The sequence below is a fragment of the Pinus tabuliformis genome, chromosome 9 (assembly GCF_031772625.1).
Source record: "Pinus tabuliformis cultivar Carrire ecotype Pingquan chromosome 9, CPIR1, whole genome shotgun sequence".
Lineage (NCBI taxonomy): Eukaryota > Viridiplantae > Streptophyta > Pinopsida > Pinales > Pinaceae > Pinus > Pinus tabuliformis.
Window position 1 is genome coordinate 403,038,188 of NC_142307.1, and position 72,089 is coordinate 403,110,276.

Consider the following 72,089-nt stretch of genomic DNA (forward strand, 5'->3'; position numbering starts at 1 on the left):
AGAGAATATGCTGCAATTTCTTATGGAAAGGGAATAAAGAGGGGAAACTATATGCTTGGGTCAAATGGAGTAGCATTGCTATTCCCAAAAAATGGGGTGGGTGGGGCTTAAAAAACTTATTTGCTTTTGCCCAGGCTCTTGCGGAAAAACTGGGTTGGCTACTCTTGAAGCAAAGGAGCCTTTGGACAAAAGTGATCTTTTACAAATACATCTGGTCGACCCCTCCGCAGGATTGGCTTAGACTACCAGCTTGGAACATAAAGGGTATTTCTGTCATCTAGAGGGTAGTGTTGAATACCCTCCCCACTATTTGAAAGGGTCTCACATGGAGGATTGGCAATGGAGAGTCTGCTCGTATTGGAATAGATCCATGGATTGGATGCGGGAACTCCCACCAGACCTAATTGTCAATATGAATCAAAAGGATATCTACTATATAGCTCATATAGGGGACCCCCACAACACATCTATATATCAGCAAGCTTGGTTATCAGGGACAACTCTAGATATCCTTGATAGGTGGCACTTGGAGTGGGGGACCTATTTGAGAGCCTTATCAGAATCTCATGTTAGATTAAGGGATGAGCTGGATGAGCTGCTCTGGGGACTAGCATAGAATGAGACCTATTCCCCAAAGGAGGGATACATAACAATACATGCTAGACACAAACCTGAAGTACTAAAAAGCTGGTGGCAGAATATCTGGAAGTTACAGTGTCCTCCACGTTCCCGATTACTAATGTGGAACATCATTGAGGACAAAATTCCGACTGGAACAAACCTAAGGAAATGGGAATTCCCAGGACCTACATGTTGTGTTCTCTATAAAAATGAGGAGGAAACTACCAATCATCTCTTCCTTACTTGTCCAACATCTCAGAATGTCTGGGCACAAGTCCTTCAGATCCTTAAGATAGCGCATACATGGACTGGGGATGATACAAATATGGTTTGGAACAACTGGTGGAACATTGCATCACCCCTGAAAGCTTGGAACTTGCCTCTGTTAGTGTCCTAACACATTTGGATTTGCAGGAACAACATTATTTTTCAGGGGAAACAAATTATTTGGGCTCAGATTAATCCAAAGATATGTAAGAGTTACCTCGAAATCCCGGAGGAGACACATGCCACCCGGACAAGGAACATTATTCCCGAAGTCATTGATAGAGGGAAACCTTGGGCCTATTTCGATGGTGCAGCCCAAGAACAAGGTTGTGGCGAAGGCATCATCTTTCACATATTGGAATCACATTACTTCCATACCAGCCTGGGGTTGGGAAATGGCACTAACAATTTTGCAGAACTCATGACCCTCCGCCATCTGTTACATTTTGCTACTTCCAAAAATTGCAGAGAGCTACAAATATTTGGAGACTCTAAGATGGTCATAAACTGGTTCAATTGCACTACTACATGCCATGCATTTTTGCTCAGAACAATATTGGATGATGTTTTATTTATAAAATCAAAATTTGATCTTGTTTCTTGCACTCATATCTATAGGGAACGTAATGCAGCCGCTGACAGGTTATCGAAAGAGGCAATGAATCATCCTCGAGGAGAATGGTTGATCAGAGAGCACACCCATGCACAGGTCTATTAGTACTGCCACAGACCGTATATAGACCAAGATCTTCAGAGGGCAGACTGGCCCTAGTTACAATACCTTTTTGTTAATATTTATGAACAATTTTTTATGGATATGTAAATATTTATGTATATGAACTTCTATCAGTATACCCGATCAGGGGATTTTTGTAAGTTTTTTTATCAGTTTCTGCAAACATTACATAGATGACCACGGTCACTTTACTGCATATGCCAAGGGCATTTACAACATGTAATTTTTTTGATAATGAAAATTACGATTTTTCTTTCTGGGAAAAAATACAATATAATATATATTATAAAATCACAATATTCTAACTTATTACAAACTAAAATTACATGAGTAGGAATGGAGGGTTAATGGAGTTATAAGGGGATGCGAGTAATGGTGTAAGGTGAGGAGGAGGAATAAGGAGGTGAGTGGAGGTGATGTAGGCCCGGGGATGGAATGGGAGCCATAAGGAGGTCAACGAAAAACTATATATTAAATAAGAAATAACCCCATTGCATAAAACCAAAATCGCGAATCACAAGTTATAAATGAATGCATAAGGTTTTTTTTGGGATATCCAATATCACAATATCGTATCACATTTTTTTATTGGATTTTTATTTCATATTTTTTTAGAAGGAAGGAGGTGATGTGGAGTGGGGACCACGTGGAATTAAAAATTCTACAAAATGAACTACAACCACTTTGCAATTTTGATATTTTGGGTTTGGCAATTTGTTTTAAAATAAGAAATTGGAGTAAATTATTGAGATCCCGAAATATGTTTTTCAATCGTTCTATAAGTTGGCTGGGTCATTTTGTAGGACGTTAGGTGAAAAATGAAAAAAATAGTAAAAATTAACTAAGAGTTAATATTTACAATGAATGACTATTTTAATTGTAAAAATTGAAATATTATACATTTTGTACGTAAATTCAACCCAGACGACAAAATGATCAAATTTCAAAGGAGTTTCATCTGCAAAGCGGATAACCAAATGAGGCGAAACAAGTATCAATGGTAAACTAGTGAAAATTCGAATTCAATGAAACAATCAAAATAGAAATCTGACGAAAGTGAAAAAGGCAAAATTGTAAGACAATTATTTTAAATGAAAAACATAAAAAAGGTTTTGTCGAAAATTAATGGAAAGAGTCCCCATTATTTGAGTCAATAATGGAGGGTGTTGCGTTTTCCCTACAACAGCTTCATAAACATCAAGAAATCATAAAGAAACTTGGTCAAGATCTTAGCAAGAGCCAGAAATGAAAAAAAATCTTTTTCCAGATCTGTATGCAACTATTTAAATACAGTCCCACATGTAGACACGACTGTGTCTGAAGAAAAACACATATACACAGGTTTCTTTAGAAGAAAATGCGTATATACGCCACTGTTTATAAGAAAAAGTGTGTATAAATGGATAACTAAGGAAAAATAAAAAGAAATCCCATATCTAAAAGATCAGGCTGAATGACTAAATTACTTAAGACTCAAGAAGGCTGGAAAAAACCAAGAAATAATAAACTAAACCAAGATCAAAGCATAACAACCCTTCTAGGAAATACTTGATGGTATTCCTTAGTAGAGTCACCAATTCTGTTGGCGGGAAAAGTTCCCTAAGGCAAGGGTTGAAAACCTCAACAAACCAAGGTAAGATAATAAAAAAAGAATGCTTAAACAAGCATGCCAAACATACGAATTATCAAACTTACGAAAACACACATACCCGTGGGTCCTACGTTTGAAGATGTTCCCATAGGGTCCAAACCCTCTGCTTCCTCTAAGATGTGCATAATTGCAAAGCAATCACATAAACATATACATAATACATAAATCAGTGTGCATACAGAATAATATGTTAGATCATTTTTTTTTTCCAAGGAAAAAGGCACAATTTTCATTAATAACATAAGAAAATTATACATTGTTGTATCATCGGCATGTATGAGATGCATTCACTTGTGATCAGAACAATGTTTGTTTAGTTACATATTTACATATATCAGCATATAATGCAGTAAAATTTAAACAATATTTAAAACATAGTTTATTAGGAGTCCATAAAAACTGAGTGAAAAAAAGAAGTTGAATGATCATGAAGATCATTCCGAAGAGTCATCATCCATCTTGATGAATTGACAATGAAAAAACTGATAAAATGCATCATCTCTGAAATCCTGAATTATCCATTGTCCACTGTTCAGTTGCGTGACCTCTTTGGAAAGATGATCAACGATCACATTCCTTTCCTGTATATGTGAGAGCATACAATAAAATCAAAATGTGATTTTAGAGTGTTGACATCATCCAAAAGACCCCTGAGTGTGTGCAAGTGACAATGAAATGCATCGTTGACCCAATTAATAACAAGATGAGAATCCCCAAAGATCTTAATCCTGTGACAATTTTGTTCCAGTGCAAATTGGAGGAGGTGTCTCAAACTGTTTAGTTCAGAAAAATTATTCGCGCCTCTCCCCAACCCGACTTTGATTCTGTAGGATAGATGCTCATTTATGTGAAGAACTGCACCCCCCCACAGCCCGTAACCTATGCTGAGCCATTGAAATACACCCAAGGGGTGCTTTTATCAATAGGTTCAGGAGTGATGACTCGAGCAGGTTGACTATCCGAATCAATTGGTATGAGATTGTAGATGGTAGCATAATTGTTACAGGTGGTTTTCTAGTTGGTCTGTGCATTTTGAAATATAAGGTGATTCCTATTTAACCAAATGCCCCAGCTGACAATAAGGGGAAGGTTCCTGGCTTTTTGAGAGGGAGCCTCCGACCACCATCGAGACCAAGCTTCCTCGATATTTTGACCGTCCCATTTCCTCTTCAGATTTAGGGAGCTAATAATGGCGGACCAAAATTGAGCAGTAACCGGACAATGGAGGAAAAGATGATCCGTGTCTTCTGCATTGGATTTGCAGAGGCAACATCTGGAGGGCCCTTGGAAATCTTGTTTCATTAGATTAATTCAGTTGGAACTTTGTTTGAGAGAATGCACCACATAAACAACCGCAATTTGTGGGGGGATTTTAATTTCCAAATATGGCGCCACCATCAGCAGTTAAATCCACAGTCTTTTTCATTCATAAGAACCACATAACCAGCCTTTGGGGTGTACTGGCCATGTGGGGCAGGTGCCCAGATGATTTCATCCTCCCTTGCTGATATTCTAATATTGGCTTTCCTCCAGTGCGCCGATGAAATGGTGCTAAACTCTACTCCATCTTTCAGGGATGCCTAGGATCCTATAATCTATCCATCACTGAGCAGCCCATTGGCCGTGGTCAATCTCTGCAATTTGGGCGATTTGGGTCATACCAGACCTCGAAAGGAATTGTCTCAAGCCCTCGGGAGAATGTGCGCATTTTCACAACCTGTCCAAGCATTTGTGCCTATTCTAACCTGATTGCCATTTCCAATACTCCAAGCCAATCCATCCTTGATTAAGCTTATGGAGTGGGTGATGGCCTCCCAAATGATGGATGCACTAGGAAAAGACTAACAGGGTCTGCGAATCCAATCAGTAATTGTTAAGGGATGGATGTACTTAAAATAAACCACCTCTTTCTATAGGCTTTCTGATTTGATAATTTTCCAGCCCAGATTTTCCTTCAAGGCCTTTGCAAAGGTCTGGAGGTATTTTATACCCCATCCGCCCCATTTCTTTGGCTTTCCAATCCTTTCCCAATGAACCCAAGCAAATGTCCGCCCCACATTTTGACCCCACCATAGGTATCTACAACAGACCTGTTGGATCCAATTGAGAGTGCCTTTTGGGATCCAGGCGAGGGATATCCAATATAACGGAATGGCCTCAAGAACTAATTTTATCAAGGTGAGCCTTCCAACTCTAGATAGCCAGCATTGTTGCCAGATGTTTATGCGTCTTTCAATTTTAGTGATGAGCCATGCCCAGTCAACGATGCGATATCCATTTGGCTTTAGCTTCAAACCAAGGTATTTCAGTCCAGAATCCAGATCTTGTCTGATGAAAGTAAAGTGTTGTGATGCATATGTTTCCTCGTTTTATAGGCATGACACAAAAATGATAGTAGATTTGTCATAGTTTGGATCCATACCTGTAGCTTTACAAAGCAGAGATAGGATATTATTGAAACAAGAGGAGTCTCTGATAGAGCCATTTAAAAAAATAAGAACTTCATCAACAAACAAAATATGTGTAAGGGATGACATATAATCTATCAGAACTCCCCCTAGTGCTCCCTCCGAGCAAGCATTTTTTATCAGTTTGCTTAATCCTTCCATGATCAGTAGAAAAAGTAGGGGGGATAGAGGGCATCCTTGACACAGTCCCTGTTCAACATGAAAAAAGCCCGAGGTCGCCCCATTGATAAGGATTCTATAGGATGTGGAAGAGACACAACACATAATCCAATTAATGAAAGCATGAGGGAAACTGATATGAGTCAGAATGAGTTGCAGGTATGACCAACAAGCCCGATCAAAAGCCTTGGAGAGGTCAATATTGAGGATGATAGATTTTTTGTTCTTAAGCTTGATCGAGAGGAGTCCTTCCTGTGCGGTCCCGATGGCTTCATGGATCTGTCGGTGGCTGAGGAAAGAAAATTTCTCCTTGGAAACCATCCTAGATAAAATAGATTTAATTCAAAGGGCAATAGTTTTGGATATAATTTTATAGATAGAGTTGCAAAGGGAAATGGTACGATAATCGTCAAAGGTGAGGGGTTTTTCAACTTTCGGAATGAGAGCCAGGAAAGTCGAGTTAAAACATTCATACATTCTGCCAGAAGTCCTACATTCCTCAATAGCCATTAGAAGATCCTGCCCAATATGCTCAATAAAGGTGTTATAAAATTCCATAGGCCACCTGTCCAGTCCCGGGCTTTTGTCTCTGTTGAAACCTTTCATTACTGTTTCCAATTCTCCCAACGTAATTGGTTCATTTAACGCCTCCTCATCCTCCAGTTCAACAAACCTAGGGAAATCCTCAACTATGCAGAGAATTTCAAAGAGGGTGGCTCCCCTAGGTGCCTTGAAGATATGTGAAAAATGACGCGTTCCCATATCTGCCAATTGATTGAAAGTGCTTGCCTCCCTGCCCGAGTGATCTTGCAACTCCCAGATGGTATTGATAGACTTTCTCCCTCGAGCATATTGTTGAAAAAACTTGGAGTTTTCATCCCTCGATTTTAGCCAAATCTCTCTACTCTTAAAGCGCCATGTTTCTTCTTTCTGTCTCAATAATCTGATCTTTTTCGATTCTAGTTTAATTAGGTGATCTTTTGCTTCGGTAGATGAATAACTAGAAAGCCCAAAAAATTCCAACTGTTTGAGTTCTCCTTCAATCCTGAGAAGCTCAACCTCATCCTTCTTTTGTTTGGTCCTTGCTCAACTTATGGTTTTTGATTTTAATAGGGACAAATTTTCAGCTATAGTTCTGGCCAGAGAGGAACTGCCATCAAGACTGCAATGAGACCAATTTTCTCTTACCAAAGAGTGGAAGTCAGCATCAGAGAGCCTTGTTGAGCTGAATTTAAAAGGAGAGTTCGGTTTATGGTTGTCATCCCTAATCTCCATGAAGATCGGGGAGTGATCAGATTGGCCTCCAGAACCCACCCATTGATGAATACGGTCCAATTTGGTTAACATTGATGCCTTTATAAGAAAGTGATCCAGCCTTATGGCCAAGGCATCTTCCCCAGTCTGTTTGTTCTTCCAGGTCGGCATAAGTGTTGTCGTTTCTATGTTCAGGAGGTCATGGGAATCCAACATACCTTCGAAGAAGCCCGTTAAAGGGTCGGTCTGGGCCCTGTTATCCCAAGATTCCACAAGCCCTAGCGAGAAATTTAGGTCCCCACCAATGATCAGGTTTTCCGCTTGCATGAAGTCAGCTTCTAATAGTCTTTCCCAGAACATCTCCCTATTGTGGCAAGGGCCGTAGATGTTGATTAATCTGAGGGGAAGATTGATATCATAGGAGGTGATGTCCACTCCTAGGTAACCCTCACCACCCCAAGCATTATCCAGTCTAATTGATCTTTTGTTGTAAACCAGAGCACATCCTCCTGAACACCCTATAACATCCAAAAAATAAAATCCCCAATCTGGAGGAAATACTTTAGCACAATGTTTAAACAACTCCCTTCCCCCAGGGTTTCTTGCAGAGAAATGATGTCTAAACGCTTTGAATTGCATAACCGTTTAAAGGCTAGTTTTTTTGTCCAAGCTAGCCAATGCCTTGCAGTTGAAAGAGAGGCACTTCATAGGGTAACCTTTGTTGGGTTATCCTTTTCTCTAAGGACTCGATCAATAGGAGTCTGAATGGCTGAAGCAACCTCAATGCCATCCCTCCTGATGACTTTGGATAAATGAGATTGTCTGCCCCTAGGGGGATTCAAGGGTAAAGCAGGGAGGGGGTCCTCATCCTGGCCGAAAGAGGAGGTCTGAGAGGTAGGAAGGGATCACAAATTGTAGCAGTGAGAACCACTAGAGCTCGGGCTGCTGAAGGGCCTCTTGCATAATGGAGGGGGGAGAGCAGAGGGCCTGAGGGGGAGAAGATATCACAAGAAAATTTACAGAACATAGTTTTCTTATCCCAAAGCCCATTCCTGACATAACCATAGATGCAGATGCAAGACAAGATAACATAAAATCATGTGAATATAGGGGGGAGGGAGGAAGAGTACCTGAGAATTATGCGGATTCTTTGGGACGAGCTCTAGTGACTAGAGGCACGATGGTCCTGAATTCTAGCTGAGTTGACATCACCCCCGAACCATCTTGACGCGGCCCGGGTACCCCAGGTGGGTCCGTTGGAGAATGGAAATCCACCTCCGACGTTTGGGTGCTCACCGAAACTAGCAACTTCAGAGGGTCTGGTTGATTACTAGGGAGCAGATGGAAATATTTGTATAAATTCGCTACCTCGTGGCACCTCCTACAGCGAATTGGGATACCCTCATAGTCCAATATCTGCCTTTTGATAATCTCTCCCATATGTAAGTGGTAACTCTCCACCAGACCATCCCTGGTGTCTAAGTATACCAGAAATATGACTATATCCATGCAACCAGTGCCTTGATAAGCCCTGTCATGATCCAGATACACACCCAAGTCGTCGTCAATGCACCAGAAGATGTCCTCCACCAAGAATTGGAGAGGGAGGCCTAGTAGGCAGACCCAGATTAGTCCCGCACCCAACTTTTCCTTCTTCGGATCAAACAGTAGTGACCATCATTTTAACAGAACAAGAGTCATTTCAATATGCTAGTACCAGGTTAATACTCAATCCACCGGCTCTGGAAGCAGGAATATGAGTGCAAACTAGCCCCGAGATAGAGTGATGACTGCCAGCAGCTGAGCCATCAGGTTCCCCAAACTTCCATAGTCCATTTTTCTAAGGTGAGCTGGTGCATAATTCCTGCCATGGACCTTGCCCACTAGCACTATACTCTCCATTAAGGCAGCGTATGCCATGCTAATCCCAACCCCGAACACCAGGAGCCTATCACGATATTGAATCTTAGAGAGCTTTGATCTTTATTTCCCCCTATTTTGGGTTGTGAACTTAAAGGAGTGCCATCGGTCTGAGGGTTTTCGTCGGTGTTAGAGGTCCGATTTTCTTCAGGTCCTATGTCCAGCCTAAAAATTCTGTCGAAGAAACCTGAGGAGTGAGCAATAGAGGCAATGTTTGGATGCGTCAAACCCTTGGAAGCAGACCCAAACAAACTGAAGGATGGAAGTTGTGGCCCCTGTACTACCTGATTCGTCCCACAAACCCCAATCAATGGATCCCCCACTCTGCTTAGAAGCTCTTCTGAACGCTGATGTGCATGAGACCAGTTCTGGAACTCCGAAGGAGATAGAATGGTAAGAAAAGGAGACTATGTACCCTTTCCCAAACCTAAATAACCCTCCGAGACTGCTGAAGTCGGTTGGGAGAAAACCAAACCCTGGAGGGTTACCTCCATGTTATCCATTAAAGAGGAGAGATCAGGTACCTGCCCTTCCAGTAGTCGAGTTATTTCTGGTTCCTTCCCCACCCTTGACATGTGTTTGTCTTCGACCCAGATATCAGTTAGGGCCAAGCTGTCGGAGGAGTAGTCGAGCAACTCCTCCTCCATGCATATACCCAAAACCGTATGAGTGGTCGTTACTTTTCTAAGAAACCCATGCTAACCTACGACAGGTGCTGACCCTTGTGAAGTCTTCGAAAAACCCCTGGAGAAAACGAAAGGTGCTTCAATAACCTGACCACCACAACAGACAAACCTCCCTTAACCGCCTCGAAAAAGATTGGACGTAAAACACAGGGAAAACCACAGTCGTTCCCAAACTCTGTCAGTGAAAAAAATGAGTAAAATACCCTGGGGAAGTGGTTGTTAAAACAAAGACTCCGCTTAGCAAAAATGGGAAATTAACCGGCCTCTTCCCGAAACTGTGAGAATAGGAGGGGTCAAAATAAAAACTAGGGAAGCAACAAAGGAAGGTCGCATTAAAACCCTGTAAGCACTTAAACACCAAGCTCAGGTATAAACCCACAGGAAGACATCCATCGTAGAACCAGGGTCTGCGAGAATGGGTTTTACCCTAGCCCACCCATCGAGTCCTACCCGCGTCGAAAACACTTCATCAATTTGCCTCACTGCGTCCAGATTGGAAACCACTATTGGTGGATAAGCTTCATAATATGTTAGATCATCATATATAAACATATAAACTATCATTCATAATATGACAACATATATTAGGAACAATACATGAGTTTCTTTATTGATTAAAAGCAATAACTATAGTAAAAATACAACATAATCCAGGCCAAAGGCACCGAAAAAGCCTTCCTCCTAATCTGTCTAGCCCGAGCCATGAAGAAAACCTCCCTAATAAGTTCAAGTAGGTTCTAGATAAGGATGTTGAGCATCTATGCAAAGGAAACCAGTGTTTCACAGATATTGGGAGTGCAAGAGGCACGAGAAAAGCAAACTTGATCTAGGAAAAATCCAGTATAATGTCAATATCCTTCTTCTTGTATCAATTAGTCCTACCCAAGGGGTGTATATATACCACCTCAAATTGGTTATTTTAGTTAGGTTATAGGCTCTTGTAGGTGGGCTCTCAGTGAAACCCATAAACCGTGCCTGAAAAATAACATTTTAATTTATTTTTTCATATTTTAAAAGGTATACGTGGGTATAGTGTTATGGGAACAACGTATGTATGTGATTTAGTATGGGCAGAGTCAAGTATGAATTTTGAGATACTGCTTTTTAGTATAAAGTCAAGTCTGCATAGAAAAGGGACTGCCCAGGGCCATAAAAGAGCATCAGGTCTACAAGAGTGTTGAATGATGCTATAACACAAGTGCAAGAGAAAATTAAAATGCAAAACTTATATAATTTAGATGGATCTATGATGATATAATTTCAATTATTGTATTCATATTGTCCATGTAAATTTACACACAAATTACACAAACATATTATCCATGTGTGCATTATATTAAGACTCCATATTCTACAAAATATATATATAAAATGAGAAGAAATTCCACAGTTCCAAATTCTCAACTATATTAATAATATGGGGAAAAATGTTTTAATGTTAACCACATTATTAAAAAATAAGTATTATTATTCATTGTAAGAAAATTTATTTACAGGTTAAAATTTTCATGCTAAAATGATGGTGAATATCCATAGTTAAGAATATTATTATATGTTTTTAATATGTATATATGTTTAACTCATATATTAATTCCTTCTATAATTAATAAAAATAATAATTTATTAAAATAAAGTTATAAGTTAGTTAATTTTTATGATTTTTTTAAAATCTAGGCAATGTGAGATGTATCATTGGTAAGTGTTTTGATGTTTACCATGGATTGATGCCTATCATTATTTATCAACCATTTAATTTATATGATTATACTAGTCAATATTATATTTGTAAGACATCTACTTCATTTAAATTATACAAAATATTTTAAAATTTAATTAATCAATGCCTTCCTCGATGAGGGTGGATAACATGGTAGATTGAAGGCTTGTGGGGAAAGCCCACTGTTAGACTTCGTCTTGTCAGCCCGCTGCAGTCAAATTCTCCAAAGTTCATTCCTTGTTATGCGCAGTCACTGATGTTACTGTGGTCCAGAAAAGAGTCATTTTAATTCTTGAGTCCAGGGTTTTGTCTGCAAACTAGAGGAAGGTTCAGTGAGTTTTCAGGGATGTCATCGTCAATAATGTGAGATTGATTCTTCTTCAAAACCCTGTTTTGAAGAAGAAATCATCAAATGTGTTTTTTTTTTAGAAGATGTGATTTGTCAAAATGTTTCAAATTCTCCAGCTCTTCAAATGGCAGCAGCCTCATCAGCTCCAATCCCTGCAAAAGTCAACAAAGTATTATCAGTCCAAGACTCAGAAAAAGCAAGAGAAAGTCAAAGAGTAGCATTGTATTAAAAGATCAAATGTCAAAGTGCTGAAACATTATAAAGTGGTTTAGCAAACAAATTTAAATCAAATCTGATTTGATGAGATATTTTCTTCACATATAAATCATGGTAAACAATTTCATTTGCTCGAAAATCTCAAGGCAGAAATTGTGTTTGTGTTCTTGAAGGCCGAAGCCGTGTTTTCATAGCTGTTGAAAGTGTTTGGAGGTGCGCTACCCATACAGGGTGCGCGCTACCCACTTAACCTTCCCAGCCCTTTGCAGAGAACACGGGCGCTACACATATGAGGCGCACTACCCGTTGGGTAGGCGCGCTACCCATACAGCGACAGAGCCAAACAATTTTGTTTTTGCGTCCGATTTCGTGCCCAAACGCCCAAATCGGCTTCCAACTTGCATCTAAGGATTTTGTGTATTTGATTGATGCAGTTGCGGGTGAAAACATACTAATGAAAGCCTGCAAACCTGCTCTAGAATCTCTTCATGTTACAAAAGTCATCCATGATTGCAAACGTGACAGTGGAGGGATTATCACAGACTATTAAGACATTTAAAAATGAAAAGAAACTTCGAAATCAAAAGTTGCAAGATCTTGGAACATCTTTGGTTGAACTTTGGAACCTAATGGATACTTCAATGGAAGAAAGAGAACGATGTAGAAATGTTGTATGCTATCTTGGAGCATTAGATACTGAAGTTACAAACGTAGGTTCTCTTGCACGAGGCGGAGGTAGAAGTTGAGATATTGGATCTGTTGAAGGCAAGCAAAATGAAAAAATTGGTGTTGAAGAAGTGGATAACGTTGGAGGAAAAGGTCCTCCACATGCTTTAATTTACAGAACACGCATTTCTATAATCTGCCTTGATTTGCATTTCTAAAAATCTACCTTTGACATTTTGAGTGGAAATTGTTTTTAAATAAGGTACATCTTTGGAATGTCAGTCTTAGATTCGCCTCTGCAATTCTCTTCCAAGGATTCTCTTCCAAGAAAGAATTGTATTTCATTCTCTGTCATTCCAATTTGATCGACAATAGAACTAAGAATTTCTAGATTGAGCGGGCAAAAGGATGACACCAATTTCAAGGAGATAGCGGAGCTTCTTGCAGTATGAACCTGCTCGATATTTGAGTAACATAGATGCCGCAGTTGAAAAGGAAGGATACCAGTTGACTCCCTTTAGACGTGTAGAGGAGCGCTATGGTTCTAATTTGATGGAAGAGTTTAAGAATAACAAAACCCGATGTTTTGCATTGTCATATATCGCTGGACATGTTTTGAATTGTTATATATTGTTCGTGGTTTCGTTGAACATCTGAAAGGCAAGCGACGATATTCATATATTATTGTTCGGAAAAATTTGTTGCATAGGTAACCTGTAAAAAGCGTTTGACCTCCAGCTAGGCTTGAAAATGTCCTATGTGGCAGTCAATTGCAAATACTCCGGCATTCGATCCGTCTTCAGAATATATGCGGTGGATTTAATCCATATTTTAGCGTTAAATATATCAAGATCTTTTTCTAATTTCGGTAAAATGGCCAACGCATTTCCAGAAATTTGGGGGCAGTTGTAATTTCCAGAATGTGCAAAGTGGCATTCAAATATTCGATTACATATGTTGGTCTTCAGTTATGAGATCTACACTATAGGTGTGCCTCTTTGTTGGTCATCGACAGATTTAGGGGAAGCGTTGTTTTGTTTTCAGAACAGATGATTGGCTCTGCAGTTTTGTTTGTTAAAAGATAATTAAATCATTCCTTATTTGGGTTGATTTGTTATCCCACTTCCAGGCTTATTTAATGTATTGAAAATCATTTGTAAGAGTGGGGGAGAGTTCTGGCAGAGGTGTGAGGAGAAATACAGAGTTTTATTGTACAGTTGACAGAGATTTAATTGAAAGTTTGTAGCTCTGTTTCATAAGATCCCTGTGGTAATAACTTAGCATTATGTTTTTCTCTGTTTTCATATGTTTCTTGTGATGTTTATTGTTTCATTCATAATCATTGCCTGTTGAATACTTTTAAGTGTGAAGGGCAGAATTCAGCTTGCTGCTCTGCCTTGGGAAAGTATTCAAGTTCTATGTTTTCCTTCGTCTGAAAAGGATTCATGAATCCATGCCCTTTTCAACATTCTCAAACATTCTTCACATTCCATATAAATTCAAATTGAATGTTTAAGCTTTTGCCTATCTTGCCTTATGTAATAATCTACATCTTTCATTTAATTTCCCTGCTCACGCTGTTCTTGATCCCATACAGTCCAGAAAACCCCGTCATTTATTAAAAACCTCATTCATATCTATTTACTAGCCTAAGATCAACATTCACTATAGGTCATCTCAGCCCCTTTGAAGACCTTTTGCTGAGATAGACCCGGAGAGAGCCCTCTCCTATCCTCGTAGGGCTAGCTACGAGGCTGAGCTTGGTTTGATGTTGCCTTGAGTTTTGCCTTCCTCAGCCTGAGGCAGATTCGAGTGCTAACATAGTGGCGACCATACTAGGGAAGGAAAATTGTTTGCTGGTTGATGTGTTTGTTTCATGAGTCTTAGACGGAGTCTGAAGTCACGCCAGGTAGCCTTTGAACTGCTCTTGCTCTGCGAGTGCATAGTAGATAAAAGCTGCTTCAGTCGATCTCCGGTTTAGCTTGTGAATGTGCCCCTTGATTTGCGAATTTCCCCAGTACGTGTATCAATTTCAGATCTGATTGTTGATGGTGGACAACGATCAGACACTGGCAAGGCTGAAACATTCACTTGGCGACTCCAACTCGATCCAGAGATTCTAGTGCTCGCTGATCCACTCATGCAATGGTAGGGTATGTGGCAAACCCTGCACTGTGTGAAGCTGTAAAAGAAGTAAGAAATCAGTTAGCAGATTTTGAAATTAATGAAGATTTTTTTAGTGCCTTGCTTCAATATTTGAAATCTCCGAAGTTTACTCTTGAAGCTAAAACTGGTGTCTGTGAGTTAGTTGTTGAAAGAATTGAGAAGGAGATTCAGTATTTAAATGATCAGATCCAATCATATGATTTCCGAGATCCCAAAAAGTTCTTGGAAACACTCCCTCCTTCAAAACAAGAAACAATAGAGTTGCCTACAGATGTTTGCATTGACAGTGTGCAGCTGGAGGTATGTATTGCAGAGTTGGGGCAGCAAATGGAGTCTGGCTTTCACGATCCTATTGCGATGTACATGGAAATGTTTTTCAGTTTGACTGACAAATCAAACTGTCTTTTACATGATCAGACTCATTATGTGCATGTAGGGCTGCCAGCAATTGCATCTGTGATCTGGTTGAAGCACTCTCAAGCAGCATTCTTCTCAGATTTACTTGAATGGTTGATCTGGCATTTCAGTATTACCTGATCTATTATTTTTGCAGCAAAGTAGGGTAAATTTTGTAAATAAATAAGCAGCCAAAAGGCAGCATTTTGTTCCAGTTTCATTACAGTTTAGTTTGAAGTTTGCCGAGTCATTTTTTCAATCATTTCAGTCAGTTTCCAGTGAATAAATTAATCGTGTCGTTTCTTCGCAATAATGACTCCATTGCCCAATGGATAGAGGCACTGTCTGCTCTCCCAAAGCTCTGCGGTTCTTGGCACCTCCAAAAAGCGGCAGCTGCCATCCCCATTGGAGCCAATGTTAGACTCCGTCTTGTCAGCCCGCTGCAGTCAAATTCTCCAAAGTTCATTCCTTGTTATGCGCAGTCACTGATGTTATTGTGGTCCAGAAAAGAGTCATTTTAATTCTTGAGTCCAGGGTTTTGTCTGCAGACTAGAGGAAGGTTCAGTGAGTTTTCAGGGATGTCATCGTCAATAATGTGAGATTGATTCTTCTTCAAAACACTGGTTTGAAGAAGAAATCATCAAATGTGTTTTTTTTTAGAAGATGTGATTTGTCAAAATGTTTCAAATTCTCCAGCTCTTCAAATGGTAGCAGCCTCATCAGCTCCAATCCCTGCAAAAGTCAACAAAGTATTATCAGTCCAAGACTCAGAAAAAGCAAGAGAAAGTCAAAGAGCAACATTGTATTAAAAGATCAAATGTCAAAGTGTTGAAACATTATAAAGTGGGTTAGCAAACAAATTTAAATCAAATCTGATTTGATGAGATATTTTCTTCACATATAAATCATGGCAAACAATTTCATTTGCTCGAAAATCTCAAGGCAGAAATCGTGTTTGTGTTCTTGAAGGCCGAAGCCGTGTTTTCATAGCCGTGGACAGTGTTTGGAGGTGCGCGCTACCCATACAGGGTGCGCACTACCCATATGAGGCGCGCTACCTGTTAGCCTCCTATACCAATAGGTTCTCATCTCTCATGATTGACAGTGGAAGTGCCAAAAATGCTCACCTTCCATGCCACTAAGGTTCCATTTTTGTGAAGAGAGCAAACATGTTAAAAAATGTAAAGAGGGTATGCCTTAAAAGAAAAATCAAAGGGCAAGAAAATGAATTGGTCAGAGAAAAAATAAAATAAATGAACCCCAAACAAAGACCATGAAAGTGGCTAGTTCAAATTGCCACTACTACCTTGATGGGTGGCCCAACAGCTCAAGCTGGGCCTCACCATGTTTTAAATTGCATGTTGTAGATTAGAGAGGAAGTACCTGTTCAAACAGTTCAAGCTTGACAGATGACTAGGTGGATAGAGAAAGAAAGGAGCCCAACTGCTTAATCTGGGCCCTTGGAAGTCATAAGGGTAGACTTAGATAGGGGGGCAGCAGAAAGAAAAAGAGAATTATCAGAGTTTGCAAGGCTAAGCGCACCCATACAAAATGAAGAAAAAATGTTAGGCATAATAGGCAGGGTAGGCAGTTGAAGGTTGCAGAAAGCAAGATCCAAGCACATCACTTGGAGTAAATCAAATGTTGCCATCAGCAGGAGAAAGGCAGGAGCAATGGCCTATGTGGCATACTACTAAACCATCACTAACTCCCCTCATCCCCTTCAAAATCTTTTACTAATCTCCCCATGAGCACTGCAGGATCTGCCTGATCAGTCCTCCTTACACTCTTCATTTGTACAAATTTCATGTCATAAATGACCTCTTTCTTTGAAAAGAAGCCACATTTCTTGTGTAAAAATTCTTTTCATTTTGATCTACTTCCTAACTAAGTTTGATTCCTGAAAAGCTTAGTATCCATCACTTCCCATTCTCATTCCCCTCCCAGTACTAATTACTAACTGTATCTACATTAAATCCCCTATGTTCCCCTTTCCCTATTATTATAACACCATGGTGTATAAACCCCAAACAATGTATAAATATCCCCCCTTTAGCATTATAGCTAAATAGTATGTCTAAGGGAGACATGAGTCCACCAGGGACTATGGTCAACCCTGTTTTCGAATTACTCTAACCTTTGGTTAGAGTAATAACCTACACTAAACCCACATTTCCCCTCTTTTCCGAAAAATTTCATAAAAAACCCCTTCCCTCTGCTCAAACCTAACTCTAACCCTTTGTTTCCCCCTGACAGATTAATTCACACCCCAAAAAACCCACAAAAGCCCCCTAACCCAAAGTTCTAAACCCGCGCAATTTAAATAAATATTTTATTATCGGGCGGGACCCAACCCAAAGTTGCGCAATCGATCACAGCACCCGCCAACCGTCCATCATCCGCCGCCCCCGATCCAACGGTGGGCGGTCTTTTTTAAATCCCGACATGCCTCCCTTTAACGTCCGGGGAGATGGCGGTATTGGTGGCCGTACCCAGGACGCGTGGCAAGCGGCGGGGTTGTTCGGAGCCCCCCTCCCCGATACCGCCTTCGCCCAAAAGCGGTGCGGGGAGACCGCTTACCACTCTCCCCGATACCGCCCCTCCGCTGTCATGTCGGCCCCCACGTCATGCCACCTCTGCCCGCCCTCGCTCCTCGTGGCCCTCCACCTAACCATGCCACCCCACACTCTCCACCACCCTGTCCTGCCACGCTGGCCTCCATCTCAGCGCCCACGTCACCCTCCTTACCCCGGGCCCGCCATGACGTCATGTTGACGTCATCGGCGGAAAAGCGCCAATGTCCCATTATCTCCAAATTTGTCGTTAAAACGCGTGTTTTCGGCCGTTTTGTGTCATTTTAATTTGAAATAGTCGCCAGAGACGTTGTAAGCTGTCCAAGTGCGAAATTCACCTCCAACCGCCAAATTCAAAATTGGAGCCGCCACAACTTGTCAATTCAGCTACATTGAGCACCCACTGTTCGACCTGGAGGTTTTCCGCGCTGTTCATCCAGGTATTCACCACAATTCTCCTGTTTTTCCCCTATGCATGCCATTTCTCTGCAAATTCTCCATTAGGCACCTTTCAAATCCCAAATTGAAGACTGTTTACCACTTAATTTAGAACTAAATCACCCTGCATTTCCCTCTACTCCATAATTTGCTATTGAAACAATAATTCACGGTCTAAAACTAACAAATTCATCCTCGAGGTGCTCGGCATTGTTCCCTTTTTCCGAGTGCGTGCCCAAAGCTGCATTTCACCAGCTTGAATCCTCCACACCCTCTGCAAATCATCCTCATCAATTCACAATCCCTGTGAATCTACTAAAAAACAGCAAAGGCAAGCCTGCATAGCCTGCTTATCCTACTTTGAAGGCAATCTCTATCACTGTCTGCATTCAGTCTGTCACTTGTGTTTTGAAGAGCCTTGCAAACCATTGCACTTGCCTTGTTCAAATTCAGAAATCACATAATGGCTGCTCCTGCACCCACAGCTCTCAGTGTTGCCCCCATAAATGCACCAAATAAAGACCTAGAGTCCTTACCACTTGCTGATAGAGATTTCCTCATCCAAGACTTTGTGGGTGATAGGAACCATTTGCAGACCTTTAGGGAATTGAGGGATGATTACTTAAACAATAATGACAAATATGGGATATGGGAATCCAATCTCCCTTACTACTTCCTCCCCTCTGTCAATATCTTTCCAGAGATTATCCGACTATGTGCTGAGAATTATGATGCCAGTCAAAGAGCTGTGAAGTCTCCATCTGGGAGCATCCTCTTTCACATTAATGCTGAGTCCATCAACCAAATGCTCAATTTCAAACAAACTCAGCTGCTATTCCCTTTCTCTATGAACTATTTGCTGGATGCAGGTGCCAAAATGTCCACTGCTGACATCCAGAAAGTCACCCAGACTTTTATGAGGCCAGACCGCCAACCCTCAGGGCCACCTCCCTATTTGTATGTGCACTTCACTGAAGTAGGCAAGCTTCTGTTGGACATGATTGCCCATGTGTTGGGGTCCAAAACCAACGAATTTGTTGATGAGACAGTGCTGGTATTACTTGCTGCCTATAGCCCAGGCCAACCTCCTGCCTACAAATACAATTTTGCCAAGTTCATAGCCAACAGAATACATGAGCAGCTTGTCAAAGTAGACAGGGAGGGCATCTTCAAGTATTCATCTTACATCTACCACCTGTTCATGTACTATCAGTCCGAGGCTTTTTCATGCCACATCAAAAAGCTGGATTCTAAAGGAGAAAGAAGATCTGTTATCTTCTGGACATCGGTCTTCCACCGAGTGCAAGATTCACCTTATTCATATTGTGAATTCATAGATCAATTTGTCTACCCAGTCTCGTGTTTGTTGATGAGGTCCCCTCCCTCCAGAGTGTCATTTGATATGCAAAAAATCCTGCAGCTCTCCAAGAATTTTAAAATAGGTGATTGGTACCTATACCAGGATCACACAGTCATCAGAATATATGGTTGTGAGCTCTGTCCATACAGGCTCCCAAAATATGTGCCTATGAGACTGTTTGCTCTGGAGTATTATAGGCAGCTCATTCATTCTGACCTCACTCACTTTCACAGCTCCAAAAAGAAATCCCATCTCAAGTTCAAGCACCACCTGGGCCCCTTCATTATGAATAAGAAAGAGGGATGGCAAGATGCTGAACTAATCCTCGAAGAAAAGTACAAACTCTCAAAAAGCTTCCGGTGGGTCCCTTATGACCCTGAAGGCTTCATCACTGCTAGGAGAGTCAAGTACAGGCTGCTAGGCTATGAGCATTGCAAATATCCACACATTGAACAATATGCCAATCAGCAAGAATGGAAACCAGATACATTAGTTGAAAAATTGACTGAGGAAGAGTTGATGCAAAAGAATGTCAAGGATTTGGAAAAGACTCTTGACCTAGATTCTGTGCAGCAGGTACCCTTCAAGCGACCGCACCCAGTAGGAGAAGGGACCTCGGCCTCAACAGCTGCACCAACCAAACAGGCACCTTCTACAGCAGCACCAGATACAGGTAAAGGTAAAGGAATAATGGGTGCTGAAGAGGAAGCACCAAAAGAACAACCTGCCCCTTCTAGTGAGCAGCAACAAGAGCAGACCCCCCCTCCACAAACTGAGCCACCAGCAGCCCCAATCTTGCAAACTCCAGCACATGAGGAGAGGGGTAAGAAGAGAGAAAGAGAAGAGTCCACTCCTGCAAGTGGATCCTCCCAGCAGCCGGAGACCAAAAGGCAAAGGGCTGACTCCCCTGAGATAGAAGTAATCAGTGAAGAAATCCTTGACAGCTCAAGGAAAGATGGGGAAGGCAACCAGCAAACAGGCACGAGTTCCTTTCAGCAAGAGCAGGGAGTGCAGCTTGGCTTGGAGGTGTCATCCTCCACTCAGCAGAGCAAGAAGCCCAAAAGCACTAAGGCTTCTTTCAAGCAAATAAAGGCACAAAATGACTTGCTGAGGGTGGAAGTCTATAAACAGTTTCTAAATGCAACACCTGCCCAACAAGAAAGATTGATGTCTGTTTATGACCTGCAAGAGGAGAAAATGATCCTCAGTCATTTTAAGCCTAAAGTGCCGCAGCCTAAATCAGCTGCAGATTTTGTAAGGACAAGGGTGGAGGTCATGGCCAAGGACATTCATCCCATGGACCAAATAGAACTCCACAAGCAAACTGGAGAAATGGTCTATGCCACCTTGGTGGACAGGGCAACCATGGCCCATGAGTTAAAAGAATCACTGAAAAATACCAACATTCAGTTGGATTTTGAGAGAATGTCCTCCATGGCCAAGGACAACAGAATAAAATCGCCGGAGGACATCATCATTGACTTAGGTCCTAAGGATCCAAAGGGTGTAAGGGCCCTCCTCAAGAAAAAAGAAGATGACCTCAATGCACTGAAGAAAAGGTTGAAGCTGCTGCCCACAGAGCACCCTCAAACAACAGAGTTACAAAAGGAAAAGGAGGCCGATGAGCAACTGGACCTTATAATGCAGCTCAACCAGAAGGTCCTCGATTTGGAGAAGGAACTTGAAGGAGCATTACAAGATAAGTAGGGAGAATCTACATCCCAAGCTCCTCCAACCACTTCAACCACTGCAACAACAACAGAGGCAGCAGTAGCCCCTGTCACAACCGCAGCCACAACAGAAGCAGCAACAACAACAGCTCCAGACTCCAATACAAGCATGGAAGAATTGACTAGGGCTATTAAAGAAATGGAGCTCCAGGCCACTGAAATAAGGCAAGCCAAGGAAAAGTTGGCAGAGCTGGATACCAAATATGATAAATCAAAAATGACTGTGGCAGAGCAAGGAAGAGAAATAAAGGCTCTCAAAGAAAAGATAAAGGCCTTAGAGAAAGAGCTGAATCTAGAAAGCACCATGGCTGAAATAAAAAGAATTCTGTGGGCCAAAATTGACCAATCCATCACTAAACAATGGAAGTCAATTAAAACTGTATATGAACAAATGGATTTAATTGGCCAAGCACAGATAGAAGTTCAGAAGGCCAAAACAATGCTGGGAAACAGGCCTGAGCAGGCCAATAGAATGATTGATTTTTTGAATAACCAAACTAAAGAAGAGCTGGCAGCCTTCGGCATTGTCAACAGAACAGAGGCTGTCCTCACAGCTAAAAAGGTGCTAACTCTGAGGAATTTTGTACAAACCGTGGAGAGGAGATGCTATGAGATACAAGCTGAGGTGGATGAGTACCAACTCAAAATGGCAGCATTACAACAAAAGGGACTGCCCAGCCTACTAAACGGTGCAGGAAGACTGATCTCCCGAGAACAATATGCCACCAGAATGTCAAATTATATTGAAAATCAAATCACTGCATCTGGCAGTACTTCTGAGGAAACAGGGCCTCCAACAGGACAAAGCCTATACAATAAACTTGAAGGTCTGTTTTTTATTGAAAATGAAGTAAATCACCTTTTTGAAATTCCTCCAAATTTTTACAGATATACAGAGGCAGATGAAACTTTAGTGAAAATTCGAAGACATCAAATGCCCAAGGAGGATTGGTGGCAGGCAATGCTTCAAATTTTGCCACAATAGCCTCAGCTGCTCAGTCATTACCAGCTCCAACTCAGCAAAAGTCAAAACAGCAGAATAAAGGCAGCTGAAAGGTGACTCAGCATATGGACAACGACATCAAGCCCAAGAGATAAGAAATACGCAATTTTTGGACAGCGTATCCTCAGCCGACTCCAACAGCCACAAAGTCAACAGTTTCTGACTATTTTGGACAGCTAAGGCACTGAAGAGTTATTACAACATTTACTTCCTCAGCTACCATACTCCAAGAGTTGGCACGACATTAATGAAACATTTATTTCATCATCTAGATATTTTCCTATGTAAAATATGTATATATACCTCCCCTCGCAGCGTATAAGGGGTTGGTGATTTTCATTCTAAGGCAAATATATTGTATACTTTCAAACTATCTAATACAAAAGGCTGGAGAAGTTCAGTGATTTCCTAAGAAGTTTGATGTCTTGCTGATGCTATGCATGCTGTTGCAGAATTCCTGTGCTGTCTAATGGACCAATAAGTTTTCTCTATCTATGTTTTGTCTTCTTATGTTTATCTAAATCATATATATGTTTCACTAATCTAGCAGTAGGCAAAAGGAATATTACAGGAAATGTTTGATTACACCTTGTGCTCAATCTCTATTGCTGTAAATGTCTTCTTCAGAATTGACCATGAACATGAATTCTTAACTGCTCATGTTTTCATTAATTCTATAAATATGAATGTTATGTAGAAATTCTTCACTGCTTCTAAATAATATTCTCACAGTTCTCCATACCAGTTTGTTGAAAGATTCTTAATTGCCTTTCATGCCCTGGTTACATCACATTTAATCACAGATTCAAAGAATTGTTTCTCAGACACTTATCTGGCTCTGCAGCATCACTATGGTAACAACACAGACATATCAAGCAGCTCAAGCATCACAGACTCCATGCCCAATGGCCTAGAACACCCTGGTAAAGCACATATATATCTTGACTGAAATCACCATCCAGCAAATTCCTAAACAAAACCTTAAGCATTATAACTAGCCTAAAATCTTACACAAACAAAGTTAAATCATAAAGAGAGAGCCCTCTCTAGTCACAGGTAGGCTAGAACCTGTGACCAAAAGATTGGTTAGTGGTTACCTCGGCCGTATTCCCTTGGGAGTCAAAGGGAACAACCTGAGTGATAACACTACCCACTTAACCTTCCCAGCCCTTTGCAGAGAACACGGGCGCTACCCATATGAGGCGCGCTACCCATACAGCGACAGAGCCAAACAATTTTGTTTTTGCGTCCGATTTCGTGCCCAAATGCCCAAATCGGCTTCCAACTTGCATCTAAGGATTCTATGTATCTGATTGATGTAGTTGCGGGTGAAAACATACTAATGAAAGCCTGCAAACCTGCTCTAGAATCTCTTCATGTTACAAAATTCATCCATGATTGCAAACGTGACAGTGGAGGGATTATCACAGACTATTCAGACATTGAAAAATGAAAAGAAACTTCGAATTCAGAAGTTGCAAGATCTTGGAACATCTTTGGTTGAACTTTGGAACCTAATGGATACTTCAATGGAAGAAAGAGAACGATGTAGAAATGTTGTATGCTATCTTGGAGCATTAGATACTGAAGTTACAAGCGCAGGTTCTCTTGCACGAGGCGGAGGTAGAAGTTGAGAGATTGAATCTGTTGAAGGCAAGCAAAATGAAAAAATTGGTGTTGAAGAAGTGGATAAAGTTGGAGGAAAAGGTCCTCCACATGCTTTAATTTACAGAACACGCATTTCTATAATCTGCCTTGATTTGCATTTCTAAAAATCTGCCTTTGACATTTTGAGTGGAATCTGTTTTTGAATAAGGTACATCTTTGGAATGTCAGTCTTAGATTCACCTCTACAATTCTCTTCCAAGAAAGAATTGTATTTCATTCTCTGTCATTCCAATTTGATCGACGATAGAACTAAGAAGTTCTGGATTGAGCGGGTGACAGGATGACACCAGTTTCAAGGAGATAGCGGAGCTTCTTGCAGTATGAACCTGCTCGATATTTGAGTAACACAGATGCCGCAGTTGAAAAGGAAGGATACCAGTTGACTCCCTTTAGACGTGTAGAGGAGCGCTACAGTTCTACTTTGCTGGAAGAGTTTAATAATAACAAAACCCGATGTTTTGCATTGTCATATATTGTTGGACATGTTTTGAATTGTTATATATTGTTCATGGTTTTGTTGAACAACTGAAAGACAAGCAACGATATTCATATATTGTTGTTCGGAAAAATTTGTTGCATAAGTAACTTGTAAAAAGCGTTTGACCTCCAGCTAGGCTTGAAAATGTCCTATGTGGCAGTCAATTGCAAATACTCCGGCATTCGATCCGTCTTCAGAATATATGCGGTGGATTTAATCCATATTTTAGTGTTAAATATATCAAGATATTTTTCTAATTTCGGTAAAATGGCCAACGCATTTCCAGAAATTTGGGGGTAGTTGTAATTTCCAGAATGTGCAAGGTGGCATTCAAATATTCGATTACCTATGTTGGTCTTCAGTTATGAGATCTACGCTATAGGTGTGCTTCTTTGTTGTTCATCGACAGATTTAGGGGGAGCGTTGTTTTGTTTTCAGAACAGATGATTGGCTCTGCAGTTTTGTTTGTTAAAAGATAATTAAATCATTCCTTATTTGGGTTGATTTGTTATCCCACTTCCAGGCTTATTTAATGTATTGAAAATCATTTGTAAGAGTGGGGGAGAGTTCTGGCAGAGGTGTGAGGAGAAATACAGAGTTTTATTGTACAGTTGACAGAGATTTAATTGAAAGTTTGCAGCTCTGTTTCATAAGATCCCTGTGGTAACAACTTAGCATTATGTTTTTCTCTGTTTTCATATGTTTCTTGTGATGTTTATTGTTTCATTCATAATCATTGCCTGTTGAATACTTTTAAGTGTGAAGGGCAGAATTCAGCTTGCTGCTCTGCCTTGGGAAAGTATTCAAGTTCTATGTTTTCCTCCGTCTGAAAAGGATTCATGAATCCATGCCCTTTTCAGCATTCTCAAACATTCTTCACATTCCATATAAATTCAAATTGAATGTTTAAGCTTTTGCCTATCTTGCCTTATGTAATAATCTGCATCTTTCATTTAATTTCCCTGCTCACGTTGTTCTTGATCCCATACAGTCCAGAAAACCCCGTCATTTATTAAAAACCTCATTCATATCTATTTACTAGCCTAAGATCAACATTCACTATAGGTCATCTCAGCCCCTTTGAAGACCTTTTGCCGAGATAGACTCGGAGAGAGCCCTCTCCTGTCCTCGTAGGGCTAGCTACGAGGCTGAGCTTGGTTTGATGTTGCCTTGAGTTTTGCCTTCCTTAGCCTGAGGCAGATTCGAGTGCTAACACCCACCACCCCATCGATGAGAGCATCATTAATGAAGGGGCTAGTGTGGCCAACCCCCTCCATGCACAAGCATGTGAACCGTCTGCATGTAATTAACATGGCACACGACAATTCACTCCTATATTTAGGCATAGTGATAGGGTCTTAGAGTCAAAAAAGGCGAGAAAATCCTGTGTCCCTACTGCAGGAGGGATCAATAAGGGAAATTGATAGTTTTGTAGAGGCAAACATGGATTTCTTGAAGTACACATTGCTAAATTCTACTATGTTTCCTTCTGGTGTGAGCATGGATGAATGAGCCTTTAGCTGCAAGGTATTCTCAATTTGCTTGGGTGTAAGCCTGACTTTGAGGAAGGGGAAAATAGGGGTACAGAGCAGGAGTGGACAATTGATGGTATTGCAAAAGTTGGTTGTTGGAAGTGGAGTGGTTTTCAAGTTGTTGGGTCATTGACACCTCCTCCAACACTTCAACATCCAAGCTTTGAATCTACAACGATTTTCCTAAAAAGGGTAATTCTATTTTCCTTCACCTGTATTATCAATTTATATGGTAATCATTTAGTTGGTCTTTATTGTCTAGGTATTTTTTTTTTGTGGTTTTGGTCTCTTGGGGGATGGCATGAAGCCAATAGTTTGAAGTCACCCCTGGTTTGTGGCGATTTTTCTATTCCTCTATTTGACAATTATCTCGTCTCGTGTTGGTGTTCTAATGATTGTTTGTTGCATTCCTCCATTAGATTGATTTGGTTTGACTTTACTTCCATCCCCATGCCATAGTTAAGCTTTGCAAGCGGTCATAGAGTGCGACCCTTCTATGCAATATGTCATGACAACATATTCGTAGCCACAAGGGAGGGTGTGGTCATGGCCCCTAGGGCCGAAATCACACACAATAACAAGTGCACACAATTGCATACACTTTCTATTTTGTTGTCCCTCCTAAAACCCGCAACAAGATATGTAACCTTGAGTCCCTTGTTAATATGGACCACCAAGCTTTTTAAGATACAGAGACTTTAGAGGATCTTTCTCACTGGGTTTTTTACCTTGGTCTTATCAGGGGAAGAAAGAAACAATACCTCAATTCCATATTTCTTCACTAGCAAATGAAGACTTTGTTAAGCAAGGGTATTAAAGGAAAAAATAAGAGGAAAGGTGTGACATTACTACTTTAGAAGACATTGAATGTGCTCATTGAAATCAATTATTTTGCTTGCAAAGACTGGATGCAAGGCTAGCATATTTAGAGAGTCGCCTTCAATGTGAGTTCAACCCTCCTACTCCTCGAAGATCTAGCACCAAAGACCCAACACATGTTATTTCTTCAGACTCTTGAATGGTTGGAATGTTTAATGACAATTTTTTGTATTACAATATTGTAGTATTTAGGCGTGTTTTGGTGAACATGATAAGTTTTTGGACAATATACTTATTTCATAGGTGATTACAAATATATCATTTCCCTCGAGGCAGATTGAAAATGCCTATGAAAAACCGTGGTTGTGTGATTGACTAATATATTTTAAATTTATGATATTCTAAAACAATACAAATATTAATTTAAAAATAATAATAATGATAATTAATCAATACCTTTCTTATATCAAATTTTATCATTATATTAATTATTCTATATTTTTATGAATAATAATAAATATTAGTATCACTTAAAACTAATTAAATAACATATAAGTTATATTTTGATATACCACTTTCCATAAAATTTATATAAAAACTTATACACTCAATCTTATTTTCATATAGATTATTATGATCAAATAGAATAATTCAATTTTATATTTTACTATTATCTAAGACAATAATTCAACTTTATATTTTAATATGTGGAGAACCACATTCTATAAACTTTATATAAAGCTTTATGTGAATAACTCTTAATTTTGTTTTTCCCAATGTTTTAACCATTAATTAAAGGTGCAATAAATAACATGTGTGCAAGACATCTTTTAACTTGTTTCATCTTGCACCATTGTTGTCACTGAAATACAATGATTTTTCCACATATGGTGCCATTCTATTAGGACTCTTTGGGTGACAACTAATATTTTTCACAAAGAAAACTTGATGTTAATATAAAATGATAGTTTTACATTTATATGGTATGTTATGATAAAAATTTATGACATAAGTTATTTTTGGAGAATTAAATTATTTAAATCTAATTTTGCATAATTTTGGTAATATTATTTTAAGCGTGGCTAAATAGTTTTCTCATTTAAAAAATGAATTGATCTCACTAATACTACACTACTAGAAATATAAAAACTTTTTATTTCTCCAGTTATTAGATTTTATGACATAAAAAATGACTTTTGATTAAAAATATAATATCTTAAATTATATTTTTTTTTCAATTTAACTGTTCAAATATTTTAATCAATATTATTGAATTTCTTGTTATAATAAATTTGTTGTTTTTTCTTAAACTTAAAATATTTAATTTAAAAAAAAAATAAAAAAAAATCAATATTTTTACATGATCATTAGATATTATTCCTATTCCCTACAAAAAAAACTCATTTCAAGATAAAAAGCAATCCTCTCACCGCTTTGCAACCACCACCTCTTCACCTTTTAAAAATATGGTAATTTTATGATTTAATAAACTATGGAATTGAATCTTATAAAAAATGTTTTGAAAATTAAATTTAAAATCTTTATAAATATTTTAGTCTTATCAATTGAGTTTAACGAATTATTTTCCCCACTCAAAATTATTCAATATTCTATAATTAAATATAATAATAAATTTAAATAAACCATTTAATATCATTTAGTTTAAAATAATAAACAAATAAAATATCAGTTTAAATTAACCTTAATTTAAAATTTACCCCTTTGCAACCACCACCTCTTCACCTCTTAAAAATATGGTAATTTTATGAGTTAATAAACTATGAAATTGAATCTTATTAAAAAAAATTTGAAAATTAAATTTAATATTTTTATAAATATTTTAATCTTATCAATTGAGTTTAACAAATTATTTTTCCCACTCAAAATTATTCAATATTCTATAATTCGATATAATAATAAATTTAAATGAACCATTTATTATCATTTAATTTGAAATGATAAACAAATAAAATATCAATTTAAATTAACCTTAATTTAAAATTTATCAACTATGAAGAAAGATCCCACATATTTATAATGCAAATCTTTTTTCTTAAAATTTGTAAAAAGTAATTAAAAAATGATACTTTTAAAATTAAAATTAAATAAATTTCAAATTATATATATATAATTTAACTAAAAATAACATATAATTTAAAAAATGAACATTAATATTATTATTAAAAAATATGATAAAGTAATTAAATTTAAAAGTAAAAAAAATAATAGTATAAGGCATTTAATATTATTCTTTTCCATTACATCTTAAAAAATATTTAATTTAAACTCAAATCATGGATAAAATATTTTTCCACATCATAAAAGGGAATACACAAGGTTTCAATGCACTCTATGGCTAGTACTTTATTTACATCATTACACTCAGAATGAAAATTACACTTTACTTGTCTCCTTTTTAATAAATATTTTGTCTAGGCATCTTTTCATATCATTATCTTCCCAGATCATATTTTCCCACCATTCTTCCTCACCGTATAATGCTATTAAGTTGGGTAACTTCTCAATACCCCTCGGCAATTTCCTTAATGCCGAACAACCAACAATCTTGAGGACACGAAGCTTGAGAAGTGTTCCTTCTTTCAACGCACCTCCCTCACACGATGGCCCTGTCAAACTTTGCAGCTCCGGCATTCTTTTTAAAACCAACATCTCTAACATTGGAAATGCACCGGGATCTCTGGAATTCCCTATCCCTAAATTCTTCACCTTATTACATTCATCTAATTTTAAAAATTTTAAATTTGGCAACCTTTCCAGTGAAGGGAGCTCCTCCAGTTCAGAACATTCATACAAATTGGAGGTCTGAGAGGTAGGAAGGGATTGAAAATTGTAGCGGTGAGAACCACTAGAGCTCGGGCTGCCGCAGGGCCTCCTGCATAATGGAGGGGGGAGAGCAGATGGCCTGAGGGGGAGCAGATATCACAAGACAATTTACATAACACAGTTTGCTTATCCCAAAGCCCATTCTTGACATAACCATATATGCAGATGTAAGACCATTTAACATAAAATCATGCGAAGATAGGGGGAGGGAGGAAGAGTACCCTAGAATTATGTAGATTCTTTGGCACGAGTTCTAGTGACTAGAGGCATGAAGGTCCCGAATTCTGGCTAAGTTGACAACACCCACGAACCATCCTGATGCGGCCTAGGTACCCCAGGTGGGTCCGTTGGAGAAGGGAAATCCACCTTCGACATTTGGGTGCTCGCCGAAACTAGCGACTTCAGAGGGTCTGGTTGATTCCCAGGGAGCAGATGGAAATCTTTGTACAAATTCCCTACCTCGTGGCACCTCCTACAGTGAAATGGGATACCCTCATAGTCCAATATCTGCCTCTTGATAATCTCTCCCATCTGTAAGCGGTAACTCTCCACCAGACCATCCCTGGTGTCTAAGTATACTAGAATTCTAACTATAGCAATGCAACCAGTGTCCTGATAAGCCCTGTGTTGGGCCTAAGAATTATCCTTAAAATACATCCACTTTCACTCCATTCAACATCCATTTTCTCTCCATTCACACCTTTTTCTCACCTCTATTCCACCACCATGTCATCACATTAGCTTCACTTTCATCATTAAATGGGTTATCATTGTGTTTTCCAAAACATTATTAATTCTTAGTATTTTTAAGAGAATTTATGGTTAAACTTTAGAAAATAATATCCATATACTTATACCTAACAATTAGAATGAGTTTGTTGACATGTGTAGGTATAAAGGAAGCTTCTAAGGCACCCTTATGTGGCACTTTATGTTCAAATTCGAATTTGAGGAGATCATGGACCTCATGGATAAGATCATGGACCTCATGGAGAAGATCATGGAAGATAAGGTTATGTGTCACCATTGGTTGAGAGATATGTGGATTTGAAGAGGGAATAGTGGATCCACATTTATGAGTTTTTTATCATAACTTTTGTATAAATAGGAGTGTTATCTCCTTCATTTGTAACTTTGCAATTTAGAATTTAGAATTGAGAAGTTAGAATTTAGTACCTTAGGATCTTATAAGTTTGTCACGAGAAGTTAGAGTTTGGAATCATTGTAATGGAGATTTTATAACCTCTTGGAATGTAGAACTTGTAATTGCAAATTGCAATTGAAGATAAATAAAATGGAGCTTCTTTAATCTTCTACATTTGACTTCTCTTTTGATGTGCTTGTGAATCCTTGGAAGGGCCCCGATTGTCTAGCAAGTAGACTTTTGTTTTGGTAAGATTTCATCTTATGTTTGTTTGTAAATTTCATTAGGTTCATATGTTTGAAATATTAACGAATGACCTTTCGTAAGAAAGTATTAATGTTTCTTTCAATGAATCTGATTTGTTATTTAATGTTTAATTTCATTAGTTTAAATAGTTTGTTGATTAAGATGATTAGAAATATTAATGAGCAATCTCTTGTAAGGGAGCTTTAATATTTCTTACACTTGTCATAATTTCTTTAGATTTCATTTTGATTAAATGACTAAATAGGTGTTGGAGATCCCAATGAAAGACCTCCTGTAAGGGAGCTTTGACATTTCTTCACCTAGCTTAGTTTAGTTTGTCTCTAAGTCCATATATTGGATCATTCTCGAAGTTTACTTACCCGGATTGATAATAAATGAAACTCTAATATGCATCCGCATTTTAGACCCAACATTTTGGCACTGTTGCCAGGGAGGATGATTTGGAGATAGACTTCGGAAGTTATTTTTATTGCAATTTCTTTTTATGGACTAACTTGTGAAACCTAGTGACAGCAGGGTCTTCATAATGGAGTTAAATTTTGAACATTTTTTATTTTCATACTTAGTTAGTTTCAAATTCAGTCTTTTTAAACCCCCCATTTCTTACTAATTCATCTACGGATGAGAAACTTGAAAATGTTGAATAGGTACTTCTTGGAGAGCAAGAACAATATTGAAGACTGGTTTCAGAAGAACCCTGTGCCAACTCCAAGAATAAGATAGGTTACTCACATGCTTGCAAATCATAAGGTAAAAATTTTAAATCTTGATGTGAGAATTTTCGAATTTTTAGTCCGTAGATGGCTTCATTGGAAGCATTCCTTTACATAGGAAATAAAAAAAAAAAAAGACTTTCAAGTTAAGGTAGAATAGATTAGAAAAATAAAATGAGATCTCATATGGTTTTCTTTTAGCCTTGTTTTCAAAAAATAAAAAAAAATATTATCATTTTTCATGAATAAATTCAGTAGCACAATAAGAGCCACTTCATCCACGCTATTGATTTATTTTGAGAATTAAATAAAAATCTCTTGCTAGGAATTTGCACAAATCATTAAAACTACAACATTATAAGAAATCAAAATTATTTATTTTAAATTTGTTTATTTTTTATTTCAAAATTTAAAAATTAAATATGTAGCCTAGTGATTTGATCAATGTGTTAAAACTTCCCATGTTTATTTAGGTTGTCCTGTAGCCTTTTCATTCCACTCTGCTTTCTTCATCCTCGACAACCTTGCTTATGCTTCTGTTTCTGCTTATCCAAACTAAACTCATTCTTCATTATCCTTCCCATCAGAGTTGGGACATTCAAATCACCCAAAAATCATCCAATCGAATTAATTCCCCAAGGTTAGATCATAAGGGAATAGGGGAGACAACTCGTGATTCTCCCAAAAAAATATAATATCTTAAATTATATTTTTTTTTTCAATTTAACTGTTGAAATATATTAATCAATATTATTGAATTTCTTGTTATAATAAATTTGTTGTTTTTTTCTTTAACTTAAAATATTTAATTTAAAAAAAAAAAATCTATATATTTACATGATCATTAGATATTATTCCTATTCCCTACAAAAAGCTCATTTCATAGTTTCGTTCAAGATAAAAAGCATCCTCTCACCCCTTTGCAACAACCACCTCTTCCCCTCTTAAAAATATGGTAATTTTATGAGTTAATAAACTATGGAATTGAGTCTTATAAAAAATGTTTTGAAAATTAAATTTAATATCTTTATAAATATTTTAGTCTTATCAATTGAGTTTACAAAAGATTTTTCAGCCAAGATCACATGAAACATCATGTGATCTTCGCCGAAAAATCTTTTGTAAACTTGATATGGATCACAAGCCTGAACTCTGCTATCTTATCAATTGAGTTTAACGAATTATTTTCCCCACTCAAAATTATTCAATATTCTATAATTAAATATAATAATAAATTTAAATGAACCCTTTAGTATCATTTAATTTGAAATGATAAACAAATAAAATATCAGTTTAAATTAACCTTAATTTAAAATTTACCCATTTGCAACCACCACCTCTTCACCTCTTAAAAATATGGTAATTTTATGAGTTAATAAACTATGAAATTGAATCTTATAAAAAAAATTGAAAATTAAATTTAATATTTTTATAAATATTTTAATCTTATCAATTGAGTTTAACAAATTATTTTCCCCACTCAAAATTATTCAATATTCTATAATTCGATATAATAATAAATTTAAATGAACCATTTAATATCATTTAATTTGAAATGATAAACAAATAAAATATCAGTTTAAATTAACCTTAATTTAAAATTTATCAACTAGGAAGAAAGATCCCACATATTTATAATACAAATCTTTTTTCTTAAAATTTTTAAAAAGTGATTAAAAAATAATATTTTTAAAATTAAAATTAAATAAATTTCAAATTATATATATAATTTAACTAAAAATAATATATAATTTTAAAAATTAACATTAACATTGTTATTATTAAAAATATGATAAAGTAATTAAATTTAAAAGTAAAAAAATAATAGTTTAAGGCATTTACTATTATTCTTTTCCATTACATCTAAAAAAATATTTAATTTAAACTCAAATCATGGGTAAAATATTTTTGCATAGTATAAAAGGGAATACACAAGGTTTCAATGCATTCTATGGCTAGTACTTTATTTACATCATTACACTCAGAATGAAAATTACACTTTAATGGTGGTAATTCTCCTTTTTAATAAATATTTTGTCCAGGCATCTTTTCATGTCATTATCATCCCAGATCATATTTTCCCACCATCCTTCCTGACCGTATAATGCTTTTAAGTTGGGTAACTTCTCAATACCCCTCGGCAATTTCCTTAATGCCGAACAATCAAAAATCTTGAGGACACGAAGCTTGAGAAGTGTTCCTTCTTTCAACGCACCTCCCTCACATGATGGCCCTGTCAAACTTTGCAGCTCGTCCATGTCTTTTAAAACCAACATCTCTAACATTGGAAATGCACCGGGATCTCTGGAATTCCCTATCCCTAAATTCTTCACCTTATTACATCGATCTAATCCTAAAAATTTTAAATTTGGCAACCTTTCCAGTGAAGGGAGCTCCTCCAGTTCAGAACATTCATACAAATCTAACCTTTCAAGTTGATGAAGCTTATCTATTGAATTTGGCAAATTTAGCCCTCCATATCTCCATAACCAGAAGCTCTGCAACTCTTTCATATTCTGTATGTCCTGAGGAAAATCAGTTTTCGTTTCAAGTGATAAAAGTAAATGCTTCATTTCTGACCAGTTACCAATAATGAAAGAATTAATATTGAAACCAATATCCAAAGCTAGTCTTCTCAATGAAGTGACTTGAGACAGCTGGGGTGGTAATACTAATTGGGGGCAACTCCATAGATCCATGTATTGAAGTTGTTTGAGCTTTCCTATGCTAGACGGCAGTGATACCAATTGCTCGCAATTCCATAAATTAAGATATTGGAGTTGTGCAAGCTGACCTAGGGCTTCAGGCAATTCCTTGATGGCAGTGTCACTCAAATCGAGATACACGAGTAATTCAAGTTGTGTTAGAGATGTTGGCACTGACTCTATACGGGTGCGGGAGAGATCTAGAACCTTCAAAGAGGTGAGGTTCGAAAGAAAGCTTTGGGGAACATTACAAGATAATGTATTTTGGGATAAGAGCAAAGTCACAAGTTTTGGGCATAGCCTGAAATCGTTTGGCAGAGATTCAATTTCATTACGGCGGAGTGATATTCTTCTGCATTCGGCCTCTATCTCACTGTGTGGGAAATCTTGGAGCTGTTGGCCTGAACGGCATAAATAATGTTCTTCCTTCTCCGCAATGTAGATTGCCATATCCCTAATCACATCGTGCACTGTTACACGCCTACTTTTCCAGACATTCACAGGTTTGTTGACAATTATGTCGTTGCTCTGCTTTTCAAAACTATGATTCTGAAACAAACCACGATCTATGAGAAGCTTTACATACCTGTACCCGAGCTGCATGTCTTTGGTCTTAATAAACCCTTCGGCGATCCACAGGGACACCAATTGCTCCACATTAATTTCCTCATCTTCTGGATACATAGCACAGTAGAGGAAACAACTCTGCAAGTTTGGAGTGGTGGACAGGTCGTCGTAGCTCCATCTTAATCTTCGATAGAGTTGTCGGTCTACACGGGGATGTGTATCAGGAAAAGAATGATCTGCGCTCCTCATCATAGACAAACAAGAATTCCATTCCTCTACTACTGCTGCCTTGGCTCTCATTGCTGCGCCCACTACGGTTATGGCCAACGGCAAACCGTCGCACTCGTCCGAGACTTTTCTGGCACACTCCTTCAAATCCTCTGGAACAGGACCACTTCTGAAAGCTACTTTCTCAAACAATGTCCACCCATCCTCAGTGGACAAGGGTTTCACTTCTATGGATTTGTCTGCCTCTGCTAACGCTAAATCTCTGCTGCGTGTAGATAATACTACTCTGCTACCTTTGTCAGCCCCAAATGCAACACCTAATTCTTGTTGCAGATCCAATGGATGCCACATATCGTCTAACATCAAAAGAAATTTCTTCTTAATGAGACTTGCAGACAGCATCGCCTTCAGGGTATCAGTGTCTTGATCAGAAATGCTGGCAAGGTCTAATTTGAGTGCCGTTGCAATCTGACGCTGCAATACCCTAATTTCGTAGACTTGAGAGACCGTGACCCAAATCACAACATCAAAGACGTCACTCACCTTGTAGAAGTTGTGCACGGATTTGAGCAAAGTGGTCTTTCCCACCCCGGCCATGCCGTACACGCCAATTTTGCAAACTTGTGAAGCTTCCGTTAGCCATGTCTGCAACTGCGCCTCTGCAGATTGAATGTCCATCCCTACAATACCCCATTCTGGCTGGGGTTGCAGTAACTCCTTTGGCTGCAGTTGTGCTGAGGATGAGGCAACTTGCTGAGCGTTTGCAAATATTGAAAAGAGAGTTTGAAGCTCTCGACGGAGCTCATCAAATCTCGAAATCCACTCTCTAATCTGTCTCGAGATTCTGGGCTTGCAGAAGATGCAATCCACACACCGTTGCTGCAGGTAGGACCTATCGATGAGGCTTCTCGCCTCTCCAATCTCATCACGCACGCTCTCCAAACAGTGTCGGATGGACTCGGGCGGTGTCCTCTGCTGATATTGGAAGCTATTGTAAATATCTTGTAAAAGAAACTTCATACTTTCCAACTTAGCTCGCAGAACCCCACGGTTTCGATCTAGGTGAATAACATCATCTATTTGTTGAATGAGTGGAGCCACAACCAGCTTGTTAATGGCGTCCGCTGCAACGGAGGTTCCAATCTGGTCCATGGCGATGGTTGACGCAGAGAATGTGCTGAAATATGAAAAAGGGTAAGAGAAGAGGACTGGGAGATTGAAGCAGAGAATATATTTTGTATACAAAAAGGGTTGGCTAAGAGAACCTGTGAGGCAAAGGGAAATATCAGGGAGATGGATAGGAAGCAGATAGAGGTAGCGAAATTAATATAGGCAAACGGGATTCGATGGCTGGTCGTGTCTGTGTGTAATGGTATCTTGAATTTCAGAATGAAGAAAAAGGTAAAGTAAAAGGGAAGGCGTACGGGCGGCATCTTCTTTTCGTTGACGATGCCCATGTAACTGTCTGTGTGTAATGGTATCTTGAATTTCAGAATGAAGAAAAAGGTAAAGTAAAAGGCAAGGCGTACGGGCGGCATCTTCTTTTCGTTGACGATGCCCATGTAAAACATTGACTAAACAAAAATGGGTCCTCCCACACAATAATTACATTGGAAATAATAAAACAAAAATGGGTCCTCCCACACAATAATTACATTGGAAATAATAAAAATAGCATCTTAAAAGAATGAAAACCCATGTGAAGTTTTAACTTTAACGTTAAAAATATATTCTTTAACATTTTAATATTGGAATAATAAAAATAGCATTTTAAAAGAATGAAAACCCATGTGAAGTAGGTAACTTTAACCTTAAAAAAATATTCTTTAACATTTTAATATTACAAATGTTAAAAAAATATTCTTTAACATTTTAATATTACAAATTATACTATTTTGATATATTTGATACATCTTAATATTACTTTACTATGTATATTGATATATTTTATTTATAACTCACATTGATTTTCTTTTATTATTGTTAATATTTTTAAATGCAGTTTATTAATTTATATATTTTATTTATAACTCACATTGATTTTATTTTATTATTGTTAATATTCTTAAATGTAGTATATTAATTTAAATTAAAAATTGAATAACTTACACATCTCTCATCTTATTAGCAAGTAATAGAATTTTTTAATTTTCAGTTACTTTCCTATTTAAACATTTCAATATTTATTATTATTATTTACGCACATAAGTTTTTCAATTTTTTTTTTTGTTTTTATATATATGCATCTATATGACGTTGATGTTGAAATAATTTAGTTAACATGGATATTCAAATAGTTTATATAATTCCTACATTGAAATATTTTTAAGAAGTATAATAACCATACATCTTCCTCATACTAAAAAGTGAAAATATACAGATTTTTCTTTAACATTGGGAGAAAATTAAATTACTTTACATGAGCATTGATTTTTTTTATTTATACTAAAGAATGAGAATGAAATATTTTTATCACCTATCTCGCTCATTATATACTTTTTATATAAATATTTACTTACTAATAACATTAATCATTGTAATTTTTTAATATCATTAATTACAATATTCACTTTTCAAATAAACATAATATTATGATGTGTTAAATTTATATTCAAAATTTCTAAGTTTTTTTTAGTTGATGTGATTTCTTTTGATGTAAAGGTTAATGGTTATATCTAATTTAACATTTAATAGGATAAAACAATTTTTTTAAAGTTTGGTCGGACTACATCTTCATCATGTTGAATATATCGCCCCGATTGGGACGGGGAATTTAACGGGTGACTTCATATCAAGAAGTGCCTTAATAGAACACCCGGTCACCATGTATCCAAGACCCTCCAGAATTAATAACATAAAACATTAATACTACTCTTTATAATATTTACTTTTAAATTTTATTGTAATATATATATATATATATATATATATATATACCAATTCATATAATCAATATTATATATTTAACACATTTATTTTATTTAAGCTATATAAAATATTTTGAAATACAATTCATTATTTTTACTAAGGAGTTTAGATTTATATTAATTCCGATCAAGCATTGAGAGGGATGAAATCTCTTTTCACTCTAAAAGATGTTTGTGCCATAAGAAATTTGATCCCTCTTGGCCCTTGGTAAATACGAAGTTAAGATGAATCTAAGTTGGTTTGATAATTTATAATTATAATTATTTTATTTTTATTTTTATTTTTATGTAATTTAATTGAATCAAAATGATTTATTATTTATTATTATTTATTTTAATTTATTTTATTTTTTTATGTAATTTGACCAAGTTAAAATGTTTAACAAGGCAAGACAAGACATGACATTACACCATCTCTTCTATGCTAAGCTAAAGAGCATATCTCTATGTGATTATTTTAATTTTTAAGAAATACTAATAAATATTATTATCCACTAAAATATATTTTGATATACCACTTCCCATAAAATATATATAAAAAACTTATACAGTCAATCTTACTTTTTGTCTAAGTTATTATATTTAATACAATAATTCAATAATGTGTGGAGGACCACTTTCCACAAACATCTTATAAAGCGTTATGTGGATAAATTTGTTGGAAGCCAGAATAATATTGAGACAAGAGTGAATCAATATTGTGTAAATTTTAAACAATTATTTAGCCAATAAAAAACATTCAACAATGCATCAATCACATAAAGAATTGGACACAAGATGTTTATGAGGAAACCCATATAGGAGAAAGCCACAAATATTCTTTTAGTTTTACTGTAAATGCAAGCACTGACTTCAACTTACATCAAGTTATGTAGGTACCAACCTACAAAAGGCTTCAACCCTCTTTTCTTTGCAAGCACTCACTTGTTGGAAGCACCAACTCCCACAATTTCCAAGCACCAACCTATTGATATTTTTAGAAACCTAGCTAAAGTGACTTCAATCCCTTGATAGACAATTTTAGTATTAGTTCTACCCAACTTTTCTAATATTTTCTTTGCAACATCGTCTATGTCCTTAATTCTTTGCAATTTTCTTGTACGCAATAACTTCATATCTCACCCAATCTCCAATTTTAGCCTCTGCTCATCTCTTTACTACACAATCTATCTCTTACTTGCTTCATATTTATTACATTTAGTGGTTTCAACCTCTACTCAGTCCTCTCATGCCCATTGTCTCTCTTTCTGTCTTTATTTTTCATCAATCACTTATCCAATCAGAAACTCGGCTTATATAAATTTATGCAGCTTCGCTCCCTCTCATGAATAACCATAATTTCTATTGTCTCCAACAACCTTTTATTCTTCTAAATCATGATAACGCAAGAAGTTTTTCATTCCTGTCCTTTAAATTTTGCAACTATCTCATATTTTTGGCTTTTTCATATTTGGTGTCCCTTGGCCTTCAACTGAATTTGGCATGTGAAACACCAAACACCAAATTTGTTAAATATCCACCAACTTCTAAATTGCGCCCAGTGATCATATCATAACCGACAACAAAGAAGTCACATTAGTCCCCCTCCCCCCCACCCTCCCTCGACTATCTGAACTTTAACAAGAGGGGGAATTTGATTTTTGTATTATGTGTAGTTAAATATCCATTGTTTTTCAAAAGAATGCCCTCTGATCATGTGATCCAATCAAAACCGAAGTCACTTCGAGGCCCCCAAACTATCCAAACTTTAACAAAGGGGGGTTTAATTTTTTTTGTCTTATACAGTTTATTGTCATGCAATATGGCACCACATGAGGTTAATTGAGCCCACTAAATGATAGTGTCGTTATGCACCAATGGCTTATGGATTATGGGCCATGTCATGTCCACGTCATTACCATGTTACTATCTTCCACTTGTCATGCCATTCACTGCCCTGTCACTACCACCTGTCATTAATGTCACACTGTTGTTGAATCCATCACTCCCAATATTGTCCATAACTTCACGTATTTTCTATATCTGATGTTAGTATAGGATGTTGGATCAAGTCCTTCTCCACCATTGGGTCTATTTTATGTCGAACTATACATTAACCTATGCACATGTCTCCATCTGATGTTGATCTACGCCATCAGATCAGTTCATTCTTTGTTGTCAGATCTATCATATGTTAGACTGCAAATTAACCTCCATGCATGTCTACATCCAATGTTGATCTGGGTCATCGGATCAATTCTTTCTTCATCATTATATCTATCATGTGAATACCCACACAGTATCCTATGTGCAGGTTTTGCACCCAATTCAAATTAAGGCCATTGATCTTACATTGTTATCATCCTAGTTCAGTTTCCGTGTCATCTATGCTAACCAACCAAGACATGCCATGTATCCAGGATCATATTACACCTACCACGTGTCATTTACCATGTGTCCATTTGGCTAACCAAAACTATTGAAAATGGGTATCACGCGTCACTACCTCTGGTTGCGACATCATCGCTCTACCACATGTTTGCCATGTCATTGTCACTTATCATCCACATGGATCCACATCACATTGGATACCAAATAGAGTGAATTTTATATGTTAATTACCACACATGTGTGAGCTTGGTATCGATATGGATTGTAGGATATGAGCAATCCCAATCATTGAATCCATCACACAATACCTTCCATACACTTTGGACATGTTGTGCACATAATGTGAATTTGAACCATTGGATTGAAAATTTATTCGTTGTTGGATCCAATGTTTGCATACCCACACTATAACCTCTACCACATCATCTCTGTTAAGTCACCTTGCCATGTCATTTGTGGTTGACATCTGATTTGGCGCTGGGAAATCTGGTATCTAACTTCATTCGCTATGTGTTATCTGGTGTGCCTTCCACACCCCAGATGCTCAGATAAGCATTGAGATCTTGGATTAGTTCAGTTATCTACCCATCCAACCTATCAAACAATATTTGCCCAGCTCAACCCCCTGAATGGCTAGATATCAAGTGGCCATTTGGAACCATGACCCGTTGAAACCATGCCTAGACTGCATCACTTCAAACTCATATTTTCCTTCACTCTTGGAGAGTTAAACTAAATTCCATATACCACTGGAAATTTATCTGGAGGGATATCTAAACAAGCACTTTTCATGTGCTTTTGAGAAAGTTACTAGTAGACAAAATGCCTTCAAATAAAGGTTACTCAACAAACAACCAAGTCATTATAAGATTAGCACATTGTTAATAGAAACAATCAAGACATCAATAACATCATAAACATCATGCATGAAAACTCAACAAGCTCCCCGTGCACTTGACATCACTTGACATCAATGACTAGACTCGACATCAATGACAACAACTGCCAATATACTAAACAAACCCTTAATTTTATTTTACCTAACATTTTAATCCTTAAATGAAAGGTACCTTAAATCATGAAACATGTGTATACTATAGCTTTTAACTTCTCACATCTATTTCACTTCATATTGCACCATTATTGTCACTGAAATACAATGTTTCTTGTATGGATGGTTCCACTTTATTACAAATTTTTTTATTTGTGTGACACTAAAAAAATTTATAAACAAATTAAGGGTTTTAGAGATTTAAGATGGAAATTATTTGGGGAATCAAATTATTTCAATTTAGCTTTATAAAAATATGGTGATAACATCTTATTATTGAGCAAATCATCCTTTCATCCAACAATAGGACCACCAATCTTAAACTTCACTTATATATATATATATATATATATATATATATATATATATATAATATGTTCTTTGGTATAAAAAATATGACTTTTAATTGAAAATTTAAATTTTTTAAGTTTGATTTTTTAAATATTTTAATTAATATTATTGAATTTCTTATTATAATAAATTTATTGATTTTTTTTTAAGTTTAAGATGTATAACTATTTAAAAAAATTCAATATTGGTATTTAAGTATGGAGTTGTCTTCAGTGCGATTTTTTGGACTTTTCGGTGCTAAATCCGACGGAAAAATCTTAATTTGTGTTATTTAAACTGGTTTTTTGACTGTATGTATGGATTCAACACCCTAAAAAACCCCTAGGGTAGTTCAATTGTGCAACGATTACCCATCAAACTTGTGATTTCTCTAAATTCCTGCCGGATTTTAGAGAAATTAGACCAGAAAAAACCCACTAAAAAACTTCTAAAAAGTCTCACTAAAAACACCTCGCCTAAGTATTAGATATTATTTTTATTCACTAAATAAAACTCATTTCATGATATTCTTTTTTCTTTTAATAAATAAAAAGGATCCTCTCACTTGTTTACAATCATCCTCCCTCAAAATAGTCTCATTTGCTATCAGTGCCCTCTGAAAACTCAATTTTATCAAAAATATTTTGAAAATTAAATCTAATATTTTTATAAATATATTAGTCTTACCAATTGAGTTCAACAAATGAAGAAGATTATTTTTTCACTCAAAAGTATTTAATATTATTTAATTTGATATACTAATAATTTTAAATTATCATTTAATATTATTTAATTTGAAATAATAATCGAATATATTGAGAATTAGTTTAAATTATTTTAATTTATAATTTATCAATTTTTCCTCTAACACTTATAAAAAATGATACTTCTAAAATTTAATAGATTTTTTTTGGTTCACTTTAGTCTTAAATTCATTGGAATTTTTAATTCTCTTCCTGCTAAAACAGGGCACAACCAACCGTGAAGTTTGATTTCTTACTAAAAAATTCATCCTCAACCAATTATGTTAACTAAACTTAACTAAACAAAAATAGATCCTCTCACATCGGTAAAAGACAAAACAACCCGTATACCGACATTTTTTCGGGTCGAATGATGTCCCACCAACGCACATGCCATTATATTGTGACTGAACAAAAATGGTCCTCCCATGTGACAACGTCACATCGGTAAAAGGAAAGCCGTATGCCGACAATTTTTTTGCCGACAATTTTTTTTTGTCGATGATGTCCCACCAACGCACATTATTCATAATGCAGAGGCTGCAATTTAAAAATGTTATATTTTGATTTTGGGAAATCAGAGAAATTTTAATAAAATTTTGAAAATTTTAGCAGGAATTTTTAGAAATTTACATCGTAATTGTCAATACTTTTGAATACGCTAAATCTATTTTTATCACGCAAAAAAAATAATTCAAACTCTCAAAATTAATTACATCCCATAATTACATTGTAATGATGAAAATGTAAAAATCCATGTGAAGGAGGGAATTGAAACTTCTAGAGGTGGGGTTAAAGTGTTTTATCAAATAAATAAAAAATATATTATCTAACAACTTCACACCACAAGTTATACCTTTAAACTTTTTCAACATAGAATATTGGTTTTCGAAAATAAAGTTAATTCTTTTAATCAAATTTTATATATAAAAGAGTATAAGAAAATAAATAAAAGATTTAACATTGCTTTAAAAGTATATTTATATTTATGTTTTGTTTAATAAATAAAGAAAATAATATTTTTTTAAATCAGGAAAGAAATATTATATTATTATTTATTTAGAATAATGTTAATTTTATAGTTATAAATTAAATTTAACAAATTATTTTCATAAATTTAATGAAATTTTTTATATAAATAATTAAAATTTTTTATATTTATTTTATCATAAATAAAGATGATTATGATTTTAATGATTAATGTTCACTAAGATCAATATGGTTTACTAGATTTGAAGAGAGTTAGAGATTAATTGAGATTTTTTAACAAATTTTTTCTATGATCAAAGAGAAACGAGAGAAGTGTTCCTAGATCACCATAGTTTTGTTGATTTAACAAAGAAAAAGGATAATATTGTGGCAAAGATTTTGAAAATTAGAATGGATGTGAGTAAGAGTTGAGAAATCCAAGAGAAAGTGTTTTTCATCTTCAACCCTCTTAGTATCATAAAGGTGACATACTCTTTTGCCTCGAGAAGTTTTGGGAATTGACCAATGTTCGGTTTCATTTTGAAGGTCATGAGAATTAGTTCTTATCCTGGCAATGCCCGTTTTCTTCTTAGCACTGATAGATAATTCTAGTTTTCAATATTGGAGTTGATCACCAACTTATAATACCTTAGCTTCCTTTTTCCTCCTAACTCCTTATCGCCTCATAACTTATCCTTAAATTTGGAAGTAATAATATTTTTGATATTACCCTAATTCTTCAAGATTATCTCCTCCTTTACCCCCCAATGGTCACAACCAAGACTAGACATCCTTATGCCAACCTCACTTGAACCGAAGGTCAGGGTTTTCACTAGAGTTAAAAGCAAGTTTAGGGATCCTCTTGGCTTCCATGTTGTAAAGCTTATTAATGGCATCCACTGCAACTAAGGTTCCAATCTGGTCCATAATGTTAGTTGACACAAAGAATGTAACGAAATATGAAAAATGGTGAGAGAAGATCACTGTGTGATTGAAACTAAGAATATGATGAATATGAAAACGATTGCTAAGAAAACTTGTGAGCGAGAGGGAAATACCAAAGAGATGAATTAAAAGCTGAAAAAAAATGAAAACAATAATATAGGAAAACAACGAATAGATAGGAGGCTTTGTAGTGCTTTGGAAGTATTTTGAGAAATCATAGGGGTATATATTTAACACTACTGAGGGGAGGACTTGGCGGAAGATGAAGTCTGCGGCGCGCACTGAGGGAAGCTACGAGGGTTTCGGTTAGGGTTGATCGAAACCCTACCCTGTCTTTTTCCTGCAGACACCTACGATTATTCCCGGACCGGGCACGACTTTTCTGGGCCATCTGTCGCGGTCACTGTCAGCCATGGAAACGGTTAATGAAGTCATGGATACTGAGGAGGCTCTTGACTACTCTGAGGACCTCCATCCGTCGCAGATCTTCCCTGAACACCCTGTTTTCGCTCCGCGGTCTGTGGATCCGGTTACCACCTTTTCTGGGTCGCTTTCCCTCCCTTCGGTTTCCATCCCGATCCCACCCCCTGTTGGTACACCCGAAGGCACCATCACCACCTCCACTTCTGATCTGGATCTCCCCCCGTTATCGCCGGGTACCCTCCGTTTTTTATCCTCTGTGATTCCCCCATCGCCGCCTTTCGATTCGCGTCCCCCCTCCTCCTCGGCTCCGGTACCTACCCCCTCCTCTCAGCCTCAGCCATCTGCTGCGGGTATATCTACCCTCCTGGGCTCCCCCTCGGGATGTTTTGAAACCCCAGCAGTGAAAGTCGGCGCCTCTAGGGATCCGCCGGATAGCCTCCCGGATCCTCTGCTAAATCATCCTTCTGCGCCTAGATCGGGGAAAAAGAGGACCAAGTGTGTTAAATCTACATCGAAGGACATTGCTATTTGGTTCAGTGAGGCTTCTACCATCTCGGAGACCGCAGTCATGGCTAATACCATCTTGGTGGGGCATGTTCGGGGTCGTGCCTACTCTGCGACCAGGCTCACCCAATGGGTCAAAGAAATTTGGGGCGGGATATTAATGGAACTCCCGGAAGTTCAGGTGCTCTCCCGTGGATGGTTCTCGTTACATTTCGCGAAGGAGAATTATACGGACTTGGTCTTGGCAAAGTTTTGGCATATTGAGATGGCGCCTGTATTGTTAAAGCGCTGGAGTCCGCTGTTTGACCCAGAGAGAGAACAATTGGGTGCAGGACCTCTTTGGGTTCGGCTGCCAGGCTTGCCCCTGCAGTACTGGAATGAAGAGACTTTCATCCGCATAGGTAACGCCCTGGGAACCTATCTCGATCACGATCGCACATTCGTGGAATCTAGGAATCGAGCCCTGGCTCGGATTCTTGTTCATTTGGACACCAGGGATGGTCTGGAAGAAAAGATCACTCTACATTGGGGGAGATACTCTCGCATCCAGATCCTTGATTATGAAGGTGTGCCCTTCAGATGCCGACGCTGCCACCGGGTGGGGCACGTATTCAAGGACTGCCCGCTTAATCAGAGATGTGCCGGTACACCTGAGGCAAACATATCTACTCCAAGGACTGCTTCACCGGTTGCTCAACCTTTTCCTCCGGCGAACACCACCAGTGTATCTGCTGCACCGACTCAGGGTATTTCAATTGGGCGTCCTTCTGCTCCTATCACCAGATCAAAGTCGGCAAATACCAGCGCACCAGAGGGACTCCCGGGTAACTCTCTATCTCCCCCTCTGTCATTAATTTCATCATCGACATTTGATGCACCATCATTATCTGTTGTTGCTTGCTCGATGCCACAATCTTCTGCTGTCGCCCCTGTCATCACTTCCACGCTCCCCCCATCATCTCCAACATCATCCCTCTCTTCGCCCAGGGGCGCGGCCCACCCTTATTTCCTGCGGTCTCGGCATCATTCTCAGGGGGCACACACCTCCCATACGGGTTTAGGGATTATCACTCCGGGGACATCCTCTCTTCCCTCCCGTGGGAGAAAATCCGATCTTACCAAGGCTATTCGGAGAGCTGGGGCAGAGGTTGCCACTGGAAGGCAATCCACCATTGATGGGGTTCTTAGAGCGAAGAATACCCCGGGGAATTTTCCCCCATGAAGTGCCTTTCTTATAACTGTCGAGGCTTGGCTAGTGCCTCAAAGAAACTAGCCATCAAGAGGATGTTTGCGTCCTCCCCTGTTGACATCATACTGCTTCAAGAAACCCTCGGGCCTGCTGATTCCATCACTGCAGCTCTATCTTCTATCCTTCCTGGTTGGCTGTTTACTGCTCTGGACGCTTCTGGTCGATCGGGTGGTTTAGCCATTGGTTACAATCCTAGCACCATCAAAGTACAAGGGACCTGGGGTGGGCCTGGTTTCTTGGGGGTTGATCTTTTCTCTGCAGATTTGGGAACCTCCCTTAGGATCATCAATGTATATGGACCCTGCCAGCAGCGTGAATATTTCTGGAATAACCTCTTGAGGTTATCCATCCTTTCTGTTGATCAGCTGATTATTGGGGGGGATCTAAATTTCTCCCTGGGATATGGGGAATCTTGGGGAGCCTCGGCTCAAATTGATCCCTTATCTGCATTCATGACAGACCTATTGGACAGACATGATTTATGTGATGTGCCCATGATCAAGCCTCTGCCCACCTGGAGGAACAGAAGGATTGGAGATGCAGCCCTAGCTCGCAGACTTGATCGCTTCCTGATGAAGGGGCCATTACTTCAAAGGTTTCACCACTTCAGGCAATGGGTTGGGCAAGGGGGTATATCTGATCACCTGCCCATCTATTTAGAAATAACCGGTCCAAATCAAAAGCCTAAGGCACCTTTTAAATTCAATCATGGGTGGCTCCTGGATCCTGCGTATGTCAAACTTGTATCAGACTTCTGGCCCTCGCATCCTATTGATCGTGCTGACTCTTTGGCTAGGGGTTTTTGTGCGAACCTTTTAAAGCTCAAGGAGCTGTCTATTGAATGGGCTAGGAACAAACAAAAGCAGGAAACCTCGGATCTTATTCGTATAGAAGAGGAACTCTCCTCTCTCACTGATGAAAGAGGGCTTGGATTTATATCAGCGACTGACAAGGCACACCTGGTGGAGCTTGAAAATCAGAAACAAAAAATTCTCAAGGAGAGGGAGGAATCTACTCGTCTTCGCAGTAGAGCAATTTGGCTTAAGGCTGGGGATGAAAATTCTCGATTCTTTCATAATTATGCAAAAGGCAGGAGAGTCAGTAACACCATCTGGAATCTTCCGATGCCAGAGGGTGGAGTAGCAGACACATTCAATAAACTATCACAGTTGGGTACTGCACATTTCAGGAATCTCTACAAACAGCCACCGGGCTCCAACCTTGCAGATATCATAAACATTGCTGGACATTTTCCCCGGTTTGTCAATGAAGAGGAAGCTGAAAGTCTATTTGATCCTGTATCCCCGGAGGAGCTTGAAGCCACCATCAAATGGTTCAAAAAGGAGCGCAGCCCAGGCCCGGATGGATGGACCATTGAGTTCTACATAGCTTTCTATGAGATGATCAAGATGGATCTCCTTCGGGTGATAGAAGAGTGCAGAGTGACGGGCTCTATGTATAATGCTATCAACTCCACCTTCATAGCCCTGATTCCAAAATCAGACACTCCCTCCTCATTTGATGAATATCGCCCCATCTCCCTCTGCAATGTCCTATATAAGATCATATCCAAGATCATTGCAAACCGCATGCGCCCTATCCTTTCCCGACACATTGCACCTCAACAATTTGCCTTCTTGGAGAATCGCCAGATCCACGAAGCCATTGGGGTTGCTCAGGAAGCTTTCCACTCCATCTGGACAAAACAGCAAAAAGCTATCATCCTAAAAATTGATCTGGCAAAAGCCTTTGATAGGGTCAGCTGGTTATATATCAAAATGCTACTCATCCACCTGGGATTTCCTCATCCCTTCATCACTTGGATCATGGCTTGTATCTCCACCCCAACCTTCAGTGTACTGATCAATGGGTCAGCTTCTCCGTTCTTCCACTCTGAACGGGGCCTTCGTCAGGGATGTCCACTATCTCCTCTTCTTTTCCTTATTGTCATGGACAGCCTCAGCCGTCTCATTGCAACTGCCAAACAGAATGGAGACTTCGGTGGTCTCAAAGTATCAGATGATTGGTTCCTTACACATCTACTCTTCGTGGATGATGTCATGATCTTTTTAAATGGTAGTATTCGGGACTCGCATACTTTCTCAAAGATCATCACACTCTTCTCCTCTGCTACTGGGATGTTGGCAAACCATTCAAAATCATCTATCATTCTTTCAAGAACCTCTGTAAACGAGTCCCATCTAGCTCGTCGGCTCTTCCCATATGGCATCCATCCCCTTGATCAGGGCTTAAAGTATCTGGGCTTTTGGATCAAACCCATCAGTCCAAAAATAGCGGATTGGATTTGGCTAGTTGCAAAGTTGGAGAAGAGGCTCAACATCTGGAGTCACCGCTATCTCTCCCGTGCTGGAAGGCTGGTTCTTATAAAGGCAGTGTTAGAAGCTACTCCGGTCTTCTGGATGGCCTTGGCATGGATCCCTCGGGGCATTCTATCCAGATTACAGCAAACATGTAACAGATATCTATGGAATGGGGCAACAGAGAAACGCATATTTGCTTGGATCGGATGGAAAAGGATCGCTATTCCCAAGAAATGGGGAGGATGGGGACTCAAGGATCTCCCATCTTTTGCTCTGGCGTTGGCAGCTAAGATGGGATGGACTCTTATCACGGGAGAAAATCTATGGACCCATATGGTCTACCATAAATATATATGGCCTCTACAGATCATGGATTGGATTCGTCTCCCTTCCTGGCCTAAAGCAGGGATCTCCTCTGTCTGGAAAGCACTTCTACATGCTATTCCTCTCATCCGGGATAATTTGATTTGGAGGATCAATGATGGTGCACAGGTCAGAGTTGGACGGGATCCATGGAGTGATAGTGGGGGTAGACACATACTCCCGGAAGAGCTCATACAGCACCTACACTCGCAAGGGATCTCCTCCATCGCTGATATTGCTGACATGCAAAATTCTTCTATTTTTGAACAGTGTTGGAAACCCGCGGATCAATTAAACATCCCTCCACAGTGGCACCATACCTGGAGAACTTACACCACTGCTCTATCAGAAGCTCATATTAGAATTAAGCAGGGCTCGGATGAGCTTATTTGGTTCCCATCCAAGCATGGTTCCTATACACCAAAAGACGGATATCTCACACTTATCTCCCACAAGATTCCGGATCACATCTCCTTTTGGTGGAACTCCATATGGAAGCTTACGGCCCCTCCTCGACAGAAGTTATTTTTCTGGTGCATTCTGAAAGGCATTGTTCCCACGGGTGATTATCTCATGCGACGGGCTATACATGGACCTTCCTGGTGCATCATTTGTAAGCAGGCAGCTGAATCCAGCGTACACCTCTTCCTAAATTGCCCAAATCTGATACACATCTGGCAATCCATATCCGCGAACATTCAACTCTCGACTAGATGGGAGGGTGTGGATATAAACAATGCTTGGGAAATCTGGTATAACCAGCACCGCAATTCAAAACTACAGTGCCTGCCAATCATCATATGCTGGTACTACTGGCTTGCTCGAAATCGCCTGACATTTGAAGACAAAGATATTATCTGGCCACAGCTCACTGCTAAGATTATCGCTGTCTATAACGAAACCCCCGACCCTGTGCAGCAAAAGACCCGTCATCCGCATGATCCGCCCCATATTGATCAAAGCCAGCCATGGGCTTTTTTCGATGGTGCCGCACAGCAACAAGGCTGTGGGGGTGGTTTTCTCCTCTATAAAAATACACAGCATATCTACAAAGCAAAGCTTGGTCTCGGGGCTGGCTCAAATAATTTCGCAGAGCTCATCACTTTACGGCACCTACTTCATTTTGCATTGCATCATGATTGCTTGCATCTGCATGTTTATGGAGACTCAAAGATAATCATTGATTGGTTCAACAATATCACCACATGTCATACACATACACTCAGCAGTATTTTGGATGAAATTTATATATTGAAGGCTCAATTCACTGACATATCGTGCCATCACATTTACAGGGAACATAACAACTGTGCCGACCAACTTTCCAAGGAGGCCACGACACTTCCCAGGGGAGAGTGGATGATACACGAGCAGCGGGGCGAAAATACATATCAGTATTACCATCGCCCATATATAGACGCACAGTATCATAGGGCAGATAGCCCATGAATCTCATGGTTTTTTGTTATATAAGATTTTTGAACTGTTTTGTATATAGCTGATATAGGAACTCTACTGATAGCCCTGCGTGGCAACATATATATGACTACACAGAACATCCTAGAGATGTAATTTTTTGCTCTTTTTGATCATGTACAGCAACTACTGATACTGCTATTGATGAAAACGCAACATATGCAATACGCATCTACAATATGTAATTTTTTCCAACTAATGAAAAGATTACGATTTTTCCAGGGGAAAAAAAACGAATAGATAGCATGTAATGTTTATATATAATGAAATGACATTATATCTTAAATTTCAAAAAAAAAAAAACACAGTAAAAAGCATTTTTTTTAAGATACCCCACCGAAGAGCATTATTCATAATGTAAAACTGTGACTAAACAAAAATGGGTCCTCCCATACAATAAAATTACATTGGAATAATAAAAATAACATCTTAAAAAAATGAAAACCCATGTGCAGTACGTAAGTATACGTAGAGTCACTTGTTTTATCACATTAAAAAAAATATTCTTTAACATTTTAACATTATAAATTATACTATTTTGAAATTCATCCATTTTCTAAAATAAGAAAACATATTATAACTCATTTTTTAAAATAAAAAAACATATTATAACTCAATTGTCTGACGAAAAGAGTCTTGATAAATTTTGCCACCATTCAAAAAATTAGGTGGATTTTACAAGTATAATGTGTGATATAAAGATACCATAGAATATTTGTATTTATTTAGTAAAACAGTTAACCCTGCACTTGTTCTCAAATGAAAAGAGTCTTGATAAATTTTCCAACCATTAAAAAACTTAAATGGATTTTACAAGTATAATATGTGATATAAAGATTTTATATATATTTCTTTAAACAGTTAACGCCACACTTGTTTTGAAAAGAATACTCGGTTTAAAAAATAATGTCATTTTTTTAATCAAATTTTATTACATCTATTTATTCATGAATCACAATTAAGTTATATATATTTTCCATCCATATTTTGTGTGATAAATAAAGAAAATATTTTTTTAAGATGAAAAAATTATAATGTTAACTTATTCTTATAAAATGAATTAATTAATTATTTTATATAAATATTAATTTATTATAAATAATAATTAAGTTGTAAAAAAAATTGTAATGGATTTTCACTATACAAGAAAATAAACTAATAAATTATAGATTTAGAATTATTTTAATGATAAAAATGAAAGGATTAACAAAAAACAATGTAAAAATAAAGAATAAATATAGTCTAAATAAAGAATAAAACAAATTGTTCATAGGTAGTAGCATAATTGGCAAAAAACATATTGGCAAGTCCTTGTGTATCCAAGTGATTAGAAGTACAATCGCCTCAAACATGTCTCACTAGCCAAACTTAAAGAAAAAGAAAAAAAATGAATTGTGGAAACAAAGAATGGAAACTTATCTAACAATTGGTTTGGTATTTGCATCACATGCTTGATTTCATCACAATTTCCAATACCCAATACACAAGCATGTTGTTTTATGTGGTTAGTTGAGAGTAAAAATCATTACTCATATTCAATATGTTGAGGACATTCTTAGAGGAGCATTAACAACATTTGATGGAATATTGAAAGATATTTTAAATGATTATTTTGAGGTTTTATGGGGTTTGATAAACAAGTATAAGTGTAAATATTGGTGGAATACCTCTTTAATAACATTAAAAAACATAACGTATCTCTTGGAATTAAAGAAGAAGCCTCAATGAAATGCATTGCAATATCTAGGCGCCATATCCCTAAAATTCATTCACTGTTGTGGACTAAAATTTTGTTTTACATATTCTTTCACAAAGCATCTAAGGGAAATGGAGAATTAGCAAGGGAGGTAGGGGGTGTTGTCCATCACCTTAAAGGAAGCATATAAATTGAATATTCTGGAGGGATGGGTACTGCTAGAAGCTATGAGTCAAAGACTCTACAATGTTCAAAGCGTTAACCATCCTATAAATAAATAAATTTACATAGTCACAGTAATTAACAACGGCATATTTTCACCAAATTCCATACCATTTCAATGAAATGAAATTGCAAAATGGATCTCCCATCCCATCCCATAATTACATTGTAATGATGAAAATGTGAAATCCATGTGGAGGAGGGAACTTGAAACTTCTATAGATGGGGTTAAAGTGTTTTATCAAATAAATAAAAAATATACTCTAACAACTTCACACCACAAGTTATACCTTTGAACTTTTTCTCCATAGAATATTGGTTTTCGAAAATAAAGTGAATTGTTTTTAATCAAATTTTAATACATCTATTTAGAAATAAACTATAAGTAAGTTTTATATGTTCATCTATTTAGAAATAAACAATAAGTAAGTTTTATATATATAGATATATATAAAAGGTTTATAATATAAGAAAATAAATAAAATATTTAAGAGTGCTTTAAAAGCATATTTATATCTCTGTTTTGTTTAATGAATAAACAAAATAATATTTTTTTTTAAACTAGGAAAGAAATATTATATTATTATTTATTTATTATAATGTCAATTTTATAGTTATAAATTAGAATTAAATTATTTTTATAAATTTAATGAATTTTTTTATATAAATAATTAATTTTTTTTATCTATTTTATTATAAATACGGATGATTATGATTTTAATAATTAATATTCACTAAGATTAATATGGTTTATCAGATCTTAAGAGAGTTAGAGATTTATTGAGATTTTTTAATAATAAAAAAAATTATGATCGAAAAGAAGGGAGAGAAATGTTCCTAGATCACCATAGTTTTGTTGATTTAACAAAGCAAAAAGAATGGTATTGTGGCAAAGATTTTGAAAATTAGAATGGATGTGAGTAAGAGTTGGACAATCCAAGAGAAAGTGTTTTTCATCTTCAACCCTCTTAGTATCGCAAAGGTGATAGACTCTTTCGTCCCGAGAAGTTTTGGGAATTGACCAATGTTCGGTTTCACTTTGAAGCTCATGAGAATTAGTTTTTATCTTAGCAATGCTCGTTTTCTTCTTAGCACTGATAGATAATTCTGGTTTTCGATATTGGAGTTGATCACCTCCTTATAATACCTTAGCATCCTTTTTCCTCCTAACTCCTTATCATCTCATAAATTATCCTTCAATTTGGAAGTAATAATATTTTTGATATTACCCTTATTCTTCAAGCTGATCTCCTCCTTTAGACATCCTTATGCCAACCTCAATTGAAGGTCAGGGTTTTCACTAGAGTTAGAAGCAAGTTTAGGGAATCTCTTGGCTTCCATGTTGTAAAGCTTGTCAATGGCATCCACTACAAATGAGGTTCCAATCTAGTCCATAATGTTCCTCGACACAAAGAATGTAATGAAATATGAAAAAGGGTGAGAGAAGATGACTGTGTGATTGAAACTGAGAATATGATGAATATGAAAACGATTGCTAAGAGAACTTGTGAGCGAGAGGGAAATAACAAAGAGATGGATTAGAAGCAAAGAGAGATAGAAACATTAATATAGGCAAACAAGGAATATATGGCTTGTAATATTTGTGTGTAATGAAATGACATTGTATCTTGAATTTCAAAATAAAGAAAAAGACAAAGTAAAAAGCATTTTTTTTTAGGATACCTCACCAAAGAGCATTATTCATGATGTAAAACTATGATTAAACAAAAATGGGTCCTGCCATACAATAATTACATTGGAATAATAAAAATAGCATCTTAAAAGAATGAAAACCCATGTGAAGTAGGTAACTATATATAGAGTCAATTGTTTTATCACAGCAAAAATATATTCTTTAACATTTTAATATTACAAATTATACTATTTTGATATATTGATATATTTGATACACCTTAATATTACTTTACTCTGTATATTGATATATTTTATTTATAACTCACATTGATTTTCTTTTATTATTTTTAATATTTTTAAATGCAGTATATTAATTTATATATTTTATTAATAACTCACATTGATTTTCTTTTATCATTGTTAATATCTTTAAATGTAGTATATTAATTTAAATTAAGAATTGAATAACTTACACATTTTTCATCTTATCAGAAAGTAATAAAAATTTTTAACTTTCAGTTACTTTTCTATTTAAACATTCCAATATTTATTATTATTATTTACGTACATATGTTTTTTAATTTTTTTGTTTTTATATATATGCATTTTTATGAAGTTGATGTTAAAATAATTTAATTAACATGGATACTCAGATAGCTTATATAATTCCTACATTGAATTATTTTTAAGAATTATAATAACCATACATCTTCCTCATACTAAAAAGTGAAAATATACAATTTTTTCTTTAACATTGATAGAAAATTAAGTTAATTTACATGAACACAATTTTTTTTTTTTTATTCATAGTAAAAAATGAGAATGAAATATTTTTATCACGTCTCTTTCATACTAAGTTATAATAGTTTTATTTAAAATGATCTAAACATGTATATTTATTTTTGTTTTTTAATATAAACAATATTTTTTTATTTAGAAAATATTCTATTTTTATTTTTAAAAAATATATGTCAACACAAAAAGAATCACCCATCTCGCTCATTATATACTTTTTATATAAATATTTACTTACTAATAACATTAAACATTGTAATCATTTATATCGTTAATTACAATATTCACTTTTCAAATAAACATAATATTATGATATGTTAAATTATATTTAAAATTTCTAGGTTTTTTTAGTTGATGTGATTTCTTTTAATGTGAAGGTTAATAGTTATATCTAATTTAACACTTAATAAGATAAAACATTAATATTGCTCTTTATAATATTTACTTATATATATATATATATATATATATATATATATATATATATATATATATATATATCATTTTTTCAATTCATATAATCAATATTATATATTTAACACATTTATTTTATTTAAGCTATATAAAATATTTTGAAATACAATTCATTATAGTGTTTTTTATATTAAATTTCATTATTTTTACTAAGGAGTTTAGATTTATATTAATTCCGATCAAGCATTGAGAGAGATGAAATCTCCTTTCACTCTAAAAGATGTTTATGCCACAAGAAATTTGATCCCTCTTGGCTCTTGGTAAATACGAAGTTAAGACGAATCTAAGTTGGTTTGATAATTTAGAGTTATAATTATTATTTATTTATTTATCTTTTATGTAATTTGACTGAATCAAAATAATTTATTAATTATTATTATTTATTTTATTTTTTATGTAATTTGACCAAGTTAAAATGTTTAACAAGGCAAGACAAGACATGACATTACAACATCTCTTCTATGCTAGGCTAAAGAGCATCTCTCTATGTAATTATTTTAATTTTTAAGAAATAATAATAAATATTATTATCCACTAAAATATATTTTGATATACCACTTCCCATAAAATTTATATAAAAAACTTATACAGTCAATCTTACTTTTTGTCTAAGTTATTATATATGTAATACAATAATTCAATTTTATATTTTAATGTGTGGAGGACCACCTTCCACAAACATCTTATCAAGCGTTATATTGAGACAAGAGTGAATCAATATTGTGTAAATTTTAAACAATTATTTAGTCAGTAAAAAACATTCAACAATGCATCAATCACATAAAGAATTGGACACAAGATGTTTATGAGGAAACCCATATAGGAGAAAACCACAAATATTCTTTTAGTTTTACTGTAAATGCAAGCACCAACTTCAACTTACATCAAGTTATGTAGGCACCAACCTACAAGAGGCTCCAACCCTCTTTTCTTTGCAAGCACCCACTTGTTGGAAGCACCAACTCCCACAATTTGCAACACCGACCTATTGATATTTTTAGAAACCTAGCTAAAGTGACTTCAATCCCTTGATAGACAATTTTAGTATTAGTTCTACCCAACTTCTCTGGTATTTTCTTTGCACAATCATCTATGTCCTTAATTCTTTTCAATTTTCTTGTATGCAATAACTCCATATCTCACCCAACCTCTAATTTTAGCCTTTGCTCAACTCTTTACTGCACAATATATCTCTTACTTGCTTCATATTTATTACATTCAGTGGTTTCGACCTCTACTCAGTCCTCTCATGCCCACTGTCTCTCTTTCTATCTTTATTTTTCATCAATCACTTATCCAATCAAAAACTCAACTTATATAAATTTATGCAGCTTCGCTCCCTCTCATGAATAACCGTAATTTATATTGTCTCCAACAACCTTTTATTCTTCTAAATCATTCTTCTATTGTCTCCAAATTAGTTAAATATCCACCAACTTCTAAATCGCACCCAATGATCATATCATAACCGACAATAAAGAAGTCACATAGCGCGCGCCACCCCCCCACTACCTGAACTTTAACAAGAGGGGGAATTTTATTTTTGTATATGTGTAGTTAAATATCCATTATTTTTCAAAAGAATGCCCTCTGATCATGTGATCCAATCAAAACCGAAGTCACTTCGGGGCCCCCCAACTATCCAAACTTTAACAAAGGGGGGTGTAATTGTTTTGTCTTATACAGTTTATTGTCATGCAATATGGCACCACATGAGGTTAATTGAGCCCACTGAATGACACTGTCGTTATGCACCAATGGCTTATGGATTTTGGGCCATATCATGTCCACGTTATTACCACGTTACTATCTTCCACTTTTCATGCCATTCACTGCCCTGTCACTACCACCTGTCATCAATGTCACACTGTTGTTGAATCCATCGCTCCCAATATTGTCCATAACTTCGCGTATGTTCTGTATCTGATGTTAGTATAGGATGTTGGATCAAGTCCTTCTCCACCATTGGGTCTATTTTATGTCGAACTATACATTAACCTTTGCACATGTCTCCATCTGATGTTGATCTGGGCCATCATATCAGTTCATTCTTTGTTGTCAGATCTATCATATGTTAGACTGCAAATTAACCTCCATGCATGTCTACATCCAATGTTGATCTGGGTCATCGGATCAATTCTTTCTTTGTCATTATAGCTATCATGTGAATACCCACACAGTATCTTATGTGCAGGTTTTGCACCCAATCCAAATTAAGGCCATTGATCTTGCATTGTCATCATCCTAGTTTAGTTGCCATGTCATCTATGCCAACCAACCAAGACATGCCATGTATCCAGGATCGTCTTACACCTACCACGTGTCATTTACCATGTGTCCATTTGGCCACCCAAAACTATTGAAAATGGGCGCCACATGTCACTACCTCTGGCTGCGACATCATCACTTTACCACATGTTTTCCATATCATTGTCACTTGTCATCCACATGGATCCACATCACATTGGATACCAAATAGAGTGAATTTTATAAGTTAATTACCACACATGTGTGAGCTCGATATCAATATGGATTGTAATGGAGAATGGTATTGTGGCAAAGATTTTGAAAATTAGAATGGTGTGAGTAAGAGTTGGGCAATCCAAGAGAAAGTGTTATTCATCTTCAACCCTCTTAGCATCGCAAAGGTGGCAGACACTTTCGTCCCAAGAAGTTTTGGCAATTGACCAATATTCGGTTTCACTTTGAAGCTCGTGAGAATTAGTTCTTATCCTAGCAATGCCCGTTTTCTTCTTAGCACTGATAGATAATTTTGGTTTTAAATATTGGAGTTGTCCACCTCCTTAAAATACCTTAGATTCATTTTTCCTCCTAACTCCTTATCGTCTCATAACTTATCCTTAAATTTGGAAGTAATAATATTTTTGATATTACCCTTATTCTTCAAGCTGATCTCCTCCTTTAGACATCCTTATGCTAACCTCACTTGAGTCGAAGGTCAGGGTTTTCGCTAGAGTTAGAAGCAAGTTTAGGGAACCTCTTGGCTTCCATGTTGTAAAGCTTGTTAATGGCATCCACTACAACTCAGGTTCCACTCTGGTCCATAATGTTCGTCGATGCAAAGAATGTAATGAAATATGAAAACGGGTGAGAGAATATGATTGTGTGATTGAAACTGAGAATATGATGAATATGAAAAACGATTGCTAAGAGAACTTGTGAGTGAGAGGGAAATACCAAAGAGATGGATTAGAAGCAGAAAGAGGTAGGAACATTAATATAGGCAAACAAGGAATATATGATTTGTAATGTTTGTGTGTAATGAAATGACATTGTATCTTGAATTTCAAAATAAAGAAAAAGACAAAGTAAAAAGCATTTTTTTAGGATACCCCACCAAGGAGCATTATTCATAATGTAAAACTTTGACTAAACAAAAATGGTTCCTCCCATACAATAATTACATTGGAATAATAAAAATAACATCTTAAAAGAATGAAAACCCATGTGAAGTAGGTAACTATATATATAGGGTAAATTGTTTTATCACATAAAAAAATATTCTTTAACATTTTAATATTACAAATTATACTATATTGATATATTTGATACATTTTAATATTATTTTATTCTGTGTATTGATATATTTTATTTATAACTCACATTGATTTTCTTTTATTATTGTTAATATTTTTAAATGCAAAATATTAATTTATATATTTTATTTATAACTCACATTGATTTTCTTTTATTATTGTTAATATTACTAAATGCAGTATATTAATTTAAATTAAAAGTTGAATAATTTACACATCTCTCATCTTATTAGAAAGTAATAGAATTTTTTAATTTTCAGTTACTTTCCTATTTAAACATTTCAATGTTTATTATTATTATTTACGCACATAAGCTTTTCAATTTTTTTGTTTTTATATATATGCATTTATATGAAGTTGATGTTGAAATAATTTAGTTAAAATGGATATTCAAATAGTTTATATAATTCCTACATTGAATTATTTTTAAGAAGTATAATAACCATACATCTTCCTCATACTAAAAAGTGAAAATATACAGTTTTTTCTTTAAAGTTGGTAGAAAATTAAGTTACTTTACATGAGCATTGAATTTTTTTATTTATAGTAAAGAATGAGAATGAAATATTTTTATCACATCTTTTTCATACTAAGTTATAATAGTTTTATTTAAAATTATCTAAACATATATATTTATTTTTGTTTTTTTAATATAAACAATGTTTTTATATCTAGAAAATATTCTATTTTTATTTTTTTTTAAATATATGTCAATACAAAAAGAATCACCCATCTCACTCATTATATACTTTTTATATAAATATTTACTTACTCATAACATTAAACATTGTAATTTTTTAATATCATTAATTACAATATTCACTTTTCAAATAAACATAATATTATGATATGTTAAATTTATATTCAAAATTTCTAGTTTTTTTAGTTGATGTGATTTCTTTTAATGTAAAGGTTAGTAGTTATATCTAATTTAACATTTAATAGGATAAAACAATTTTTTTAAGTTCCGTCGAGCTACATCTTCATCATGTTGAATATATCACCCCGATCCGGGCTGGGAATTGAACGGGTGACTTCACATCAAGAAGTGCCTTAATAGAACACCTGATCACCGTGTATCCAAGACCCTCCAGAATTAATAAAATAAAACATTAATACTACTCTTTATAATATTTACTTTTAGATTTTATTGTCATATATATATATATATATATATATATATAGATATAGATATAGATAGATAGATAGATAGATAGATAATTTTTGCAATTCATATAATCAATATTATATATTAACACATTTATTTTATTTAACCTATATAAAATATTTTGAAATACAATTTATTACCGTCTTTTTTATATTGAATTTCATTATTTTTACTAAGGACTTTAGATTTATATTAATTCCGATCAAGCATTGAGAGGTATGAAATCTCTTTTCACTCTAAAAGATGTTTGTGCCATAAGAAATTTGATCCCTCTCGGGGCTTGGTAAATACGAAGTCAAGATGAATCTAAGTTGGTTTGATAATTTATAATTATAATTATTTTATTTTTATTTTTATGTAATTTAATTGAATCAAAATTATTTATTATCTATTATTTATTTTATTTTATTTTTTTTAATTTTTTTTTTTTTTTATGTAATTTGACCAAGTTAAAATGTTTAACAAGGCAAGACAAGACATGACATTACACCAGCTCTTCTATGCTAGGCTAAAGAGCATATCTCTGTGTAATTATTTTAATTTTTAAGAAATACTAATAAATACTATTATCCACTAAAATATATTTTGATATACCACTTCCCTTAAAATATATATATAAAACTTATATAGTCAATCTTACTTTCTGTCTAAGTTATTATATATGTAATACAATAATTCAATTTTATATTTTAATGTGTGGAGGACCACCTTCCACAAACATCTTATAAAGCATTATGTGGATAAATTTGTTGGAAGCTAGAATAATATTGAGACAAGAGTGAATCAATATTGTGTAAATTTTAAACAATTATTTAGCCAGTAAAAAACATTTAACAATGCATCAATCACATAAAGAATTGGACACAAGATGTTTATGAGGAAACCCATATAGGAGAAAGCCACAAATATTCTTTTAGTTTTATTGTAAATGCAAGCACCGACTTCAACTTACATCAAGTTATGTAGGCACCAACCTACAAAAGGCTCCAACCCTCTTTTCTTTGCAAGCACTCACTTGTTGGAAGCACCAACTCCCACAATTTGCAAGCACCGACCTATTGATATTTTTAGAAACCTAGCTAAAGTGACTTCAATCCCTTGATAGACAATTTTAGTATTAGTTCTACCCAACTTCTCTAATATTTTCTTTGCAACATCGTCTATCTCCTTAATTCTTTGTAGTTTTCTTGTACGCAATAACTTCATATCTCACCCAATCTCCAATTTCAGCCTCTGCTCATCTCTTTACTACACAATCTATCTCTTACTTGCTTCATATTTATTACATTTAGTGGTTTCAACCTCTACTCAGTCCTCTCATGCCCACTGTCTCTCTTTCTGTCTTTATTTTTCATCAATCACTTATCCAATTAGAAACTCGACTTATATAAATTTATGCAGCTTCACTCCCTCTCATGAATAACCATAATTTCTATTGTCTCCAACAACCTTTTATTCTTCTAAATCATGACAACGCAAGAAGTTTTTCATTCCCGTCATTTAAATTTTGAAAATATCTCATATTTTTGGCTTTTTCATATTTGGTGTCCCTTGGCCTTCAACTGAATTAGGCATCTGAAACACCAAACACCAAATTTGTTAAATATACACCAACTTCTAAATCGTGCCTAGTGATCATATCATAACCGACAACAAAGAAGTCACATTAGCCCCCCCTCTACCCCCTCGACTATCTGAACTTTAACAAGAGGGGGAATTTGATTTTTGTATTATGTGTAGTTAAATATCCATTGTTTTTCAAAAGAATGCCCTCTGATCATGTGATCCAATCAAAATTGAAGTCACTTCGAGGCCCCCAAACTATCCAAACTTTAACAAAGGGGGGTCTAATTTCTTTTGTCTTATACAGTTTATTGTCATGCAATATGGCACCACATGAGGTTAATTGAGCCCACTGAATGAAAGTGTCGTTATGCACCAATGGCTTATGGATTATGGGCCATGTCATGTCCACATCATTACCATGTTACTATCTTCCAATTTTCATGCCATTCACTGCCCTGTCACTACCACCTGTCATCAATGTCACACTGTTGTTGAATCCATCGCTCCCAATATTGTCCATAACTTCACGTATGTTCTGTATCTAATGTTAGTATAGGATGTTGGATCAACTCCTTCTCCACCATTGGGTCTATTTTATGTCGAACTATACATTAACCTCTGCACATGTCTCCATCTGATGTTGATATGCTCCATCAGATCAGTTCATTCTTTGTTGTGAGATCTATCATATGTTAGACTGCAAATTAACCTCCATGCATGCCTACATCCAATGTTGATATGGGTTATCGGATCAAGTCTTTCTTCATCATTATATCTATCATGTGAATACCCACATAGTATCCTATGTGCAGGTTTTGCACCCAATTCAAATTAAGGCCATTGATCTTGCATTGTCATCATCCTAGTTTAGTTTCCATGTCATCTATGCCAACCAACCAAGACATGCCATGTATCCAGGATCGTATTACACCTACCGCGTGTCATTTACCATGTGTCCATTTGACCACCCAAAACTATTGAAAATGGGTGCCACATGTCACTACCTCTGGTTGCGACATCATCGCTCTACCACCTGTTTGCCATGTCATTGTCACTTATCATCCACATGGATCCACATCACATTGGATACCAAATAGAGTGAATTTTATACGTTAATTACCACACATGTGTGAGCTCGGTATCGATATGGATTGTAGGATATGAGCAATCCCAATCATTGAATCCATCTTCCATAAACTTTGGACATGTTGTGCACATAATGTGAATTTGAACCATTGGATTGAAAATTTCTTCGTCGTTGGATCCAATGTTTGCATACCCACACTATATCCTCTACCACATCATCTCTGTTAAGTCACCTTGCCATGTCATTTGGGGTTGACATCTGATTTGGTGCTAGGAAATCTGGTATCTAACTTCATTCACTATGTGTTATTTGGTGTGCCTTCCACACCCCAGATGCTCAGATAAGCATTGAGATCTTGGATCAATTTAGTTATCTACCCATCCAACCTGTCAAACAATATTTGCCCAGCTCAACCCCATGAATGGCTAGGTATCGAGTGGCCATTTGGAACCATGACTCGTCGAAACCATACCTAGACTGCATCACTTCAAATTCATATTTTCCTTCACTCTTGGAGAGTTAAACTAAATTCCATATACCATTGGAAATTTATCTGGAGGGATATCTAAACAAGCACTTTTCATGTGCTTTTGAGAAAGTTACTAGTAGACAAAATGCCTTCAAATAAAGGTTACTCAACAAACAACCAAGTCATTATAAGCTTAGCACATTGTTAATAGAAACAATCAAGACATCAATAACATCATACATGAAAACTCAACAAGCTCCCCGTGCACTTGACATCAATGACTAGACTCGACATCAATGACAATAACTGCCAATATACTAAACAAACCCTTAATTTTATTTTACCTAACATTTTAATCCTTAAATGAAAGGTACCTTAAATCATGAAACATGTGTATACTATAGCTTTTAACTTCTCACATCTATTTCACTTCATATTGCACCATTATTGTCACTGAAATACAATGTTTCTTGTATAGATGGTTCCACTTTATTACAAATTTTTTTATTTGTGTGACACTAAAAAAATTTATAAACAAATTAAGGGTTTTAGAGATTTAAGATGGAAATTATTTGGGGAATCAAATTATTTCAATTTAGCTTTATAAAAATATGGTGATAACATCTTATTATTGAGCAAATCATCCTTTCATCCAACAATAGGACCACCAATCTTAAACTTCACTTTTATATATATATATATATATATATATAAAATATCTTCTTTGGTATAAAAAATATGACTTTTAATTGAAAATTTAAATTTTTTAAGTTTGATTTTTTAAATATTTTAATTAATATTATTGAATTTCTTATTATAATAAATTTATTGATTTTTTTTAAGTTTAAGATGTATAACTATTTAAAAAAATTCAATATTGGTATTTAAGTATGGAGTTGTCTTCAATGCGATTTTTTGGACTTTTCGGTGCTGAATCTGACGGAAAAATCTTAATTTGTGTTATTTAAACTGGTTTTTTGACTGTATGTATGGATTCAACACCCTAAAAAACCCCTAGGGCAGTTTAATTGTGCAACGATTACCCATCAAACTTGTGATTTCTCTAAATTCCTGCCGGATTTTAGAGAAATTAGACCAGAAAAAACCCACTAAAAAACTTCTAAAAAGTCTCACTAAAAACACCTCGCCTAAGTATTAGATATTATTTTTATTCACTAAATAAAACTCATTTCATGATATTCTTTTTTCTTTTAATAAATAAAAAGGATCCTCTCACCTGTTTACAATCACCCTCCCTCAAAGTAGTCTCATTTGCTATCAGTGCCCTCTGAAAACTCAATTTTATCAAAAATATTTTGAAAATTAAATCTAATATTTTTATAAATATTTTAGTCTTACCAATTGAGTTCAACAAATGAAGAAGGTTATTTTTTCACTCAAAGGTATGGTATTGTATCTTGAATTTCAGAATAAAGAAAAAAGTAAAGTAAAAGGCAAGGCATATGATGACATTTTCTTTTCCTTTTCCTGGAGGATGCCCCATCAAAGAGCATTATTCGTAAATGTAGGATTGTGACTAAACGAAGATATCTTGAAATTTGAGTGATGTTATGGGTCCTCCCATCTTCAAATTTTAATAATAACGTCACTTCAGTAAAAAGCAAGTTGTACAGGCGGTATTTTCTTTCCTTGAGGATGCCCACCAAGGAGCATTATTTTCACTATAAGATTGTGACTAAACAAAAAGGAAAATGCTATTTCCACCACTATAGCCTCATTAATGCGAGGCTACATGTGCAGGAGATAGCCACCTCGCGTCTAGATAATAAAAAAAAAACGGCGTAGTACCCACCTCGCGTGTTATAAACTCCTATCTCCTGTGCATGTAGCCCCGCATTAATAAGACTATAGTGGTGGAAATAGGAATTTCCAAACAAAAATGAGTCCTCCCATGTGACAACGTCACATCGCTAAAAGACAACCCGTATGCCGACATTTTTTTGGGTCAATGATGTCCCACCAACGCACATGCCACCAACGCACATGCCATTATATTGTGACTAAACAAAAATGGGTCCTCCCATGTGACAACGTCACATCGCTAAAAGACAACCCGTATGCCGACATTTTTTGGGTCAATGATGTCCCACCAACGCACATGCCATTATATTGTGACTAAACAAAAATGGTCCTCCCATGTGACAACGTCACATCGGTAAAAGGAAAGCCGTATGCCGACAATTTTTTTTTTGTCGATGATGTCCCACCAACGCACATTATTCATAATGCAGAGGCTGCAATTTAAAAATGTTATATTTTGATTTTGGGAAATCATAGAAATTTTAATAAAATTTTGAAAATTTTAGCAGGAATTTTTAGAAATTTACATTGTAATTGTCAATACTTTTGAATACGCTAAATCTATTTTTATCACGCAAAAAAAATAATTCAAAACTCTCAAAATTAATTACATCCCATAATTACATTGTAACGATGAAAATGTAAAAATCCATGTGAAGGAGGGAATTGAAACTTCTAGAGGTGGGGTTAAAGTGTTTTATCAAATAAATAAAAAATATATTATCTAACAACTTCACACCACAAGTTATACCTTTAAACTTTTTCAACATAGAATATTGGTTTTCGAAAATAAAGTTAATTCTTTTAATCAAATTTTATATATAAAAGAGTATAAGAAAATAAATAAAAGATTTAACATTGCTTTAAAAGTATATTTATATCTATGTTTTGTTTAATAAATAAAGAAAATGATATTTTTTTAAATCAGGAAAGAAATATTATATTATTATTTATTTAGAATAATGTTAATTTTATAGTTATAAATTAAATTTACAAATTATTTTCATAAATTTAATGAAATTTTTTATATAAATAATTAATTTTTTTTATATTTATTTTATTATAAATAAAGATGATTATGATTTTAATGATTAATGTTCATTAAGATCAATATGGTTTATCAGATCTTAAGAGAGTTAGAGATTAATTGAGATTTTTTAACAAATTTTTTCTATGATAAAAAAGAAACGAGAGAAGTGTTCCTAGATCACCATAGTTTTGTTGATTTAACAAAGAAAAAGGATGATATTGTGGCAAAGATTTTGAAAATTAGAATGGATGTGAGTAAGAGTTGGGAAATCCAAGAGAAAGTGTTTTTCATCTTCAACCCTCTTAGTATCGTAAAGGTGACATACTCTTTCGCCCCGAGAAGTTTTGGGAATTGACCAATGTTCGGTTTCATTTTGAAGGTCATGAGAATTAGTTCTTATCCTGGCAATGCCCGTTTTCTTCTTAGCACTGATAGATAATTCTGGTTTTCAATATTGGAGTTGATCACCAACTTATAATACCTTAGCTTCCTTTTTCCTCCTAACTCCTTATCGCCTCATAACTTATCCTTAAATTTGGAAGTAATAATATTTTTGATATTACCCTTATTCTTCAAGATGATCTCCTCCTTTACCCCCCAATGGTCACAGCCAAGACTAGACATCCTTATGCCAACCTCACTTGAGCCGAAGGTTAGGGTTTTCACTAGAGTTAAAAGCAAGTTTAAGGATCCTCTTGGCTTCCATGTTGTAAAGCTTATTAATGGCATCCACTGCAACTGAGGTTCCAATCTGGTCCATAATGTTAGTCGACGCAAAGAATGTAACGAAATATGAAAAAGGGTGAGAGAAGATGACTGTGTGATTGAAACTGAGAATATGATGAATATGAAAACGATTGCTAAGAGAACTTGTGAGCGAGAGGGAAATACCAAAGAGATGGATTAAAAGCCGAAAAAAATAAAAACAATAATATAGGCAAACAAAAAATAGATAGCATGTAATGTTTATATGTAATGAAATGACATTATATCTTAAATTTCAAAATAAAGAAAAAGACAAAAATAAAAAGCATTTTTTTTAAAATACCCCACCGAAGAGCATTATTCATAATGTAAAACTGTGACTAAACAAAAATGGGTCCTCCCATACAATAAAATTACATTGGAATAATAAAAATAACATCTTAAAAAATGAAAACCCATGTGAAGTAGGTAACTATACGTAGAGTCAATTGTTTTATCACATTTAAAAAAAAATATTCTTTAACATTTCAATATTACAAATTATACTATTTTGAAATTCATCCATTTTTAAAAATAAGAAAACATATTATAACTCAATTGTGTGACGAAAAAAGTCTTGATAAATTTTTCCACCATTAAAAAAATTAGGTGGATTTTACAAGTATAATGTGTGATATAAAGATACTATAGAATATTTGTATTTATTTCGTAGAACAGTTAACCCTGCACTTGTTCTCAAATGAAAAGAGTCTTAATAAATTTTTCCAACCATTAAAAAACTTGAGTGGATTTTACAAGTATAATATGTGATATAAAGATTATATATCTATATATATATATATATATATATATATATAAACCGTTAATGCCACACTTGTTTTGAAAAGAATACTCGGTTTCAAAAATAATGTCATTTTTTTAATCAAATTTTATTACATCTATTTATTGATGAATCACAATTAAGTTATATATATTTTCCATCCATATTTTGTTTGACAAATAAAGAAAATATTTTTTTAAGATGAAAAAATTATAATGTTAATTTATTCTTATAAAATTAATTAATTCATTATTTTATATAAATATTAATTTTATTATAAATAATAATTAAGTTTATAAAAAAAATTATAATGGATTTTCACTATACAAGAAAATAAACTAATAAATTATGGATTTAGAATTATTTTAATGATAAAAAATGAAAGAATTAACCAAAAAAACAATGTAAAAATAAAGAATAAATATAGTCTAAATAAAGAATAAAACAAATTGTTCACAGGTAGTAGCACAATTGGCAAAAAGCATATTGGCAAGTCTTTGTGTATCCAAGTGATTAGAAGTACAATCGCCTCAGACATGTCTCACTAGCCAAACTTAAAGAAAAAGAAAAAAAATGAATTGTGGAAACAAAGAATGGAAACTTATCTAACATTTGGTTTGGTATTTGCATCACATGCTTGATTTCATCACAATTTCCAATACCCAATAAACAAGCATGTTGTTTTATGTGGTTAGTTGAGAGTAAAAATCATTACTCATATTCAATATGTTGAGGACATTCTTAGAGGAGCATTAACAACATTTGATGGAATATTGAAAGATATTTTAAATGATTATTTTGAGGTTTTATGGGGTTTGATAAACAAGTATAAGTGTAAATATTGGTGGAATACCTCTTTAATGACATTAAAAAACATGACTTATCTCTTGGAATTCAAGAAGAAGCCTCAATGAAAAGCATTGCAATATCTAGGCGTCCATATCCCTAAAATTCATTCACTGTTGTGGACTAAAATTTTGTTTTACGTATTCTTTCACAAAGCATCTAAGGGAAATGGAGAATTAGCAAGGGAGGGAGGGGGGTGTTGTCCATCACCTTAAAGGAAGCATATAAATTGAATATTCTGGAGGGATGGGTACTGCTAGAAACTATGAGTGAAAGACTCTAGCAATGTTCAAAGGGTTAACCATCCTAGAAATAAATAAATTTACATAGTCACAGTAATTGACAACTTCATGATCATTATGAGGGAACTTCACCAATTAAAGCCTCCTTCCAACCTTCAACTCTCTAGACTTTGTCAACTAGTGCTAGTGGTGGAAGAGGACTTTGATTGCTTAGCATTTCTCCATGTTTATAGCAACCTCAACATGGAGCTAAGTTACCAAGCTAATGAAGGAACCTAGTTAATAGAAGTAATGGTCAAAAAATGTAGGGGGTTATAATTAGCACCTTCACATGATTCCTCACAATGAATGCATTAATGCAAGAAGTTATCGCTATTGAGACATGTCACATTACATGCATACAAGTGAGAAAAATAATCATCCATACTATCATGCCTCATTCATCCCCTTTTCTTTCAAAGATGCCAATCTATCAACAATATGATGTCGAAAAAGGCTCTTGCATGTGAGATGAACTAATAGCTTGGGGGATTAATGCTAAAATGGAATGCTCTAAAAACATTATGCATTTGAAGGAGAAAAGGATAGCTCCTCAACCAGCTTTCTTTGTAGCTTATTTGGTTATTCTTCATCAGTGAGTGTGCATTATCATTGTATGAATCAATGTTGCCTCCTATATGACCTAAAAGACCTAAATATCATAATTCAAGATGAAATGCACAATGAAATTGTGAGATTTAACCCAGTTATTGATCTAAACTTAAACAGGAACTCAACAAATTACAAATATAACCATAAATACAAAGATGTAGCATAAATAACACTTCATTTCATTGATATCAAATACTAAAATATGCTTACAAACATAATGGAAATAAACTAGCTCGGGTGATGGTAGCTTATCTCTGAAAAGAGATGTGGTGGCTACATGCCTTTGAACTATGTTATAATGAGGCTCAAGGGCCTATTTATTATTGAACAACAAGGGAAAACCCTAAATAACCAAACCATAACCCCAGGATATGGAACACCAAGAGGTTGTGGGCCCCGTTGGCGTTAGTTGGGAAGCCAACTTCTCGAGGTTGTAACTTGGCCATATTATCTTCATTTGGCACGTACGATACCTTGTTAGAAATATCTCTTCAAGTACTACAGGACTTCTGGTAGGCACTTGCCTATGGCTACAGGCTTGCTACGGGCCTAAAAAAATGGTCGTTTAGGGGGTCAAAACTACTCTGGAAGTTCACGACCTGAAAAACTGCTAAAAATAGTAAATGCTGCAATAAACAAGGAAACATATGAAACTGACTAGAGGTCTAGGTGGAATACGCGAGTGGCCACCAATATCCACCGAGATCAGTCCTCCCTCCTTAGGAAGCAATGGTCCCCATTGTGTGCAGAGCCTCCATAAGGTGAGGAAATTTTTGTTGACCTGGTCCCTAGTGAAGAACTTGCCATGGTGAAGGAGTTAACATGCTTTGAAAAATCGATATAGATGGAGCCTTTTTTGGTGATTTTTCTTGATCTACGTGTCCATGATTTGATCAGTTGTGGCATGTTCCATGCATTTTGGGTTTAGCTCAGTTGGTGTGAGTTGTTCTGCAATGTTGGATTTGTCTAGCAATGGTGGAAAGTATGGTCGAAGGCGGCCTACATTAAACAATGGGTGTTAACCAAGGAACGATGGAATGTTGAGCTCGAAGGCATTTTCCCCTATAGCCTTGGTGATGGTGTATGGCACATATCAGAGCAAGTGAAGCTTACGGTGGGGACCAACGAGGCACTCCTTCTGCAAATGTAGCCAAACTTTGTCGCCCACCTGGAACTTATATGACACCTGATGCTGATCACAGTGCTACTTCTACTTAACATTGGCTTTGTCCAATATATCATGGACTTGTTGGTCGATGTGTTGAATGCGCTCAATGAAGTTGTTAGCCCTTTCGACTTCGGACAAGACTTGAGCTAAATCTACTTGAGTAGTTGCAAAAGGTATGGCCACATTAATGGGACATAATGGCTAAAATCCCAGACCTACCTTAAAGGGGTTGTGGTTCATTAAGCTATGGAGAGCTCTATTGTAGTTGTGTTGGACATAGGGGGGGATTTCATCCCATGTGTGTGGATTCTTCAAGTTGTACATGCATAGGATGTGTACAATCATCATGTTGAATACTTTTGTTTGGCCATCAGTTTGGGGGTGGAAATTCATGGACTTAGTAAGTTTGGTATCCAACATCGACTAGATAATTGACCAAAATGTACTTAGGAATATGCTATCCCAATCTAACACAATGGACCGTGGGATCCCAAAGTGTACCCACACTCACTCAAAGAAGATATTAGAAGTGGCCTTTGTTGTGATACTATTCTTACAGACCACCATAATGACCATGTTAGAGAATTTGTTGACGACCATGAAAACACAATCATTTTCATGCTTAGTATAAGGAAGGCATGACATGTAATCCATGGATATGGATTCCCAAGGTTGACTAGGAGTAGGCAAAGGAGTATATAGGCCTTGTTTCTTGATGGTTGGTTTGGGAATGGTGCATGCAGTGCAGGATCTAATGGATTTCCAAACATCGAGATGAAGATTTAGCTAATATAAATACTTTTTTAGTACTGCCATTGTTTGTTCTACTCCGAAATATCTAACGACTCGACTGTAGTGTGCCTCCCAAATCATGTTGGCAGTCTCGCTTGAAGGAACACGAGTGTGTCCTAGGTGACATAACAATGCATCCTAGGGGTGAAAATTTGGAACTTGCTTACCTTCTAGGAGTGTTCGTTATGTGTTTTCGTTCTAAATTGATCTTGTAAAGATGCGGCCTCCCCGAAATCTCGTGCCCACAGGAGTCGAGCACAGTGATCAGCACCATGGCAGGTGGTTGCCTGAAGCAGTCTGCAACATTATTGGTGTTTCCCTTCTTATACTTAA

General features: G+C 35.9%; 2 protein-coding genes across 2 annotated transcripts; one reads left to right on the top strand and one right to left on the bottom strand.

The window, feature by feature from the left end:
* Nucleotides 1-33,841: 33,841 nt before the first annotated feature.
* LOC149148845 (putative disease resistance protein At1g61300) lies at nucleotides 33,842-36,727 on the bottom strand. The gene has a single exon (XM_089442294.1). The coding sequence runs from the start codon at nucleotides 36,491-36,493 to the stop codon at nucleotides 33,842-33,844; it is 2,652 nt and encodes an 883-aa protein (XP_089298420.1). The 5' UTR covers nucleotides 36,494-36,727.
* A 10,160-nt stretch (nucleotides 36,728-46,887) lies between these two features.
* On the top strand, nucleotides 46,888-51,197 carry LOC149148846 (uncharacterized). Its single transcript, XM_089442295.1, has 3 exons — nucleotides 46,888-48,185; nucleotides 48,810-50,764; nucleotides 51,136-51,197. The coding sequence occupies exons 1-3, from the start codon at nucleotides 46,888-46,890 to the stop codon at nucleotides 51,195-51,197; spliced, it is 3,315 nt and encodes a 1,104-aa protein (XP_089298421.1).
* Nucleotides 51,198-72,089: the final 20,892 nt, after the last annotated feature.

What these genes read in the sequence shown, in the direction of transcription:
- LOC149148846 (XM_089442295.1), top strand. Translation starts at nt 46,888, where the DNA reads ATGTTTGCGTCCTCCCCTGTTGACATCATACTGCTTCAAGAAACCCTC. An exon ending in CTTGAAGCCACCATCAAATG is followed by an intron (nt 48,186 to 48,809) that starts GTTCAAAAAGGA and finishes TGTCATGGACAG; the next exon opens with CCTCAGCCGTCTCATTGCAA. An exon ending in TCATACACATACACTCAGCA is followed by an intron (nt 50,765 to 51,135) that starts GTATTTTGGATG and finishes GATCATGTACAG; the next exon opens with CAACTACTGATACTGCTATT.
- LOC149148845 (XM_089442294.1), bottom strand. Translation starts at nt 36,493, where the DNA reads ATGGACCAGATTGGAACCTCCGTTGCAGCGGACGCCATTAACAAGCTG.